Here is a 72,089-nt window from a genome sequence, read left to right as displayed (position 1 = left end):
TGTGTGACCCACAACCGGAAGAACAGCTGGCCCTGCTGTGGGATGCTCTCCTCAGGGTGAGCAGTGAGAAGGAGGAGCTCACCAGCATCCTGGACTCAGAGAAGCAGATGAAGAAACATCTGTGGGAAGAGCTGGACTATTCAGAGGAGAAGATAGAGGAATGGAAACAGGTGGCTTAGAGAGAGAAAGCCAAATGTTGCTGGAGCTGCAGGAGCAGCAGGAGCAGTCTCTGGCCCAGCTGTAGGTGCTCAGAGCCACCTGTGAGCAGCACATTGCCTCCAATGTGTGCCTGATCTCTGAGAAGTAGGCCCTGCAGCAACACCTGCAGAGGCAGACCCAGCTGCTGGAGCAGCTGAAGCAAGTGCAGGGCCCAACCAACTGGGGGGACCAGGCCCCCAAAGTGGCAGGACAACCTCAAGTGCCTGGAAGTGACCAGACCACAGGAGGAGCACATACAGGCCTAGCTTAGTTTGCTGGCTTTCCCTGGAGAAGGGGAAGGTATGAGCCCTGGAGAAGCAAAGGTTGAGGAAGCGACTCTCCCTGATGTGTCCATTGCAGAGGATGGAGACATCCCCCAAACTGAGATGGACATGGCTCTGCAAGCACTCTTGGAGGCTGAGATCCACAGGGGGAAATTCCTACAACAGGAACATCAGGCCTGCTGCAGACACTTGCCCCCCCCCAGCACCTCTGTGCCAGAAAGAGCTGGAGCCATAGGTCCCCTGCCCATGAGCTGCCTGCCACCAAAGTGTGTGTGAGGATGGGAAGTGGGACACAAGAAGAAAATCTGCTTCATCCACGACCTGTCTGATGAGGTGGACTTCCAGAGTCCAGCAGATGAGCTCCACCATTGATGCAACCAGCTGTCAGCACATATCCGCACCATCCAGGAGTCTCCCCTGGTGTGTAAAGGACAAATGTTCATCCTGGATCAGCTGTGTTGGGAGAAAGCTGAGTTCATGTTCTGGCTGTCCCAAGAGATAATGGAGAAGAGGAGAGAGCTGCAGGAGCTGCTGCCGCTCCTCGCAGGGGGCTCCAGGTGCTGATACAGGGTGAGCCCCCCACTACTGCTGCTGCTTCAGAGGCCTCAGGCTCCTGGGTGGGAACAATGAGGGAGGAGCAGAAAGGTTTGGGAAAATTGCAACTTCAAGATCGTTTGGAAACTGCAAGAAGAGAGGTCAGGGTTCCATATCCCATAGAAGACACCCCCTCAAAGCATGTCCTGCCACAGATGCCCCACATCCAGAGCTGCCCACTGCTGGCATGCAGGGGTCACCATAACTAGGTGGACAGATGGCCTTCTCTAGACCTCCATCTGCCTGGTGAGGGAAGGGTAGAGCAGAGGCTACTGGAAGGAGGCCCAAATTCAAGGGATATCTAATGGCACATTGGTGGCCAGGGAAGAGTCCCATATTATGCTCATCACAAGGAATAAATTGTGAACAAAGGGGGAAAAAAGCCTCCACAAAGATTTGTTCTTCCAGTCATAGGGCTTAAACTCAGAGTCTGGCCACTGTTCCTGAGCTCTTTTTGATCAAGGGTGGTGCTCTAACAGTTGAGCCCCACCTCCCCTTCCAGATTTTTCTGTGTGGAATCAAACCCAGGGATTCAGGCATGCTAGGCGACCACTCTATCACTGAGCTACATTCTCAGCTAGGATAATCCCCTGCCCCAAAACCCATATAGCCATTCTTCAGATAAATATGAAGTAGGGGCTAGGATGAATATGAAGCACAGGTCTGGTTCACATAGAAATACTTCCCTGCCCCCTCTTTGACACCCTTATTTAAAGTTTCTCTTTTACCATTGAGGGATGAGAGAGGGAGAAGGGAGTCCCGAGAGTGGAGTACCAAGAACAATAGCTTCCTGAGCCCCACAGCCTCCCCCACACATGTGATCCTCCAGATTCTGATCTTACCTGACTCATTGTGGAGTCTACATTGTCTCCCCACACCTGCAAGGCTCAGGATGAAATAAATGTCAGCCCTGGCTTCAGCCCACACCCAGGGTGGAAGCTCCTAGTCCCAGACCAACTTCCACTTCTGACTGCCCAGAGTTAGGCTGGACCCATCACTCATCAGGTGATGACCTCACAGATGGATTCCAGGAAGAAGGTCTATTGCAAAGAGCAGAAGCAGCAGGATGAGCAGGGTGGAAGGATGTGGGGTGATTGCTCTGGGATCTTCCTCCTTAGAGGCCTCCTGTCCAGCCAGAGAAATCCTGACCCAAAGCATGGCCAAGGCCACGGTGTGTGACAAGATGGAGGAGCATGGGACTAAAGGAGGTACTGCTTTATCTTGGTGCACTTGAAAATTCAAATTATATTTGGCCCATGCCAATCCCAAAGACAACATGTAATGCCTCTCCTTGTTGTTGTTGGCCAGGGGTGCTGTCCCTGAGCTCTTTTTCAGGGCCACTTCTTGTTTTCTGATGGTTCATTGAGGATAAGAGTCTCATACACTTTCCAGCCCAGGCTGGCTTGGAAGCCAAATCTCAGCTTCCTGAGTATCTAGGATGACAGGTGTGAGCCACAATTGCCCAGCATGTGATGCCTTTTAAAATCATCTTGGTGAGTCTGTAAAAGGATCCCCAAAGGGCCTGGATAGACCATGACCCAATCAAGGAGCTGGGATGAGGGAAGGCTGACGTTCTAGCCATTCTGTGCCCCAAAATTATAGATGTCAGATGGTGTTGGATGCATCGAACTCCTAGGTCAACAGCCACCAGGCTTAGTGGGGAAAAGGTAAAGAATAACCAAAGATTGCAGTGTAGAAATCTCTGATTTTGCATGCTTATGGGTTGTGTGTGTGTGTTTACCAGGGTTTGAACTCAGAGCCTAGGGGGTAACCTTTAGCTTGTTTTCAAAAGGTTGGTACTCTACCACTTGAACTATAGTAGCTGTGCTTCCCAGCTTTTTGCTGATTTATTGGAGATAAGAGTCTGCCCAGGCTAGCTTTGATCTTGATTGATCCTCTGGTGTCAGCCTTGAGTAGCTAGGATTATAGACATGAGCCACTGGCATCCAGCTGCATGGATGTCTTTTCATACTTTCTTTTTTTATTTTTTTATTGTGAAAATACTGTACAGAGGGGTTACAATAACATGGGCAAGATAATGAATATATTTCTTACCAAGCATTGTAGCCTCCTCCTTTGTTTCTCATTCCCATCCCTTCCCATCTTTCCTTGCCCCCCGACCCAATGCTCCGCATCCCCCCAAAGTTGTAAAGTTCGTTTTCGACATAATACTTGTACATCTCATTGTTCCAATGGGTCCATATGTATACCTATTTAATTACACTTTCTTTTTTAACAGCTGCTACTTGCCCTGGCCTAGAACTCTGACCTCTAAATCAGCTCCCAGCATCCCCTGACTATGTGGAGAACATAAAGCTCAAACCTGTCAATGCATACCATTTCTTTGTCCTCAGGGTAGGGAATGACTCCTCTGAAGCCTAGAGTGGTAGAGGTAGGGTTAGGAGGGATAGCTGTAGATGGGTGCTTGACTAGGAGAGAGGTTTTCTGTTTTATCCAAGAAGGAAAGTGTGGCCAGATGCTAATGGGTGATGCTCTCATATTCCCAGTTCCCTTGGGTGGCTGAGATCTGAAGATTGACATTCAGAGGCAGCCCAGCAAGAAATGTCTGTGAAACCCTCCTCTCCCAAGAACCACCCAAAAGCTGGAAGAAAAGCTGTGGCTTAAGTGGTAAAGTGTTATCTTTGAATGAAAAAACTGAGGGACAGAGCCCTGGCCCTGACTTCAAGCCCTACTACCAAGAGACATGCACACACACACACACACACACACACACACACACACACACACAGACACACACACACACACACACACAGAGGAAGGTGATAATGATAAGCTGAGCTAAAACTGGGGGCAGTCCTGAGGCATAATCATAGTAAACTCTCAAGCCATATCAGTTGTTTCTCCCTAAGTCCTTCATGGGATGAGGGGTCTGGGCCATGGCAGTAAGTTCCATGGAACCTGCGCCTCCATCTGTGCACAGGGCCAGAGGACCAAGGGAAGGACACTAGGGATGCTCCTTAGTAGTCGGCCCATGATTGCAGACCTTCATCTGCCCCTGAGCACTGGTGAGGAAAGCAAGGCTCTGAGCCCCGGGACTCCTGGGATATAGCGATTGCTACAAGCAGCAGCCAGCCGACTTTGGATTCCTGAGCCTTCAAGTCTTTCATGAGCCCAAATCAACACCTCCCAAAGTGTGCCTGAGAAATTTGCATTCTTGTGATTCCCTTGTGAGCGGGCGTTAACTGGTCTACCCCTCCTGGCCCAGAACCATGGTCTGAGATGTCGATTTACTACTCAGATCCACACTGCACTCAGGACAGAGGCCATTCTCATGACCCGGCTGATGACCTCCGTGCCACAAGGCTCGATCCTTCTCTGGTACTGTGGCCAGCTCTGTAGGCAAAGGCCTCCAAGGAGGCTGCTCTCAAGACTTGTAGGACACCTAGATATTGGGAGACCCTCAGAAGCCCACTGCAAAGAACTCTGACTAGAGCCCGAGCATGAGGTCAAAGCAGGCCAGGTATTAGTCATGGGGCTTGAACTCTGGGCCTGGGTGGTATCTCTCAGCTCTTTAGCTTACCTCTTCAGCCACACTGCCACTTCCAGTTTTTCTGGTGGTTCCTTGGAAATGAGAGTCTCCCAGATTCTCCTGCCCAGGCTGGCTTTGAATGGCAATCCTCAGATCTCAGCCTCCTGAGGAGCTAGGAAGGCCGGTATGAGCCACCCATGCCTGGCTGATCTGGCCTTTCACCACAGTGGACTAGGAGCTCTTGAAAGCTTTTCTTTATTTTTTCTGTGCCAGTACTGGGGCTTGAACTCAGAGTCAGGCCTGTGGTCACTTAACTATTCCCTCAATATTGGCAAACTGCCACTTGAGCCACAGCTCCATTTCTGGCTTTTGGTAGTTCATCATCAAGAAGAGTCTCACTAACTTTCCTCCCCTGAGCTGGATTTCACCCTTGATCTCTGATCTCAGTCTCCTGAGTAGCTAGGATTTACAGGTGTTGAGCCACTGGTGGCACTGGGCTAGAAGCTTTTCTTAAGCAAGCGATCTTCCCTGAATTTGCCCTGACTCCTCCATGCAAAGGAGGTCTGAGGGTCAGGAGCTGTGAACAATAGGCTCCCCGTTACAGGAAATGGCTGGAGTCCTTGGTGAAAAGACAAGCTAATTTTCCCCTGTGCCCCATTCTGGGACCCCACCCTCTGCCCTACCTGTGACTCAAGTGCAAACCTTGTCCCAGCCTTGAGTGTTATGCCAAACTTGTCTGAAGCCACAGAACCTTCATTCCACCCAAACCACTTGCTCTAAACCATACCTCAGGGCCTTTGCCCATGCTGTACCTTCTGCCTGAGGCTCTCTGTCCTGTTCCACATCTTAAACTACTGTGGAATTTTGGTACTGGTTATATCACCTCCTGGAGCACGTTTTTCCTTCCCTTCTTACTCTTTTTTTTTTTTTTTAATATTGAGTGTCTAGAGATGGAACTTGTGCAGGCTGACTGGAAAATGCTTTATCTCGGTGTGTGTGTGTGTGTTTGTGTGTGTGTGTGTGTGTGTGTGTGTGTGTGTGTGTGTGTGTGTGTGTGTGTGTGTGTGCATGTGTGCGTGTGCCAGTCCTTAGGTTTGAATTCATGGCCTGGATGCTATCCCTGAGGTTTTGTGCTCAAGACTATCACTCCATTACTTGAACCACAGCTCTACTTCTGGCTTTTTGGGTGTTTAATCGGAGAAAAGAATCTCATATAGACTTTCCTGCTTGCAATTAGGATCATCAGATCTCAGCCTTCTGAGTAGCTAAGATTACAGGGGTGAGCCATCAGCACCTGCCCTCTACCTCTTACCCATTACCTCGGCCCTCCTGAGTCCCAGAAGACTATGTCTCACCATGCTCATTTTTTTGCCAGTCTTGGGGCTAGAACTCAAGATCTGGGCATGTATCTGAGCTTCTTTTGCTCAAGGCTAGCAATTTTATCACTTAAGCCACAGTGGCACATTTGGCTTTTCTTTTTCTGTGGTATTGACGAATCGAACCTAGGGCTTTGTGCTTGCTAATTAAGCACTCTACCAGTAAAGCCACATTCACAGCCCAAAGATCACTTCTAACAGAAGCAATAAGGGTGGAATTTATTGGATTACCATTTTTGGCACAGAAATCGCTGGCTATTTCCTATCTTTTCCAGGATTTGGTACCAGTCTGAGACTCAGCAATGAGGAATGATGAATGAGTGATGGCCACCAGGTCCCAGAGGTCTAGGCTCACATCCTACAGAGATATAGAGGATATGGAGCCACAAACTTTGACAATTCCTACAGCCTAGGAACTGTGGTTTCCCTGAAGAAGTACCTGGCTGCTAAGTGTCCTGATGGGACACCTGAGCCAGAACATAATACACCTGTTGTACACACCAGTTGCACACACCAGACCAGGCAAAGCCATCGTGGCTTCAGTTCTTAAATGGCAGGGAAGGATGCTTTGTTCAATCTGCTTGTTCAGACTTAATATTCTCTGAGGGCTTGTTCCAGCTTGCACAGGTTGGGGGATTGGGCATGGGCAACCTGCTGAATGCCCATCATCAAGCCCTGTCCCAGAGCTCCTTTTGTTCCAAGGTAGTGCTTGGCCACTCAGGGTTTTTTGTGGTTGTTGTTGTTTTGTATTGTTTTCCTGTGATCTCTTAAGAAATACAAGTGTCGTGGACTTTCCTACACAGGCTGAATTCAAATTGGCGTCTCAGCCTCCTGAGGAGCTAGGATTAGAGGCAGGAGCCACTGATAACCTGACTTTCTTTTCTTCTTTTTGTTCTTTTTTTCTTGACAATCTGAATCTTCACAATGTCATTCCGATGGTTTACATCGAAGTAAACTTCCCAGGCTTGGAATTCGAATGCTAGAACTGCCACCCACAAATGGAGGGAGATCCCGACAAACTCATTCCTATTCATGTGAATGCTAATGGAATGTTATAAAAGTAATAATTAAATTTGCAATTAATTCATGATTCTATTTTAGAATGCCACACAAAAATTATTGAATTTATATTTTCCATTCTAGTATCATATCTAGTATGATTACGGATATTGATTGTTTTTTATTAATGCTTTTATAAGTATTTAATGATGATACTTCATTAAATGGAAGCATAACTTAATAACCAATAATTGGTAATAATATATATGATATAATAATATCCTCATATTCCCTCTGTCTGCATATATATATGTGTGTATATACACACACACACACACACACACACACACACACACACACACACACACACACACACACATATATATGGCACTACTGTGGCTTGATCACAGGTCCTCAGAACTTCCTGGTAGCTCAGTTTGCCGGAAGCTGATGTGCTAAGACTCTGAACCTATTTATGGATTGGGCATTGTAGGCCGTGAGTTGAAATCCCAGCATGGCCAAAAATTTATTCGTGGAGTAAGAAGCCAGTTTTGACAGCTTTATTTCCCTTCTCTGTGAAAGTCCTGGGTCTCAGTATATGTGATATAATGTAATAAAATAAATGTTATATGTGTAATAATACTAAATAACTAAGGGTAATAAATGTCATATGGAGTAAACCCATGTATGTAAATACATCTCATATATGAGTATTATTTTTTCCAGTGCTGGGGCTTCAATTCAGGCCCTGAGAAATTGTCTGAATTTCTTGTCTTCAAGGACGGTGACCTTCCCCTTCACCCATAGTGCCACAGAGTTACCCAGACTCTGAGTTCAAATCCCTGACCTGCCAGAAAATGGTGAAAATTCCAAGCCAGATCATTATTATTATTATTTTGTTTTGTGCTATGCACCATGCTTGAACTCAGGTCTTGGAGTCTCTTTCAGCCGAACCTGGGATCCTAGGACCTGAGAACAAATCTCGGGGCTGGCAAAAAAAATAGAAAAGAGAAGGATAAAACTAAGAAGTTCAAGCAGGTGGTTTTACTTTACTTTTTTTTCCTTTGTATTGTGACCATACTGGGTCTAAATGACAATGCCCAGAAAGTGTACATGACCTTACATTGCTGATGTTTGGTGGGCTATTAGGGAAGCCAAGCCAAAACCCGCAACTTAGGCCTGGAGGTCGAATCTCACGACTGCCACAAATGAATGGTGGGAGATTCTAAGAAATGCTTTCCAATATACATCTGTACAAATGGAATGTTGTAAAAGTAACAATTAAATTAGTAGTTAGTGTAGGATTATATTATAAAATTATACACAACAATTATACTACACTGACAAATTCTCAATTAATACTTCATTATGTATTCAATCATGATAAAAAAGGAAAGAATAATTTAATTGCCAATAATTGGTAGTAGTATCGTGTATGCAATTTCGTAATATACAGACATCTCTCGTTATATTCATCTACATCTCTCTCGGTCTCTATCTATCTATCTATCTATCTATCTATCTATCTATCTATCTATCTATCTATCTATCTATCTATCTATCTATCTATCTATCTACCTACCTACCTACCTACCAATCTACACATTTATCTGTTTATACACTTGTCACTACTGGGGCTCAGTGGTAGAGTGCTTGCCTAGTACATACAAAGTCCTGGGTTCAATTCTTCACTACCATGTGCATAGAAAAATCCAGAAGTCCTGCTGTCACTCAAGAAGCCGATCACTAGCTTTGAGCATAAAAGCTTAGGGACTGTGTCTACACCCTTACTCAAGTCCCAGGACTGGCACCAAAAACAGAAAAGATAGAATGTTCTGACTGCAACAATATAATGATAGCACTGCAAATACGTCATCACAGATCAAGCTGGGAGTCTAGTGCTGACAGCTGCCATCTAACATGACTTAGCCAGAGGTAAACCGCTGCAACCCAATTCCACGCAACCAGATGCTGCTGGCTCACTCACCCATGTCATCCAAGATACTCTGGGGCTGAGATCTGACACTGGTGGGTTTAAAACCCAGCCCTGGCAGAAAGTGTGAAACTCTGAGCTGTGGCTCAAAGTGGTAGAGTTCTAGCCTTGAGCAAATGATCATAGGACAGTACCCCCAATCTTTCACTGCAATCCCCGTGGCTGACTCCCCCCCTAAAAAAATCTCACCCCTCTAAAATCTAAATTTGGACTGTTTGTGATGTGTTTCTGAAAGAATGGTGATGCTGATGAAAGCACCCTACTTCTAATGACAGTGTGTGAGATACAGCGATGTGCAGAGTACTTCATGAGTTGTTGTGTGCTGATTATTTAACGCGTTGCATTTTTTCATCTGGTTCTTGTAAGAGCTCCACAAGTAAGATGGTTGTGCAGATGAGAAACTTGTGGCTCAGATATGTCCCCATGTCAGGACCAAAATTTTGTATGTACTGAAATCCAGTGAGTTGTCTCCTGCAGATAATTGTTTTGTTTTATGTTTCTCGGTCATAAACCTTGAACTCAGGGCCTAGCCACTGACATTTACCCGTTGGGATCATGGATATCACCCTCCCACATGGATCCAAGGACCCCCTTGAAACACAGTTTTATTGTCTAGGCATGAAGTAGCTGAGGTCTCTCAACGTGCCTACTCAGAAAGCTGAGATCTGACAATCTGGGTTCAAAACTATCTCAGACCCAAAAGGTCCTGTGAGACTTTTATCTCCTATTCACCACGTAGAAATTTGAAGTGGAAGATTGGCATTGCTGACTCGCGCCTGACATCCTAGGTACTCAGGAGGCTGAGAGCTGAGGATCACGGTCCAAAGCCAGCCTTGGCAGGAAATTTCTTGAGACACTTCTCTCCAGTGACCCACCAAAAACCTCAAGGGGTGCTGTAGCTCAAGTGGTAGAGCAATTGGCCTTAGCTGAAGGGCTCAAGGACAGCACCCAGGCTTAGACTTCAATTCCTCCAACTAACAAGAACAGAAAGAAAGAACCATTAATTGGAGTGCTGGGAATGTGTCTTAAGAGCAGAGTACTTTACATGTCTGAATCCCTGGGTTTGATTACTTAGTATCACATCACTAGAAAAAACCTGAAAAGGCTGTGTGGCTAAAGTGGTAGAGTGCTATCCTTGTATAGGAGAAACTCAGGTACAGTGCTCAGGTCCTGAGTTCAAGCTCCAGGACAAGTTTATGAACACACATACATGTGTGTGCACATGTGCGTGCATGCATACACAGACACAGACACAGACACAGACACACAGACACACAGACACACACACAAACACACACACACACACACACACACACACACACACACACACACACACACACAGATACCAGAAGTGAAACTGTGACATCAAATGGTAAAGCCCTGAGCTTCTGCTCTGAGCTCATGGTCAGCACCCAAGTCCTGTGTTCAACTCTGAAACCTAGACACCCAGGGCTCAACTTGGATTGGTCAAATGTTTCAAAACCTGATGAGCTTCACCAGCCCTAGATGACAGGAAGCCTTGTGATATTATCCATGTGCTTAGATTTAGCAAGCTTCCAGAAACCTAGGGAGGCGCCATTGCCAATAATGAATCATTTTATTAGGTTCAGCTCCCTAGTTTTCTGCCAGAAGGACCCTTGAATTAATTGTAGCAGGTTATTTCAACACTGGAACATAGTCTAACAAAGAAAGGATAAGTGCAGGGAACTTGGTCGGCCACAGGAGGTGGCACAAATGAAGGCTTCCTGTCAAAACAGAGCACTGGGGAGAGAGATAGCTTGAGGTACAAAGAGACCTTTTTCTCCTGGCCTTCAGAGCTCACCCACACTTCTCCTCACTAATTGGCCTAGAATGAGTTTTTTGTTACACAGCTGTACAGGAGTGAGGCCTTTTGTCTGCCTGTTCCAACAATGAGGCAGACTTCCTCCAGCAGTCCCGGGTGCGGAGAAAACCTCAGGCTACAATGGGAACAGTGAGGGGAGCCCCGGAACATGCACTATCTTGAAGCACTGTCTGTGCTATGAAATCATTCTATTCAAAGCAAATTTCCTAGCTGGATGCCTTTCATCATATGGACTCTGGACATACACCCATAGAAATACATGCATACATACATGGGGAGACATGTTGTTACTGGCTTTGGGGGGGCAGGTCCAGGGGTTGCATAATGAGCCTAAGCACTGTCCGTGAGTTCTGTTGCTGAAGGGTAGCGGTCTGCCCTTGAGCCATAGCCCCATTCATGGTGATTTTTTATTCCTGTGATCCCTCAGAAATAAGAGTGCTGTGGACATTCCTCTCCTGGCTGAATTCAAACTGCCATTCTCTACTTCTTAGCCTCCTGAAGAGCTAGGATTTCAGGCAGGATCCACTGACACCTGGGCTTTTTTCTTCTCATTCTTTTCTTTCATCGTGACAATATGTCATTCTAATGGTTTGTATTTCGAAGTAAACTACCCGGAACTGGAGTTCAAATACCAGGACTGCCACCTACAAATTGTGGGAGATCTTGAGAAAATCATTCCTATCCATGGGAATGCTTAATGGAATGTTATAAAAGTAACAATTAAATTTGCAGTTATTTCATGATTCTCTTATAGAATGCCACACAAAAATATTGAATAATGTCTTCCATTCTAGCACCATGGTATGATTCTCCCAATTAAGAAATACTCACTACTTTTACATTAATGCTTTAATAAGTATTCAACCATGATAATTCATTAAATGGGGCATTATTTAATAACCAATAATTCATAATATATATAAATTAATATCCTCACATTGTCTCATATATATAGCAAACTACACATCCATCCATCTATCTATTGATAAATCGATCTATTTATCCGCCATTACAATTGCTTGATCACAGGTCCTCAGAACTGGCTGACAGTTCAGTTTGCCAAAGGCTTTTGTTCTACACCTGATCCATTCATGAATTGGGTATTGTGGGCTGTGAGTTCAAATCCCAGCATGCCCCAAATTTTATTTCTAGAGTCAGAAACCAATTTTGACCCATTTTTTCTTCTCTGTGAAAGTCGGTATCTCATTATGATGTATAATCCATATGCAAATAAATCCATGTGATAAGATGTAATAAATGAAATAAATGTTATATATTTATTAATACTAAATAAAATAAATAAAAAATAAATAAGGGTAATAAATGTCATATGGAGTAAACCCATGTGTGTAAACAGATCTAATGTATGAATATTATTTTTTCCAGTGCTGGGGTTTGAATTCAGGTCCTGGAAACTGGTCTGAAATTCTTGTCTTCAAAGATGGTGAGCTTTCCCTCCCCCACAGTGCCACAGAGTTACCCAGTCCCTGAGTTCAAATCCCAGGCCTGCCAGAAAAATGATGCAAATTCCAATCCAGGGTCTTAATTTATTTTTACTAGGAACATGCACTGTCTTGAAAGCACTCTCTATGCTATGGCATCATCCTATTCAAAGCAAATTTCTTGGCTGGGTGCCTTTCTTCATACCGACCTGAATGTTCAATGATAGAAATATATGCATACAAACACAAATGGAGTTAATGGCTCTTTTTTTTTTTGGTGCAGGTCCTGAGGCTTCAACTATGAGCTTAGACATTGTCCCTGAGCTCCTTTTACACAAGGAAGCAATTTATTGTACCTTGATTTATGATACATCACTAAATGGAGGCTTAATTTAATAGCTAATAATTATTACTAATATATTACATGTAATTTAATTATATAAAGACATCTCACATTCTATAAGTATATTTATATATTTAAATATACATATACATCTCTCTCTATATATATATATGTATATATATGTATATATATACATAGATACATATATATATATATATATATGTATTTGCAGCAATTTATATATCTATTTACATATTGGCCACTACTGGGGCTAGAACTCAGGTCCTGAGAACTTCCTGGCAGTGAATGTGTTTGAGGCTGCTGTGCTTACATTGACCCCTTGATTAATTGGGCATTCCAGGCCCTGAGTTCAAATCCCAGCCGTGCTGAAGGCAATAGGTGGAGTATGAAGCCAATGTTGACCTGTTTTCCTTTCTGTGGAAATATTATGTCCTAGGTAAAATATGTAATATCTATGCAAATACATATATATGATATATACTATACGTGTATATAAATATTATTTTTGCCAGTTCTGGGGATGGAATTCACAACCTGGGAAATGCTCCTGATTTTTTTTCTTCCAGGAGGTTAGCTTCCACTTCATCCAGAGCACAATAGAGTTACCCAGTTCCTGAGTTCAAATCCCAGGTATGGCAGATAAAATGGTGCAAATTCCTAGACAGGAACTTAACTTTTGTGAGGGGAAGGCATGGGACTTAACACAGGTCGTCACAACTCTGCCTCAGCCTTGATTACCCTAGGCTGGGGTGCAGCTTTTATACCCACAGATGATTCAGGGATCCTAGGACCCGAGTTCAACTCCCAGCTCTGGCAAAAAAACAAACAAACAAACAAACAAACCAAGATGGGGAGGAAAAACCAGGAAGTTTTACACAACAGTTTTACCTTTGTTTCCTTTGCACTGTAACCATCCTGAGTCTCAATGACTCGGCTTGAAAATTGTACATGACCTTGCATGGCTGAAGGCTGGTGGGCTGTCAGTGAAGCCTGAGCTCAACCCAGACACCTAGGCCCTGAGTTGATCCTAGGACTGCCACCTAAATACGGCTGAAGATTCTAGAGAAATTGTTCCTCTCTATAGGAACAATAATAGAATGTGTGGCATGTACTAATTAAATTATTATTTAGCTGGTCATTCTAGTATAAGCTTGCGTGCAATAAATATAGGTCATTGATTAATTTAATTTGTACTTTATTAAGTCTCCTTCTGTGATTAATTAATAAAGACATAATTTTAGACCAAATAAATGGTAGTAATATAATATATAAAAATAAGGTATGTACATCACTCTTTATATAGTGTTATACACTAGAATCTACATAAATGTCTATCTGTATTTCTCTATAAATTTATTTATAGATGCATATAAATATGTAAATAGACACATACACTGTAAGCTACACATCTAACTGTTTACACATTGACCACTCCTAGGGCTTGACCTCAGGTCCTCAAATTTGCTCAACAACTTCACTTGTCTTCTAACATTGATCCATTCATGAAGTGAGCCTTCTAGGCCCAGAGTTCCAATCACAGAACTATCAAAAACTTAATTCTGGTGGAAGAAGCCCATTGTCCCACTTATTTTTCTTATCAGAGAAAGTCCTGGGTCTCAGGAATAATGTATAATACATAGGCATACCTATGTAATAGGATGTAAAAAATATTTTACATGTAATCATACTCTCTAAAATACATAAGAAAGAAATAAAACACAAAATGAATAATTACACTAACTGCAAAATATGCAGTAAACATGTGTATGTAAATATAAATAATGTATTTAAAATGTGTACAAATATTATTTTTTTTCAAGTTCTGGGCCTTGAATTCAGCCCCTGGGAACAGGCCTGAATTTCTTGTCTTCTAGCATCATGAGCATTCCCTTCCCCAACAGTGCTGCAGATTTACCCAGCCCTGAGTTCAAACCCCAGGCCCCTCAGAAAAAATGATGTGAATTCCAAGCCAAGGCGCCTCATAATTTTTAAGTATTTTTAATGTATGTACATATGTATGCATGTATACATACATGCATATATGTATGTGTGTATATATGTATATATTTTTATTTTGTCAAGCACAGGGCTTGAACTTAAGGTGTGGCAATTCTCCCTCAGCTTTTATCACTCTAGGCTCGGTTGAAGCCATTGGAACCGTAGCCAAATCTGGGTTTCTGGGCGTCAAATGCTGACAGGAAAAAATAAATAAATAAAACGACACAGCAAAAACCCCAGCAACTTGAAGATGGCTGCAAGTTTTACATTTGTTTTCTTTTCAAGGTGACCATACTGGGTCTGAATAACATGGCTGAAAAGTGTTTGTAATTTGGCATTGCTGAAGGCTGGAGGGCAACCAGGGAAGCCATAGGCCAACACAGCAACATAAGCCCTGTGTTTGAAGCTCAGTCCTGACCCCTACCAATGGAGGGAAATCCTAAGAGTCTCGTTCCTATTCATAAGAATACCGATGGAAGGTTATGGATATCAAGGTTGAATTGGTTGTTCCTGAATGACACTACTATAAAATTAAACAGAGTGATTTTAGGAGGCCGTTGGATTTTAATGAATAGTTTTTGACACATTAAAAGAATACTATTAATTACATGGTCACAATAGTTTCAGGAGTGTAGTTGATTTAATTAATATTTTATTAAAGATGAAAACAATACTATTAATTACATGGAGGCATAATAAATACCCAACAATTGGTAGGAATGTACTTTATATAAATGAAGAATGTATAGAAATCTCTGGCACTCTTTAAAGATCTATATTTTTTGTGTACTACCATCTGCATTTCAATCTGTTCTTGTTTTGTCAACCCCTGGGGCTCAATCTCAGGTGCTGGGATCTGTTTGTCAGCTCCATATGCCCCAGGCTCGCGTTCTGACACTGACCCATTCATGATTTGGGCCTTGTAGGCTGTGAGTTCATATGCTAGCACTCACAAAAATTGAATCATGGAGTAAGAAGCTGATGGTGACACATGCTTTCTTTCTCTGAGAATGTCCTGGGTGTCAGGTGTGAAGTTTCATACATAGGCAAATCTATATGCTATGTAATAAATGTAATAAATATTCTATTTGTAATAATGGTCAATAAAATAAATGGTTAATAAATGAATGAAACAAAAAATAAAATGAATAACTATTCTAAGCGCAATATGGGGTCAACATACAGGACTCGATCTCAGGGTCTGGCAACTGCCTGGCAGCTGAATTGGCTAGAGGCTGCTGTGCTGGCAGTCACCCATTCAAGAATTGAGCGTTCTTGGCCCTGAGTTTAGATCCCAGAACTGCCAAAAATGTAATTGTGGAGTGAGAAGCCGAGTGTGACACATGTTTTCTTTTCTTTGAAAATAATCGGTGATAGGTAGGATGTATAATTCGTATGTGAATCTATATGGTATGTAATAGGATGTCATAAAGGTAATAAATGTCATATGTGGAATAATTGTCACAAAAATTAATGATAAACAGATTGAATTAGGTAATCATTCTAGGATAAAATTAGATGCAATAATTATAGGATGAGGATTAAGTTTAATATTTTACTAAGCAATAACAGAATAAAAATTGCATGGAGACATAATAAAATACCTAATAATTGGTAGTAACACATGATGTATATATAATTTAATTATATACAAACATCTGTCTCATTCTATAAAATATGTAATAATATGTATGTATGTATATATATGATAAACAACAACAGGATATTGAGTAATTATTCATTAATGCTTTATTAATTGTTCAACTGGGACACATCATTAAATGGAGACATAATTGAATACCTAATAATTGCTTGTAATATCATCTATAATTTGATAATATACAGACATCTCTCTTTTGGTGTATATAATATTTATATACAGACATCTCTATTTATTTATACCTCATTCACTCCTGGTGCTCAGTGGTTGAGTGCTCGCCTAGTAAGCACGAAGCCCTGGGTTGAATTACTCCGTGCCACATAAACATAAAATCCAGAAGGTCTGCTAGCTTTCAATCAATTGAGTGCTAGCCTGGAGCACAAACGCTTAGGGACAGTGTCTAAGCCCTTACTCAAGCCCCAGGACTGCTGCCAAAAAAGATAGAATGTTTTAACTGCAATGATCGAAGGACAGGACTTCAAATACCTCATAACAGAGCAAATTAGGAGTCTAGTGCTAACAGCTGCCACCTAACCTGACTTAACCAGATGTAAACTGCAACAACCCGGCTGCACGGAACCAGATGCTGCTGGCTTACCCCCCATCAACCTAGCTGCTGGGGCTTTAAAACCAAGTCCTGGCAGGAAGTCTGTGATACTCTTCGAAATATGGCTCCAAGTGGTAGAACTCTAGCCTTGAGCAAATGTTAATAGAACAGTATCCCCATGCTTTCAGTTCAAGCGCCATGGGTAAGCCCCCCAAATAAAAACACCCCACTAAACCATAGATGTGAATTTGTGTGGTTTGTGAAATGTTCCTCAAAGAATGGTAATACTGATGAAGGCAATCTAATTATAATGACAGCATGTGGAATAGAGCTATGTGCTGAGTCCTTCATAGGGTGCTCTCTGCTGAGTCTTGCACAAGGAGCTATATGCTGAGTCTTTCACAGGATGCTGTGTGCTGAGTCATGCGAAGAGTGCGATGTGCTGTGTCCTTCTCACAATGTATTCTTTCATTGGGTCCTTGTAAGAGCTACACACTGAGATGATTATACAGACAAGAACTTTGAGGCTCAGATACGTCTCCATGGCAGGGACAAAATTATGTATTTCTGAAGACCAATGAGTTGTCTCCTGCAGACAATTGTTTTGTTCTGCTTTGTGTCAGTCAGGGCCTAGTCACTCACTCTTACTTCTTGGGCACATGGATAGCATTCCACCACGTGGAGCCACGGACCCACTTGCAGAAGAGTGCCATGACCTAGGGGTCTATAGCTGACATCTGTCATCCTGCCTTCTCAGGAAGCTGAGATCTGAGGACCTAGGTTTCAAACTATCCCAAACACAAAAGCTCCCATTAAACTATTATCTCCAATTGACCACTAGGAAACCTGAAGTGGAACCTTGGTATTTTTGGCTCATGTCTGTCATCCTAGGTACTCAGGAGGATGAGATCTGAGGAGCATGGTTCAAAGCTAGCCTGAGTAGGAAAGCCTTGAGACACTTAACTCCAATCGATCACCAGAAAACTTAAAGTGGCTCTGAGGCTCAAGTGTTAGAGCACCAGACTTGAGCTGAAGAGCTCAGGGAAAACACCAAGGCCCAGATTTCAACTCCTACAACCAACAACAACAACAAAAAGACAGATACAAATTAACAAACCTGAAGTAGAGGGCTGGGAATGTGCCTTATGGATAGAGCGCTTTGCATATATGAAACCCCAGGATTGATTTCTCAGGACCACCTCGCTAGAAAATAGCCTGAAGTGGCTCTGTGGGTCAAGTTGGAGAGGGCTATACTTGTACAAGAAAAACTAGGTAAAATTCTGAGTTCAATCTCCTGGACTGGTGTATGCACTCACACGCAGGGACACACACACACACAGACACACACACAGGGACACACACAGGGACACACACACACAGAGGGACAAACACACACACACACACACACACACACACACACACACACACACACACACACACACACACACACACACACACACACACACACACACCAGAAGTGAAGCTGTGACACAGAATGGTAAAGCACTGGGCTTCTGCACTGAGCACATTTAAGCCCCCAGGCCCTGTGTTCAACCCCAAAACCTAGCCACCTAGGGCCCAACTAGGAGAGGTCAAAGGTTTCAAACCCTGATGAGCTTCACCAGCCCTAGATGACAGGAAGCTTTGTGATATCAGACATGTGCTTGGATTTCCCAAGCTTCCGGAAACCTAGGAGAGGCATCACAGGCCCATCATCACCAGCAATGAAACATTTCATTAGGTTCAATGCCCTAGTTTTCTGCCAGAAGGACGCCTGAATTATATTGAATACTGTATCTGAACACCGGAATATAGTCGCACAAAAACAGGATAAGTGCAGGGAACTTGGCCTGCCAAGGGAGGTAGCACAAATGATGGCATCCTCTCAAAACAGAGAACTGGGGAGAGAGATAGCTTGGAGTACAAAGAGACCTTTTTCTCCTGGCCTTCAGAGCCCACACACACTCTTCCTCAGTAATTGGCCCGGATGGAGTTGTTTGCTACAGAGCTGTACAGGAGTGAGGCCTTTTTTGCCTGTTCAGACAATGGGTGAGACTTCTTCCTGCAGCACGGGGTGGGGAGAAACCCTCAGGCACTGGGAACAGTGAGGGGAGCCCCTGAACATGCACTGTTTTGAAAGCACTCTCTATGCTATGAAATCATTGTATTAAAAAAATTTCCTAGTTTGGTGCAATTCATCATAACTACTCTGGACCTTCACCTAAAGGAAAACATCCATACATAAACAAAGATATGGAGGTACAGGTCCTTTTAGTGGGGCAGGTCCTGGGGTTGGATTATGAGCCTAGGTATTGTCCCAGAGCTGCTTTTGCTCAACGGTATTGCATTAAACTTCAGTCACAGCCCCAGATCTGGGCTTTTCTGCGATCTTTTAGAAATAACAGTGTCATGGACTTTCCAATGCTGGCTGGATTAAAACTAAGGTTCTCTACATCTCAGCCTCCTCAGGAGCTGGGATTACAGTCAGCAGGCACTGGCACCTCCCTTTCTTTCCTTCTTCATTTTTCACTCTGGACAATCTGACTTCTTAACTGGTTCACTCCAATGCTTTGAATTTATAAGTTAACTACCCAATGTTCTTTATAGCTGCTTTCTCTGAGAACGATTTTCTCTCCTCATCTTCTCCACTGGTAACAGGTTTGCAGCAAAAAGTGAGAAATGAGTGTCCCAGGATTTGGGAGCAAATGTCCACAGGACATGCCTGTACTGTCACTTAACATTGAGCTGCAGTGAATTTACTGTCTCAGGATGAGTGAATCGAAAGCTGGAGCAATCCTCATACAGTCTGCATAGCTACTTTTGCCTACAAAATGACCTAATAATTATGAGTGTTTTGTGTACAACCTTAAGTTCTAGAACTCACTAGAAGCATCTTCCTGTTTCTGTATTTCTCTAGTACCTCTCAAGATTTAGACCAAATGTTTGTGTGGAGTGATTCCAAGCGAATGCCTGAGGAAAGCCTCTTGAATCCTCGTCAGGTGGTTGCTGCCCAAAGCCAGCCTGAACAGGAAGTCTGTGAGCCTCTTTTCGCCAATAAACCACCAGAATACCAATAGTGGAGCAGTGGCCCAGATGGTAGAACTCCAGCTTTGAGAGAGAAAGCCGAGCAGGAAATACATGCCAAGCGGGAAAGCCTGGGAGTCACTTATGTCCAATTATCCACCAGATTGCTGGAAGTGGAGCTATGGCAGTGGTAGAGCCTCAGCCTTGAGTAAAACAACAAAGGAAGACAAAGGGCCCAGAGTTTAGGCTCTGGGATGACCACAAAAAAAGTTCAAAGAGAGAAGGCCAAGTGTTGCATCAGTGCCTTACCTACAATCACAAATCAGGCAGGTGAAGAGGAGATCAAGATTCGTAGTTATAACAGGTATTCAGAAAAATTAACTTGGGGACTTAAAATGGAATTATACTTATGTGAAAACTACCATTAAAAAAAAGATGAGGGGGCTGGGAATATGGATTAGTGAGAGAGTGTTTGCCTAGCATGCAAGAAGCCCTAGGTTTGATTCCTCAGTAGTATGCTATGCTATGTCTCAAGTGTTAGAGTGCTAGAAACAGTACCCAGGCCTTGAGTTCAACCAAAGAACTGGCAAAGAGATAGCTAGGTAGGCAGGTAGGTAGGTAGGTAGGTAGGTAGGTAGGTAGGTAGATAGATAGATAGATAGATAGATAGATAGATAGATAGATAGATAGATAGATAGATAGATAGATAGACAGACAGACAGACAGACAGACAGACAGACAGACAGACAGACAGACAGACAGACAGACAGACAGATAGACAGATAGATAGACAGATAGATAGATAGATAGATAGATAGATAGATAGATAGATAGATAGATAGATAGATAGATAGATAGATAGATAGATAGATAGATAGATAGATAGATAGATAGATAGATAGATAGATAGATAGATAGGCAGACAGATACAAAGATGATAGATGAAACTGGTCTTGGATGTCAGGAGGGAACAAGGGAACAATTAGCAGTCATCAGGCCTTCTGCAGTGTGCCAGGATACGAGCATTGCCTTCACAAAAACACAGAGCACTAAGACTGTCTATGTCCCACTTCTCAGGCAGCTGAGGGCCCCAGAGCCAAGAGGGCAGAGCCATGTTCTAACTAAGGTGCTTGGAGGCAGAAGAGAAACAGCCCTGCCTCTCATTGGACCGGGGATTGGCATTAATGATGTGCAGAATGAAGGGAGGAGAATGGACTCACCGAGGTAGAAGAAAGGCCTTGAAATCTGACAGATGGAGAGTGAGTGAAAAACCCACTCCTTAAGACCAGAGATCAGGGTTTTCAACTCTGTTCCTCCCCCACACATACACACACTAAACTGGCTCTCTATTGGTAACCTAAAGATAGCTTGAGGCTCCCTTCACCTGAGGTAGGAAGGTTAATTTGTCATTATTTGAAGAGGCTGAGAAAAGCCTGACCCTGGTGTAACTCTAACAAATGTTTCAAGTTTCAATTTTCCCCTCTCCTCAGCTCCCCCTCCCCCACCATTGCTGGCTGTGCCTGGAATTAATGAAGTGGTTTTGCAGTTTATTTCCCTGATGAGTGTGTACATTCTGCCTCCTAATCCTGCAGGTCTGGGTCTCTTCAAATAGCCTGGTTTTTACAATTGTTTTCTGTCCTTTAAATACAGTACTAACAGGGCTAGGGCTTGGATCCTTAGAACTGCGTTTGAACCCAGGATGGGTCAATATTGTTCCTTTCCTGCTTCTATAGCTCAAGAACTCTAAGAATATTTAGAGTGCAAGTAACTTCTCATCACCAAGGAAAGCCCAGGAATATCTTGAACATCTAACCTTTCAGAAGTGGAAGTCAGAGTGTCAGAATTTCCTACTCCAGATGGCTTCACGCTGTAATCCTGAGACCGCAGACTCCTAAGCTAGGTTGATGGGTGTGAGCTACTGGTGCTCTGCTAGGTTCAGAACTGTAATGACACTGTCAATACTAGTCAACTACTTATCACAAAGGGCTTGGGGAGCATATTAACCCTTTCAACATTGGACCTTTCAGAACCTTGTTGCACACAAGGTTTAAATGCTAGAGTCTGAGAGGCTGGGCATATAGATCTGCTAAACTTGAACCTTGAGCTCTGACCACAATTCTGGTGTACATCAGCATTCATTTTCCAGAGAATATTCTCATAATTAGCAAATAGGAAAATTATTTTGATTAACCCTCAATTTTTTCCAGGTGTATGTCTCAAACTGAAGCCTGGCACTGTCCCTGAGCCCTTCAGCTCAAGGCAAATAGTACTACTTGAGCCACAGTGCCACGTGGGGTCTTTTGGTGGTTCATTGGAGAAAAGAGTCTAACAGGCTTTCCTTGATAAGCCTGTCTTTGAACTGTGGTCTTCAGCTCTCACTCTCCTGAGAAGCTAGGTTTCAAGGTGTGAGCCATCACCATCTAGCCTATTGTTTTTGAAAGAAAGTCCTGGGGCTTGATCTTAGGGCCTGGGTACTGTCTCTGAGCTTCTTTTTCTCAAGACTAGAGCTCTACCACTCGAGCCACTCCACAGCTTCTGGGTTTTTCTGAGTTTTTGGCACTGAGGATTCAAACCATGGCATTCATGCATGCTGAGAGAGCTCCTTACCACTAAGTCACATTTCTAGCCCCACACTTACAATTTTATCCCTCAACTTGCCTAACCTCAAGAAAAGGCCTCTGATTAAAAATCATCTAAAGAAATCCCCATAGGAAGGTGTCCAAAGATAAAGAAGAAAAAGCTCATCTGTGGGAGAAACTCTAAACATGTGAAGACTGTGATATGTATATCACAGTATCATGTTTCAACAGTTAATTAAGTATTAATGAAAATGAGACAATGTCCTAAATTATTGTGAATAATTTTATAATAGATGTAAAACATGCACTAAATATTATGTGTATAATAATACTAAATATAATAAATGAATCAAATAAAAAAGAAAATACAAAATCAATAATAAAAGCAATATGTAATAAACATACATATGTAAGTATATATAATCTATTACACATGTATAGAATTGTTTTTTCCATTGTAGGGGCTTCATTTGGGCCCTGGGAACACTAGCCTGAATTTCTTTTCCTCAAGGAGAGTGAGCTTCGACTTCACCCATGGTGCAAATGAGTTACTTGGACGATGAAATCAAATCACCGCAATGGCAGAAATACTAGCCCCATATCCAAGAGAGTGCCTTAATTTTTTTTAATGAATGCAGTTATGTTCATTCAGTTCCATACAGAACATTAAGAAAAGGCAGTGTAGAATTTTGTACAGCTATACAGACTTCCTTCCCTTACCTCAAAGTTCTTCTCTGAGCACTACATTGTTTCTTTTTGTGCGTTTTTAATTGTAAAAATGTTGTTCAGAGGGATCACAGTTAGATGAGCAAGGTAATGAGTACATTTCCTATTGAGTATTGTTGCCTCCTCCTTTGTTTTCCCACTATCATCCCTTCACTCCCATCTCCACAACTACTCCCCCTGCCAAACTCAGTGACTTTTTTTTTTATTTTGGGCTTGGCACGGGGTTTGAACTCAAGTAGTGGCAACTCTGCACCTTCCCTCACATGGCTACAAATATACCAAGACCCTTCCCAAGCTAGTGAAGAAAACTGGCAGAAATTCCAAACCAGAGAGTTTTATTTCTTTTTAAATTAGTTAAATAATTAGTTAATTTTTTATTTATTCTTTATTTTTCCAACCACGGGGCTTGAATTCAGGTCGTGGCAACTCTGATTCAGCTTCCATCACCCTAGGCTGGGTGCAGCCTCAGGACACATAGCCGATCCTGCAATCCTAGGCCCTGAGGGCTTGCAGGAAGAAAAAAAAAGTAGGATACCACAAAAAGTGGCGAGCTTCAGAGGGCTGGGGGTTTTACGTTTTTTTCTTTGCACCGTGGGTCTGAATGACAAGGCGCAAAATGGACATGACTTGCCATTGCTGAAGGTTGGTGGGCTATCAGGGAACCATTAGCCAACCTGTCAACATAAGCCGGGGTTTCAAATCCCGGTCCTGACACCTACCATTGGCAGCAGATCACTCATCCCTATGCATATGAATACCAATTGAAAGAGCAGTTTGTGCATTGATCTAGTCTGAAATTGGATGCAATAAATCTAGGGTGCTGATTGATTATAATGAATAGTATATGCATGAAAAGAATAATATTCCTTCAATGGCGGTATAATAAATGCCTAAGAGTTGATAGGAATGTAGTAGGTGTCATTCAATTATAGATAGATGGCTCTAGCACTCTTTACCAATATATATTTATTTGTATACCACCATCTGCCTATCCATGTATCACTATTTTGGCCAAACCTGGGACTGGATCTCAGCACCTGGGAACCTCCTGACAGCTTCATTGGCTAGAGGCTGCTGTGCTCAGACTTATCCATGCATGAATTGTTCCTGCTAGGCCCTGAGTTCAGATCCCAGCACTGCCAAAAATTTAATCTTGGTGTAAGAAACCAAGTGTGACACATGTATTCCTTTTCTGGGAAATTCCTGGGTGTCAGGCATGATGGAGAGAGAACATATCTACAAATCTGGATGCTGTGTGATATGATGTAAACAATGTAATAAATGGTAGACGTGTCAACAGAGTCAATAAAGTAAATGGTAAATAAATGAATAAAACAAGAAATAAAATGAATAACCTCACCAAACACGATATGGACTGAATATCTGTATGGAAGTATAAATCCTATCTTTAAAATATATATAAGGAGTATGTTTCCAGGACTGAGGCTTGAATTCAGACCTAGGGAACAGGCCTGAGTTTCTTGTCTTCAAGCATGGTCAGAGTCCCCTTCCCCACAATGCTGCATAATTACTCAGACTTTGAGTTCAAATCCCAGGTCTGGCAGAAAAAAATCGCATGAATGGCAAACTAGGGAGCTAAATATTTTTTTTAATTGCGGGCTATTGGGGAAGCCATAGCCCTACATGGCAACAGAGGCCTAGATTTCGAATCTCAGACATTCCACTTCTAGAAGGAGAGAGATCCAAAGAGACTAGTTCCCATCCATAGGAATAATGATGGAATGTTATCAATGTCAGAGTTCAATGAGTTACTCATGAATGATACTTTTATAAAATTAGGCATCATGATTTCAGTAGGCTGATTGGTTTTATTTAATATCTTATGAGACATTAAAAGAATACTATATCTTACAGGGACACAATAATTTCAGGACACTGATTTAATTAAAGATTTATTAAGGATGAAAATGATAACATTAATGACATGGAGGCATAATAAATACCCCAGAATTTGTAGGAATATAGTCTATAAAACTAAATAATGGATAGACATCTCTGGCACTCTATAAATATATATACATATATTAGCGTGCTACCATCTGCGTTTCAATCTCTTCTTGTTTTGTCAACCCTTGGGGCTCTATCTCAGGTCCTGAGAACTGCCCCAGGATGGCATGCTGATACTCACCCATTCATGAATTTGTCTCTGCAGGCCATGAGTTCAGATGCCAGCACTCCCAAACAATGAATCATGGAGTAAGAAGCTGACACATTTTTTTCCTTTTCTGTGAAAGTCCTGGGTGTCAGGTATAAAATGGAACACACATGCAGACCTATATCTTATGTAATCAATGTTCTATGTGCCATAAAATAAACGGTCAATACATGGATAAAACAAAAATAAAATGAATAACTTCACTGAATGTGATATGGAGTCAACCTATGGATGTAAATATAAATCATATATTTAAAATGTACATGAATAGGATGTTTTCTAGTGCTGAGGATCGATATCAAGCCTAAAGAAAAGACTTGAATTTCTTGATTTCAAGGGGGTGAGCTTCCCACACAATGCAACAGAGTTACCCAGATCATGAGATCTAATCCCAGTCCTGGCAGAAAAAAAATGGCATCTCTATACTATGTGACGCCAATTTTAGGTATTTCATTATGCCTCCATTTAATGAATGTGATTATTTAAATGCTTCAAAAAGTATTGAATAAAATCATTGTGTCTTATAATAAAATTGTGTATAATTTTATCCTAGAATCATTCAAGAACTTCCACTTCAATCACGACATACATCACATTCCATTGGTATTCATATGGATAAGATTTCATATGGATAGGAAGGAGTTTCTTAGGATCTCCTGCCATTTGGAGGTGGCAGGCCAAGAATTCGAACTGCAGGCTACAGCTCCCACCACTTCAACCTGAGGATAGAGAACTCACGGGTCTGTGCCAGAATATCAGCAAGATCAATGATTAGGCAGGCACCAGTGGTTCTCAGCAGTCTTCCATGATACTTCCAAGGCTGTGAAAGAGGATCATGATCAAAGACACTCTAGGCATGAAAGTATTAAGACCCCTGTCCAACTTCAGTGCCAACAAAGTCAGAAGTAGAGCAGTGTGGCTCCAGTGGTAGAGGGCTAGCCTTAAGCTAGCCAGATCCTGAGTTTAAGGTCCGGGACTGACAACAAACAGAAATACACAACAATCTGTGCAGCCATCTGGCTAAAGCAGGTCACCCTCTTGTCCCCAACTGAATTGGACAGAATTACCTGGGAAAGCGGCTGGGGGAGCTGCTGTCATTTGCCTGCACCCATGCTGCCTGCATCACAGTATTCTGGCCACACCTCCATTCTTTCTGGTTCTTTCTGACCAATGGGATACAAGAATGTTGGACACACCCACATTCTATGCTGCCTGGTAGCACCGGGATTTGCTCTGTTGGTTTACACCACTACCAGCAGTTGAGGAAGTTAGAGGTGGATGAGTGGTGAGCAAGAGTCTGAGGAGACTTTGCAGTAGAATAGGGGAATTGATGTCCTAGTCAGTGAGGGGGAGAACAGAGGATTTCCCAGAGCTTGGGAACATGGCCAGCCCATCTTTCCCATCCCAGTGCTCAGATGACTGAAACAGCATGACTCCTTGAGAGAGCTGCAGGCAAGAATCTACTGCCAGAAAACCATCAGAAGAATCCTCCCAAAAGACCTGCGACATTTAAGAAAACAAAGAACATGAAAAAGGGAGGGATCTCTAAGACAAACACCACTGGGGAGCGTGATTCAACGGAGGGTCTGGCCAAATGTGATGCTGACCACGGGCCTCCCCTGCCTTTGGACACAGTCATAGCCACCAGGGTACAGAGTGTCAAGGGTCCCCATACCACCAAGGATCTGCAGAGGTGCTAGTGACACGTGGTACCCACCCCGGACTACAGTAAAAAACAATCCAGATGCTCTGTGCCAAGATCCAACCACTGAAGCAGGAAAAGACAGACTTGCAGGATCCATTGGAGAAAGACAGGGAGAAGATAGCCCAGGTGCATGAAGCACCAAAAACAGAGCTAGAGATCCACAAGCCACCCATACAGTGGTCGGCTTTGGCAGAAAGTGACATACAGTCTGCACCAGCCTACGTGCGACAGGAGGCCAATGACAGAGAAATGGAGCATGAACCTCTCAGCAGCTGCCTACAGGCCACAGGCACGTGTCATAGCTGGAGATGGTGGCTTCTGCGGTCACTGCTGCGCAGAAAGAGACTGAAATGTTCTGTGAACAGCTGTATGATGTTACCCTTCAGCTCAAAGAAAAGACCAGAAGTTTCGAGGACCTGGAGGAAGTGAACACAGACTTGCAGGAGAAGCTGGAAGCGCTCTGGACAAAGAGGAGCAACATGAAGAAGAGAATCTGTAAGTTCTAATAAGTGCTGGTGGGGCGTGAGGTACTGAAGAGACGACTGGACAACCTGTTTTGTCAGGTGACCACAGCGAATCTGGAAAGAGACACCTACACAGAGGATTTGAGCATTGAGTGTGGAAGGATGAGTCCCGGTGGCTGACTGAGCAGGTGAACCAACGAACAGAGGAGAAGGAATGAGGGGCAAGGCAGGTTCTGGACCTAGAGAATGAGCTAGAGGAACTGAGAAGGAAGGTTGCAGAGCCACGGTCCCCCGTGGGACCATCACAGACGGAGCTGCAGAAGCAGACCCAGTCCTACCAGACACAAATGGAGTTGAAAAACCTGGAGGAACAACTTCACATCCAGATCCAGGAAAACCAGAAGCTCCATTTCCAGAATGCGGAGCAGCAGGAGCAATTGCCGAGACTGGAGGAGAAGGCCAAGCATTGGCAGGAGATGACCAAGACCCAGCATCCTGGTCTCAAAGCAGCAGGTGAAGAGACATCTGTGGGAACAGCTGGACTGCTCAGAGGAGAAGATAAAGGAATGGAAAGAGGTAGCTGAGAGAGAGAGAGAGCTAAGTGTCTTGGGAGCCGCTGGAGCAGCAGAAGCAGTCCCTGGCCCAGCTGCAGGAGCTCAGAGCCACCTGTGAGCAGCACATAGTCTCCAATAAGTGGCTGAGCTCTGAGAAGGAGGCCCTGCAGCAGCACCTGCAGAGGCAGACCCAGCTTCTGGAGCAACTGAAGCAAGTGCAGGGCCCGACCAACTGGGGGGACCAGGTGGTGCCTCAAAGTGGCAGGAAGCAAAACAATCCCTGGCACCTGGTGTTTTTCAAGTAAGCCAGTTCCTTGTACATGCCTTCAAGCAACCACAGAGGTCAAGATGACTTTTTGAGCTTTAATGTCAGCTCCCAAATATGTGGTACTCCAGACATAACAGAGTTAACTTGCAAATGAGTATGGATGTGCATTTGGGTGATGGAAATATTCTACTTACACATGTGTAAATTAGATTTTTGGGGGTAGATTGTAGTTCTTGAATAAGAGTCTGGGTGATGTCCCTGAGCATTTTCTCTCAAGGCTACCACTCTACTACTTTGAGTCACAGTTCCAATTCTGATTTGCTGTTGGTTGTTTGGAGATAAAAAGCTCATTGGCTTTCTTGTCCAAGATGGCTTCAACCCATGGTCATCAGATCTAAGCCTACCAAGTAACCAGGATTATAGGCATAAGCTGTTGATGTTTTTTAATAATTTAGTAAATTTTACAGTTACAGAAGTTATAAATTATCATTATAACCTGTGTAATATATGTGTGTATGTATATATCAATGCATACACATAGAAATATTTTAACATATTTTTGAATCTACAGTAGATATATGAAAAATGATTCTTCATTGTAAAATAAAATGGAAATCAAAGTTATTAAGGAACAAAACAAAGGAATTGTCACATGTTTCTTTTTGAATGTAATATGAATTGAGATAATCAGTTTGGGAAAACCATCTTTACTTTAAAAATATAGATGATGGCTATTAATTCCAATCCATCTATTTGCCCATATTGTGCATCCTCACATATGAGTTTCAAAATTAAACCACACTTTTTGCTTTTGTATTTAACTCACCTGTAATAATTTAGGATAGATGAAGTAATCCAATAAAGATTAAAATAATAGTAAGTGAGGCTATGAGTTAGAGCTGAAAATGATTTTAAATATGATAATAGCTAATTAAATTGCATTTTTCTTACTTTTACTCTATTGTCATATCCCTCCTTCTCACATTAAGAAAGTACATAGAAGGTTCTCAATAACTTATATGTAGAATCATGAAAAAATATATTGAAAGAATGAGGGCACGGTGTGAGTTTAGCTTATTGAGACCTGTAGCGGGTAATGTGTTTTTGAGGACTTGAAAAATGTTGTGATGGAGATGAAGGAAGGCATGTGCTTATTCTGAAAAATTGACCAGAAGATTGCTCCCAGAAAGATAGTCATGAATTCTTCCAAAAGGTTACAGTAAAATCACTTTCACAACCATGTTCACTGCAGCATTATTCACCCTAGCCAAGTTATGAAAACAGTCCAGATGCCCATTGGAGAAGGGATGGTTGGAGAAAGTGTGGCATATATACACAATTGGATTGCCCTCATCCCTTATGAAGATCGTTACATTATTTGCAAAGAAATGGATAGATCTAATAATATGTTAAGTAAAGGAAGTCAGAGCAAGACACACAAAGGACCCATGGTCTGTTGCATATTTGGAAGTTAGAACTTTATACAAGTTTACACAACAGTATTAACCAAAACATGATATTTGCAGAGGAGTATTTAAAGGTGTAATTTCTTATAAAATTGAACTTTTAATCCAACAAAATGAACAACAAGAAACTATCACTTGGAATATGTGAGGGGAAGTCAAAGGGAAGGAATAAAGAGAGTTATGGAGGAAGAGAGTGAAGGCATAATGTACAATGCAGACAGTAGGAAACTAGAAAAAATTAAAGTGGGATGAGGTTTGGAAGGGTCTGGGAAAGTTAAGTAAAGATCCACTGTACTTATAAACTAATCTGTTGAATGGAAATTCCTTTGTGCAACTATTTAAGTTAATAAAAATATAATTAAAAACAAAAGAGACATCTGATCTTAAACTGCATTCTCTCAAACCATGAGTCAATATAACAGTTTCCTTCTCAGAAACTTTCTTTGCAGGTCTTCTCCTTATAATGATAGGAAACTGACCAACACAATATCAATACACCAAACTGCACATCATAATGGTACAAAATATAAAAATCACAATAATGTTAGAATTCATCACATGATAAAATAACAGGTAGAATGTATCAAATGCTGATTGATTGTTTTTCCAAGTACTTTACCTATGGTATCTAATTTAATCCTCACAATAATCCCATAAAGTGGAACTACTTCCATTTTTAATTATCAGATGATATTGAAGTTTTCAGAGTTGGAATTACTAGTACAACATTGCACACATGGTAAGTGTTAGCCTGATGCCCATCTCCCACTATATCAAATTACCTCATTCTCTTTTATGACTAAAACACCAGCACTTACTCTACTAATTCTAGGAAAATTTCCCAGAATTATTGTGTACACTCTAATAATATCTCGCTTTATCTTTGTTAGAAAATAGATAACTGTAACATGAAAATTCCAAGTTCATAATCAATTTATACCTCCCTGGTGAAAGGAACTGCTAAATTATAACATTCTTGATTTCTAGCTCAAAATAGTAGAAACCATATTCTATCCCATGGCTCAACATGTACTGCCTGGGAACCCTATCTCTGTTTAACACAGTCTTACTGAAAAAATGACCTGCCCAATTCCTGATGGAAACAGATTGAAGGTCTTATGGACAAGTGATTTCCACATTGTAGCTCACCTAAGTTGTTTACCATTAAAAGTATTTTGATTGCTTTTTATACCAACATTTTGAGAGAAATGTACTACTTTAAAATGCTATTAAAGCAAGACTGATAAAAATCATCTTTGACCCCAGATAAATATTTTACCTTTCATATACCCAAAAATGCAATCTGATCTATCATTGTTAGGAACAAGAGGTTAAAAATCACAGACACCAAGACCTAATCATAAATTAAAGAATCTCCAACTTGTGAATATAAATAGTTTAAAAAGACATAAATACTACTGCGTTTAAAAAAATTCTTATGATACTGAAGTTTCAATTATAAACTATTAACACTTGAAAATAAGTCATTTTTTGGTATTAGGACACAAAACACAAGATTAATCCTAATCTTATTAAAAGACTTTTATTTATACTAAAAATCCAATCTTATAACTACGAAGATTCTAAAAACAACTGAAGTACAGAGACACAAAGGAAAAATTTAACTGCATCATCTACATTCAAAGGACTGTGTTAATAGAAAATAGTTATGTAAATAATTAGCTTACCCAATTCACTTACATTCTTTTATTCTATTTCATTTAGTTTCATAAAAACTGGCTTTTCATAAAATGATGTTTAAAAGCCTATATGTCCACTTACGTTTTCATATCTTAACAATATTTATTTCAGAAATGTCTTTAGCTCTATAGTTAATGAAGTGAAATAATAATAAACTATCCAAAGTCTTTTCAGAAATTGCAAGACTCATTCTGGGATGTTATTTATATTGGAAAAGATATTCGAAAAGCCTTATTTGTTAAAGTTGCCACAGTTACTCCCACAAAAGAGCCATTAGTGAAGATTCTTTTGCATGTACAAAACAAATTCAAATACATCCACAATCTGGAGATGACACATGTTTTTTTGTTTGTTTGTTTTTGAAAGGAATATCTAATAAGCATATCCACAATACTGATTTTCAGTCAATATGATGGGATATTCAAATGTAATAAATATGGAGTTATCTCTTAGTGAGAATAGATATGATCTTACAAAGAAAGATTTTTTTTCAACAGAAATCTGGAAAGAGTTTATCCACCTTATGTTTCACAGGAATAACCAAAGAGTAATACCTGTATGTTTGTTGTTCAAACTCACTCCAATTTTATATCTTAAAAGTATAACCAATTTAAGAGGTCAAATACATATTTTGTACTGACAGTCATCTTACAGCAATAACTTACTACCTAATTATGTCTTTATCTTCTTACCTAACATATAATAAGAGCTGAAAGCAGTCTCTTTCATCTAACTTAATGCTGTAAATGCTTTGGTTATGAAGATGTTATTTGGCAAATAAAATGTACAAAAGGATGGTTCCACTGAAATGACATGACAGAACATTGATAAATAAAAATCATTGCAACACAGTTAACTCTGAAAACTCACCCTGTCCACATTGGTAAGCAACATTGAAACAGCACATGCAAACCTATACACATACACACATGTGCACACATATACACACATGTACATGCATGCTAAATTCAGGGTTTATTATACAAAAAAGTTCAAATAAAATATTAGTGATTAGTACAAATGATAATTTGCCTTATTACAGAATGATATACAATCCAGTCACCACAGGTGTTACATTTTACCTGCCTCTCCACATGTGACCACTTAATTTATTTTAATTAATTAATTAATTTGTTTGTTTGGTAGTAATAATAGGGCTTGACCTCAGGGCCTGGCTCTGTCTCAGAATTTAGTTTTTCTTTAGTTTTCTCAAGGCTAGCATTTTACTGCTTGTACCACAGCTCCATTTCTAGCTTTGGCTGGTTACTTTCAAAACAGAATCTAATGGAATTTTTTTTACTTGGTCTGGTTTCAAATCACAATCCTCAGATTTCATCTTTCTAATAAGCTAGGGTTAATAATATGAGCCACCAATGTGGCCTCTACTTTTGCCTCTATATTTATCTAATGCACATACTTACATAGTAATTTTAAACTGAGTATAGAACCAAGATGTACAGTGATGATATTGTCCTATCAGAAATTCAAGTTAGTAATTTAAATTTCTTCTTGAGTCCATACAAAAATGACATGATATAGTATAAGAGAACTCACGATTGAACATATGAGCTTTAAGAGATTTCTAATAGATCCATTATTTATTGTCACCCAACATTACAAATAATGTATAATGCAGTAGTAAAATAGAAGTCCTTTGCATGACTACTTAAATTCCTTGTTTTTTTAAAGACACTTTGTTTTCATCTAAAAAAGCAGACCTGTCTATCGTCTTCAAGTGATTTTGATGACTGAAGGTGCTTAATGAGAAGTCAATATGTATTAGTAGTGCTTTGCTATCAATTAAATCTTACTTTTTCTTCTTGGAGAATATAATGATCAAAGCAATAGTTGAGAATCAGCAAGCAATAGTTCAGAATCATGCTTCCAGTGCAAGGGGATCACCAGTAAGTAATCCTTGACACCATTTTCCACAAAGCTTTGTCAGAGATATAAGCGGCCTGCCTTCTCTAGCTGCTTTCCTTGCTCGGACCTATTCTTTCATTGTACAGGAAAAGTGTGATTCAATTGATTTCACTCAGATCTGTTATTAGAATTATCAAGGATTTAGATTCTTGTCTGTAATTTGGTCAAAGCTATGTCTCTTTATGTAGGCTACTAAAAATGTATTTACTAATTTCAAGTAAATACATAAATTCTATTTCCATCTTTTTTAAAAAATAAAATTCTGTTTGCTCTATAAATTGATCAGAGGCATGGATTTTGTGGCTAGCTAGAGCATTGCACATCTCTCTGTCTCTCATTTCACCTCTCATGGTTCTCATAGATAATATGACTGCTCCACAATTATCCTAATTTATTTTGCTTTTATATTTTTGGTTGAATCATTTCACTTTCTGCTCTGCCATTTCCCAAATTATTTATATAGAAAGCATTATTTCTTTTTTCTTTTTTTTTGTCAGTCGTGGGGCCTGAACTATGGGCCTGGGCACTGTCCCTCAGCTCTTCAGCTGAAGGCTAGCACTCTACCACTTAAGTGTCAGCCACACTTCTGTATTTTTATGCTTATGTGGGCTGAGGAATCGAACCCAGGGCCTTATACGTGCAAGGCAAGCACTCTACCACTGAGCCACCTTCTGTTTTCTCATTCCTAGAAAAAGCTGCACAAGAAGACAACACTGATTCTCATTTTCAGTCTGTACATTTGCATATGGAGGAACGTCTTTCCTCTGTTCTCCATCAATTCCCTACTTTCCAGTTAGAATGATTTAGAATAATAAAAATGAAAAAAGATTAAATAAATAATGAAAAAAAACATGCAGAAAATTCACTGTGTTTTTCTCACCAGTTCAACCAATGTAAACTATTGGGGAAATACATAGACACCTTATTCCCACTGGCACTGAAAGTCTCTAGTTAAGCAATTCTGATGAAGATGAGGAACAAAATGAAAAAGTGATGAATGGTATCAATTGCAAGAAAAAAAATGGAGTCGGATCCAAGCAAATTTCTTCTTTGGGCTGCTGAAAATAATCGGCTTAGTAGAGTGTGGAGACTACTTTCCATAAAGGCCACTCATGTGAATACTAGAGATGACGATGAATATACCCCTCTTCATCTAGAAGCCTACAGTGGACAGTTAGATATTGTTCGTGAGTTGTTGCCTCAAGCAGCAGATATTCATGCAATAAATGTGAATGGTTGGAAACCCCTGCACAGTGCTTATTCTTGGAATAATACCAGAGTGGCTTCTTTCTTACTTCATCATTATGCAGATAGCAATGCCCAAACTAAAGGCCTCTTAACTCCCTTGCGTTGTGCTGCTGGGTATAGAGATAGCGAAGGTACGCTGGACCTCCTTCTGTTCAACCGTTATATCAAACCAGGACTGAAGAACAAGTTTGAAGAAACTGCCTTTGATATTACCAAAAGGATAAGTATGTATCACTACCTCTTTGAAGTTGTGGAAGGCTGTCGAAAGAAATTGTTCTCTTAAGTCATAATGGTTCAGTTAAGTATCTTTTTTTTTCCTTTTTTTTCTTTTTTTTTTTTTTTTGGTTGAGTTTTTTTTTTTTTTATTGTGAAAATACCATACAGAGGAGTTACAATTACATAGGTAAGGGAATGAGTACATTTCTTGTCAAACATGTTGCCTCCTCCTTTATTTCCCCTTCCCATCCCTTCCCATCTCCTCCCCTCTCTACCCCTCCCCCCACCAAAGTTGTAAAGTTCGTTTTTCGACATGTCTTGTACATCTCATTGTTGCAATGGGTCAATCTGTGTCCCTATTTAAACAATTTGTTTTTCCCCTTCCCTTTCACAAATCATACCAACATCAAATACAATGAAAGCAGGGATTATACCATGGGAGAGGGACATAAAAAGCAACAAAGAAATCATCTTATAAATATGTTAGAAACAATCGCAAGAAAGAAGAAAAACATTTGAATCCTTATCTTAGGGTTCATTTCGCCAAACATCAACTTATCTGATCATTTTGACTTGTCTCAGACATGTACTAGTTATTGCAAATAAGGGAAACCATGGGACCAATGTTTTTTTGGGCCTGGCTTACTTCACTTAATATTTTTTTTCCAAGTCTTTCCATTTCCTAACAAATGGGACAATGTCATTCTTTCTCATGGAAGTATAGAATTCCATTCCATAGAATTCTATTTTCTCAATCCATTCATCTACTGATGGGCATCAAACAAGACCATACTAAAGCTACCAGAACAAATATGTTTATTGCAGCATTATTTAGCATAGCTATTAGTTAAGTTCCTTAAACTTCAAAATGCCAATCCATTCTTTGTGTCCATACAAAATACTTTCACAACCCAAATAACAGCAATATCTTACTGTAAAAATTCTGTGGAATTTTTCCAAATGAATTGCCTGACTTTGATGTAAAAATGTATTTTAGTTGTTTGTATACATCTATAATTATTTCTGCAGATTTTGTGATTTTTTAATCAGAAATAATTTGAACTCATCTGTTGAAAGGAGTAGTACAGAAACTAAAGATATTTGTTTATTGTCTGAAAAAATATTTTTTAAAATATTCTATATTCTGTGTTTGAATAATATCCATAATCTATTTCACTCTCTCCTGGATATACTTTGAATTGAACATTGTTTTATAATATATAAATATATATATATATATCCATTAATAAATAGTCCTTTCAAATTACATTCCATATAGAAAATTTAAGATTCCTTTTTTTCTAGGTCCTTATGAAAGACCCCAGACTCCTAGGAGACTTTCGTCAACGGGAGGGCGCCCCAGAAACTCAGACTCCAGGCTGGGAGATGCAATAAGCAAGAGGAATTTATTTGACGTTTGCGCAAACGGACTCTCTGCCCCGGTCAGTCAGAGAGCCCCGAGCAGCGGTTACAAGCCTTTTTAAAGGCAAAAATCACAAGATTAACGCATAACACAAAGCATCCCATGATTGGTCCATTTAAAGATCATCATATATGCCAACAATCACTTTGCCACGCGGGAAATTTTGTAACACTCTTTGTAAAACAATTGGCTCATGGTTGGTTTAATGGAGGGTTTACATGGTTACAGGCCTATGATTGGTTGACATTTGGCCCAGTTTATGGTCTGGCCAGGTGGTCGTTGTCAAGATCCGTCCCAGGGATTGCTGAACTAAACTGGAACTGAAAAACATGTACTATCTATAACCGCTGTCCTTGTTCTGGGGTGGGCTGATATCCGGACATCTGGGCCAGCCAATATCCCGGAGTCACTGCCCAGTTTTATCTGCCAGGGAAGGGGGTCTGAATACAAGCATATTTACAGAAGCAAAATCAGCAGTTAGCAAGTTAGTAATGGCAATGTTAAAGTGATGTTTTTAATTTTTAACCCTTCACTTATACTAGTATATTTCTTAAGGATAAAATGACCATGTTAACTAATTTCAAAAGTTTTGTAAAGGTTATTGTATATAAAGGCCTTTCTAAGGTGAATGTTTAATCCACTGATATCAAACTCACATTTAATTCTAACACTTGCATGTATTGTCACACGTGTAATTTTGTAATCAACTTTTTAATAACTGTTTTTCATTTCTTGCATCTGAAGAATGAAAACTATGGAATACTTCACAAATTTTCATATTATCCTTGTGCAAGCACCATGTTAATCTCTGTATTGTTGTAATTTGGGTATATGGGCTGCTGAATCATGTAGTATCTTCTAAATTTAAGTAGTTAATGATGCAATCTTTTTACAGGCTTATATCCTTGGGTGCCTTTTTGTAACAAGGAAGCCTTATTGTCCCTAACAATAATATTGATCTTATTTCCCTAAAATAATATGTATAGTGAAAAAAATTTATATTGTTCGGTCGATTGCTCACATTTGTATTTTTTGTGAATGACAATTTTAATTCTTTTTCATTTTAGATTTGATCATACTTTGAAGCACTTATAGCTAGATCCTAAGGTAATGGCTTTTTCCAGTACTTATTTATGCAACTGAGTTAGCTTTGTGGAGCTAATAGATTCAAAGTAAGCCTTGCTTAAGAGCTACTTCTAAACTTCTGCAGCTGACATTTTCCCAAATGAGGTCTTACCGGCACAAATGTCTACCTGACCCTTTATCCTTCTTCCATGTAGGAACAGACCAACAGAATATCCTATCTTTACAGCATAGTTTGTCTTACTGGAACCAAACTAATCTTAGTTACAAGTGATCATAGAGAGATGAACAGTTAAGACAGAACTGTTCGGACTAGAAGGAATTTTATCAAAATTTAATTGTTTATTATACTTAACATTCCAAAAGTAGCAAAAGCCAAGAAGCTGAAAAAATTGTTCATATGCATGATTACCTAATGTCTGGCCTGTCTACCTTCCAACCAGGCAGAAACTTACACTACTGACTTTCTATCACCAAATATTTTCATAGTTGCAGGAGAAGTCCATATGTTTCCCCACTTTATTAGGCCTTACATTGGTAATGTTTTAATCACAGTGTTTCCTCTTGCCTCCAGGCTGTAAATCTACAAATGGTAAACTTTAGGTCTATCTCTACCAAACACTGAGGTAGAGATAATGCAATAATACTTTAAGAGTTGTCTTTGATACCCTAACTGCAACAGAACAATGCAAAACATGTGCCCTTTTGTATTATATATAGTTATATAACTTATATTTATATGTGGCGATTTTATATTTCACACAGTGAAACTTATTAGAATTAGTTGATAATATGACAAATACATTGATACTTATATATTCCAATAAATAGAATTGGAATATAAATAATTAGGTTTATAATACATACTAGAATATAAAAAGTATCAATGTAATGTCTTCAGTATAATCTTGTGTTACCTTCTAAGTGTTCTTGTTCTTCTGAATTCACATGGTAAAAAAAAATGTTTTCCTCTAATTTATATGGGATTTTACTCTGTTGCTCTGTTTGGTTTTAAACTCACGTGTTCCAAACTGTTTTTCTCCACATTTCTGAAGCATTCCTATTGGTTATACCCAAATTTTGTTGATATGATGTCTAAAAGATATTATTCTTTTGCAAGACACATGGGTCTTTGGATCCCAGGTCCCAGTTACCCACATCATCAGATAACAGGGTCAAGACTTCTTACCTAGACCCATGCAACATTCCAACAGAAAGTAATTGAAGAGCCATGCCAATTTCTCATTTCCTATAATATTTCAGGCCCCAATTCCTTGAGAAGCAGGAATTAGCAGTAAACAATAGTGAAATGCAAGGCAACATAAAATGAAGGATGAGATCACAAAATCTGAGAGAAAGAACTGTAATTCCAACTTTCAATTTACAGATGACCAGCCCATATCTGTGAACAAGATCACAAAGTGTCAAAAGATTATTGTTAATATCCCTCCCCTAGTGATTAATGAAAGATTCCAGTCCAGCATAAGTAGGATAGAAAAATAGCTCCTGGAAAGATACAATTGGTCTACCAAAGCCAGGAAAACTTGACTTAGAGGTCAAATGTACTTCAGAAAATATCATTAATTGAGAAGATCCTTAGTGCTTCAAAACAATGGTATGTCAGTAGAACTTGGTTCTGTGGTATAAAAATGTTGTCATTCTCATAACATTTAATCTCCTGCAAGTGTATTCTTTTCAAATAATCTTTGAAAAATCACATTCACAAGCCAGGCGCTAGTGGCTGATGCATGTAATCCTAGATACTCAGGAGGCTGAAATCTAGGATCAAGGTTCAAAACCAGCCCAGGCAAGAAAGTCTGTGAGACTCTTATCTCGAATATCAGAAGTGGTGTGTGGCTCAAGCGGTAGAGTGCTCGCCATGAGCTGAAGAGCACAGGGACAGTGCCCAAGCCCAGAGTTCAAGCCCCATGACCTACCAAAAAAAATCATATTCGCGAAAATACCATTTGACAAATAGATGATACTTAGTCACAATAGAGTTACAGTAAAGTTGATTTATTTACACTGCACTAATGCCAATCAGGTACAACCATTTATTAAAGTGTAGAAATAGTACCACCTACCATTTGTGTTGTTCATTTGGTGCTTTCCAAAATTTGTTAAATATATCATCCTCTCATATTTCAAACCCAAATGTAAACTAATAAAGTTAGTTTCATCACTTAACAAGGTACATTTTAAGAAGTCACAAATAGTTGCGTTATATGTTGTGTGACAAACATAAAATCTGACTTCTATTTCTATCATATTCTTCGATAATACTAAATTTTTTTTTTTGGGTCCGGTCATGGGGCCTGAACTCTGGGCCTGGGTGCTGTCCCTCAGCTCTTCAGCTCAAGGCTAGCGCTCTACCACTTGAGCCACAGCGCCACTTCCGGCTTTTTTCTTTTTGCTTATGTGGTGCTGAGGAATCGAACCCAGGGCCCCAGGCATGCAAGGCAAGCGCTCTACCACTGAGCCACCTTTCCAGCCCGATAATACTAAATTTTAATTTTCTTTTTTCCAAAACTTATAGGTGGTAGAAAATATTATCCCATGTAAAATAAAATAATCACACACAATTTTACAAAACCATTTATAAAAATGGTACTTAGGAATACAGTCTAAATCATTTTAAACTTTCTTGTTAACTAAAGATTAATTTTCCAAATAGATGAGAATAAAATCATATCTATGTGGTTCACATCTCCAGTCTTGCAAATTATTACAGATGAATGAATTATGGAAATATAAGCTGACATCAGTTCAAGTATATGCAGGATTGAAACTCCATGGAATGTATATAAACTTTTCAAAGAACTAATGGACAGTTTAACAGAAAGACTATCAGGAAGTTGAAACCAGAGAGGAATAATAGTAAAGACATTGAATGAAAAATGGACAAGGGGCAAGAACAGCTAGAATACTCAATGTTCACATGTGATAAAGGAAGTGGTAAGTTTGAAATAAATCTTGGAGAAGTGGTTGGCTGAGGATGATAGAATGAATGAATCAAATCCAGGACAATCTAATCCATTGGACAATCAGATGGACATATTTAATTGTAACACACTTGCACAACCTTTGGAAATTCAGTGAAAACACACACAGAAATTACAACCAAACAGCAATCTCTAGAGAGTATGAATATGATCTCTCAAAATTTTAAGCAGTTAATGAAGGGCAGTCTTGGGAAAAGCAAACAAAACTATTCAAAGAGGGCAATTTGGGGTAGAGGAGAAATTTGAACAGATTTAAATAGCTTGTCTAAGGTTATAAATCACCTATATTTGCTGCAAATATTATCTTTGTTCTGTGAGTTCTCTGTCTGAACTGGATACTCCAGTCCTGAGCCACACTTGATAGCTTGTGAAGACAGAATGGAAGAAACAAGATCAAGAACCCATTACTCCATTGGAGAGAAAACAATCCTCTATATTTTCATATCTCACTTCACTACTCTTTCTTCATACTTTTAAGTCAATTGATTTTGAGTTATATATTTCCATCTTTGTTCTGGAAAAGTAATTGATGAAAGTAATTCACTAAACATTATTTGTCATTTTTTTATTGTGCTGTTTACTTGTTCAAGGGAGTACAGTAAACTTCACCTCTGCATTTGGTTGCAAAGGTGAAAACCCAACATTGATGTTAATCAGGACAAGCTCTAATGTAAAACTTTGTCTCCAAAAAACCCAGTCCAAGAAACTGTGATCACAAATATTTTGATATCCTTTTTTTCTTTTTTCTTTTACCTTGGAAGTCTTGTGTCTAAAGTGCCCACAGAAATAAGTACTCCACTAATTTTTGATTCAATCACTTCTAACCCCAAAGATATATTTTGCGAACAAGATGATTAGAGGAAACCGAAGAATACTCCACTTTTATCTTCTCTCTTAAGACTCTCCTTAGATTCCATATCAGGAACAGTGAAGTTATTCTTTGCAAAATTATTTCAATAGATTATTATTTTCTCTTCGTCTTGCATTTGCTCAACAAGATGTATGGAGGAGAATAGAGTTAAATTACCCATACCTTGGAAGAAAGTGTCCGTTACAAAAGGACAATGATTCCATGTCCTACTTCTATGTCCTCCTTTTAGCTCTTGTCTGATTTCCAATTAATCACAGCTCCTTGCCTTCAAGTCTAGTGAAGCTGAAGGACTATAAGGCCTCCCCCACTGCTACATCTTCATGGTTTCTCCATTAAAATTCTTTTAAGTTGCCTCATTTTGATGTGGAATTTATTTTCATGTCTTCATTCAATCTATTCTGCATTATAGTGAGCCAAATAGGCTCCGTAAATTCACTTTAGGTAGCAAAAATATTAAGACAATCTATATCAAAAAGTTTTGGCCTCCCTCCACTGCTGAAGACAATTTGCTTAGCTAGGGTTTCTAAGAACACTGTTTTCTTCTCTTTCTTTTTTTTTTGTGGGGGGGGAGGTATGGTCGTGGGGCCAGAAGTCTGGGCCTGGGTGCTGTCCCTCAGCTCTTCAGCTCAAGGTTAGCGCTCTACCAATTGAGCCACAGCGTCACTTCCGGCTTTTTTCTTTTTGCCTATGTGGTGCTGAGGAATCAAACCCAGGGCCTCATGCAAGGCAAGTGCTCTACCATTGAGCCACCTTCTCAGCCCAGAACACTGTTTTTTCACCTTTTCAATTTGTTCTATTCTTTTCTGAACCCAAAACTGTTTGGCTTATGTAATAAGAGAAGTCTTCACTATCTCATGTTAACAAGGATATTATTTTTTTGTGAGCCACTTAGAAATGTGAAATAACTGGTTTGAAGTATCCAATCAGATTTTTTTCTGTGTTTCAGTGCTTCAAGTGAAAAAACATTGTGGAAAGTATTACAAACAGAAGAGTGTATACCCAATACCTTCTTTCATTGTGGAGGGCACTCTCGCCCTAAATATTTTGACCCAAATTATCTTTTTCAGAGAATTACTGTTTCGTAATTAAAGGTTAATTCACAAATTTTTATGTATTTTTAAAAAGAAATTTGAATTAAATTGCACTATAACCTTTTTTCAAACCATGAAAGTATATTTCCTGGGTAAGGACAATTCTCAAGGAAACCTAGAGGACTTACAGCAAGGTTTCTGAGTTTTGTTTGTTTAGTGTGAAAATGAACGATATTCACTCACATTGCTCCCTCTCCACAAAGTCTCCATGGATTTCTTTTCATGAAAGCCTAATTTCCCAGGTAATTTTAAATTTTCTTAAAATTTAATTTTAAATTTTCTTTAAAAGTTTCAACAATTAAAATTCACCTGTCATAATTTTAAAACTCTTTTGAAATTCCTTTATCAGAACTGGTATTTCACCAACCCTAATTCCCCCTTTACCATCAAAAACAGTTAACATGTTTTCACGATTTAGTGTCCATGTAACTATTAATCTCCAATGTCTTTGTTATGCGTATATGACCATATAAGATGATGCTGAACAAAATGAACTCCAAGATATGGAATCAGAGATTTTTATTTGCAGTTGTTTTTTTTAATATATTATGTGATTTCTAGTTTCTTTAGATTTTTCCCCTATGGTTTATCCTTTGCTGTATTTGATTTTGGTACCCTGTGTATTGTGTATACATTTATCTAAATTAAGGACCGGAAGAGCAACATCATAATGGTGACACAAATGACAAAGGGCAAACCAATGCAATAGCAATACTCCCAAGACAATATGTTGGAAATATACACTACAACTTGTGAGAGGTACTGAAGAGAAGGAAAACTGTCAGAAAAATGAAGGAAGGGGTAAGCTTGAAAAGTTATGTATTCACTACCTTACAATTACTGTAACCGCACTGTACATCACTTTGACAATAAAATTAAAAAATAAGCTGCATAATATAAAATTTTACTGTACTGGTCTAGTTATATTATTATCTATATAGTAAAATTTTAAAAATCAATACTATTTGGCATCTAATTTGATTTAATTACCCCTTCTTTATCAGAAGGTCATCAAGTTGAATGTTATCCAACTAGACAATATTTTCACAATATACTTGCGTATTTTGAAAACAAATAAATTTAGCACTTTCACACACATAAAACAAAAAACAGTTTAATTCTATGGAAACCCATAACTTTTAAAGTTAAATAAGTTGTTAGGACAGAATATATGTGTTCTTCAAAATTCTTGTGACTAATAACTACTCCTTTTCAAATTCTGAACATTCCATACCTGAGAGATTCAAAACAGTACTTGTTTTCATGTTATGTAATTCTTCAATAGATGCAGTTTCCAATAGGGTGTTACAGATTTAGAAGTCAACAGGAAAATAGCCACATTCTGGTAGATGATAAAACTATGAAGCATCTGTAATAATACTTCAAGAGTAAGCAATCCCAAGCTTTATGCCATAAAGTAATCCTAGCCCAACAGTTTCCAACCTGTAAGGTGCACCTTAAAATTCCCTTAATTCACTTCATGAATAGCTTATTTCTACTGTGAAAAAGTACTACACCTCTGGTATTGTGATTCCCTCCTTGTTCTGCAAAGAACACCACAATAAACTTGCTTGCATCAGTTTTCCCCCAGTGGTATTCTTGAGATCAGAACACTTGCAAATATTATTTATATTTATACTTTTTAACTTTCATTGATATTCAGGATACTAAGATCAGAAGATTATGGTTCAAAGCCCATCCAGGCTGGAAGGTTCCTTAGAATCTTGTCTCCAATAAACTTCTCAGAAAAAGCCAGACACTAGTGGCACTGAGGTTGAAGTGTTAGGGCAGATGCCCTGAGCTCAGAGACAGTGTACAGGCCCAGAGTTCCAGCCCTAGGACAAACCAATAAAACAAAAATAAAAATGAACCCAAACCTAGCATTTTTCTCATTGTATACAGAGGAACATAACTAAGGAAATTGCTTCCTGTGTTACATATAGATAGAAAAAAAGATGTCACACAATTATTCTCTTCATACCATGCTATACCAAACCCTCAAAAATGCTCTTTTTCTAAATTTATAAATTAATATCATACATTTGTTGGCAACTCTGTCTAGATTATTCACATTATCATTTTATACATGAACTGTTGGGATTATCTATTAACTAAGTTCTAATTGTAACTCTCTTGAAAGAATAATCTAGGCAAATTGAATGCCAGAATCATTTGTGAATTGGTCAATTAAAACCTCTACTTAAAAATAATTTTGTAGCAGGGCGCTGGTGGCTCACGCCTGTAATCCTAGCTACTCAGGAGGCTGAGATTTGAGGATCCCGGTTCAAAGCCAGCCCGGGCAGGAGAGACCTTGAGACACTTATCTCCAATAAACCACCAGAAAACCGGAAGTGGCGCTGTAGCTCAAGTGGTAGAGCGCTCGCCTGGAGCTGAAGAGATGAGGGACAGTGCCCAGGACCAGAGTTCAAGCCCCACGACCGAAAAAAAAAAAAGAATTTTGTAGTATCCTATAGAATATGGAATTACAAACAAAACCAAACCATTTATTTTGAATCTAAATTCTAATTTAGCAAGGTCCACAAAGTCCTATATTAGACAAACTTTGCTATTTCTCCAGGCTTAACTTTTGTAAACCTTCATCATTTCTTTGGCATCCAACAGAATGACGCTTTTTCAAATTTTGGATGGCAATCATGAGCTCTTTTGCATGTAGTAATGTTCTGTAATGAAGAGAACAATTAAAACACAACCGAGGATTATATATATGAGTTGCATTTCAATAGGAAATTTGGCTTCTCAAAACATAATGACAAAATTAGCCCAAACTTCCAACTTTGTATTCCTTTCTTGTAATTTGGTTTGTTTTATTGAGACAAAATTATACTACCTGGTCCAGGGAAGGTATCGCTATGTAATTCTACTCTCTAATCTCCTGTCTTAGTATGAGTTCTAGAATTCCAAGCTTGTATCACATTACTCTGCCATAGTTTGTTGGTTTATTTAATCTAGAAACACACTAGCAATTCTGAACTTCTCCGACGATCTTATCCATTGACTACTCAGACTGTTTATGTACTATTTTCAAAGATGTTCTAACATATGACACAGGATATGAACATTTTCAGATGCACTTGCAGGGGTCTCTGAATCATTCCTCCATCATCCGATCCCATTAATAATGATTACTTGACTTTCTTACTATCTCTGGTCCCTACCTATGTAATAGTCTCAAACTTTTTTGAAGAAAGTTCACTTGAGGACTTTTTAATATTAAAATTTATTTCTTGATTCTAGTCTTACTCAGGACATATTTTCTATTGTTTTCTAACTTTTATACATTTTCTGAGAGTTGTTTCATTTGTGTACTTGTGTGTGCACATGTAAGTGCCTCTGTGTGTATGTGTATGTTTGTATGTATGTATGCAAACACGTCAATTCTTATTCAACAATCTTGCTCATAACTGGTATTCCATCATGTGAACCATTCTTCCAATGCAGGTTTTCCTGGTTAATTATAGATAGTGTCTCAAAAACTCTTCTGCCCAGGCTGGATACAAACTGAACTTCCCAGACTTCTTTACATCCTTAGGTTTTATTTTTCCAGGAGTATCAACTTTTAAACTACATACATTTTTGTGAGTATGAAGTCTAATCTGTAGCCCAGATTTTTAACTCAAGAATTCATATAAAGATAGATGAACATACACATTACATGTGCTGAGTGTACACTGTTAGAAATATGATCTTAAGCTGGTTGGTGGTGAGATCTGAGGATTGAGGTTCAAAGCCAGACAGGTAGGAAAGTCCTGGAGACTCTTTTCTCCAATTAACTACAAGAAAACTGGAAGTAGCACTGTGGCTCAAGTGGTAGAGCACTAGCCTGGAGCTGAATAGCAGAGGGACAGCGCCCAGGGTTCAAGTGCCACGACCAACAACAAATATATATATATATATATATATATATATATATATATATATATATATATATATATATATATATATATATATATGAAAAGGAAATAAAAATAAATATGATCTTTGCCACCAGGATCATTGCTAGTATAATACCTTTTCTCTCAAGATGGACTTTTTTCCATTTAAGTCCATTCTCTTATATGTGCCTGGCATGGAACCAGAATCATTCTTCTATTCTACTTTTTACAAATTTGCATGGTTAGCAAGTGTGATTTAGCAAAGGAGTGGCCTCATACTTCATGATCCACTTAGAAGAAATGCTTTCACTATATCACTTCTATAAATCTACATACTGTACTTTATTGTTTCAATGTTGTCTTATTTGTAGAGTCTTCTATATTGTATTGAACACTTAAACACAGAACTTCTCCTTCTCCTATTATTGTTATTGTTTCTCTTACTGTTAACTCTTATACAATTGGAAAATAATGCACAGCACATACACTCACAAAAAAAAAGATCTGAGAACCCTCTTCACATTTAAAATTCACCTTAATTTACAGAGCACTTATGAAGTTTGAACTCAATGTACTCATGGATAATTTATAAGCAATTTAAATTTCATATTTTTTCTTTACTAAGTTGTCTCTGAAACACTGCTACATGATGTCCAAAGGTATCCTTGTTCTATTTCAGTGAAGCCAGCAAACATTCATTATACCTCAAGCAGCACCATAGATGTTACTGGAAGTAATGATTACTGGATGTGGAGACTGATCCCAGGAGACTAATTGCACCTAGAGGTATGACAAAGTTCAAGTTAACTTGTGCTTTCCTTTTTACTGTACAAGAAAAGGATCCATGGCTTGAAGGAAACTCTGTCCCTGACTTTTAGAGTGTGTTTTTAATTCATATAAAACTTGTCTGTAAAGTTCTGATTGAGAGTATTACAAAAGGAAATAATGTGTCATTTGAGGGCCAGCATAAAACAAAAGGAAATAGCGTTGTTTTAAAAGTGCTCTACTGCAAAGAAACAAAGACATGGAAATTTTAAAGTGCTTTAAGGATGGATATTTCACTTCTGAGATGATTCTCTTGTTGCAGGATTCAGTTATCCATTCCTTTAATCTGGTCCTGAGTTCTCTATAGCAGTAAGTATTCCAAAAAAAGCAGGATCCAGTGAGTATAATCAACAAAAGCAGGCTCTTCTCAGACCAGTACTCCTTTAAGAAGGGTCCCAAAGAAATACCTGGGGTTTTTTTGTTTGCTTGTTTGTTCAGTTTGTGCTGGTTCTGGGGTTTGATTCCAGAGGCTGGACTATGTCCCTGAATAGATGTCTTCCTGCCCACGTGTCCCCAAAGTTAGTACTCTTCTGCTTCAGCCAAAACCCCACTTCTGGCCTTTTTGGTGGTTAATTAGGCATAAGGGGTTGACAGACTCTCCTATATGGGTTTGCTTTGAACTGTGATAATGAGAAAGCCAAGTGATGGACTGGGTAGGTGGCTCAGTAGTAGAGTGCTTGCCATGCATGCATGAGGCCCTGGGTTCGATTCCGCAGCACCACATAAGCAGAAAAAGCTGGAAGTGGTGCTGTTGTTCAAGTGGTAGGGCACAAGCCTTGAGCTGAAGACCTTAAGGACAGTGCCCAGGCCCAGTGTTCAGGCACCATGACTGGCAAAAAAAGGTAAGTGACATCAACTGTACCAAGACGTCTGTTTTGAACCAAGAAATACAAGATGAAGTTTAATATAAAACTAATATTTGACAATTTTTAAAAGAAAAGAATATGTCCAGCCAAGAAGCCATAACTTAAACAACTCAGCAAAATCATTTTGCCATTATTTTTTCTGCTTTGGAAGATTACTGTTGACCTTGTCCTTCCTTTGGGGGAAACTTAAAGTCATATTTGCACTTTTTTGTTGGTAGTGGGGCTTGAACTCTGATCCTGGGCACTGTAGCTCAGCTCTTCAGCTCAAGTTGAGTCGTCTACCACTATAGCTACAGTACCACTTCTAGGATTCTGCTGGTTAATTGAATATAAGAGTCTCATGGACTTTCCTGAGCAGGCTGGCTTTGAACAGCAATCCTGTGGTCTCAACCTCCTGAGTAGCTATGATTACAGGCATGAGCCACCAGCAGCCAGCTCCTATTTCCATTTTGTGCACTTAATGAGACTATGTAGACAAAAAATGGAAATTTGAATCAAATGATGACATTGTAGCTGTTCAGAAAAATTGAGGTAGCAATAAGTCCTCCTAATCCATTTTGTTACATTAATGACTAATAAGCTATGGGACCCCTACATTAGCATCCTCTGCCATCTGTGTAGGTATATTTAGTATCAGGAAAGACTGAGAATTTTAGAAAGCAAAAGAGATCAAGTACGAAAGAACAGGATAGGAGGAGATACATTTATCTCACAGAGATTAAGAACTTGCCTAAGAGATTTAGAATGCTAAAGCCGATGAGGAATAAGCCTAGTTGATAACTAGTTCCTCAATAACCAAAAATGGTTCCCTAGAGTGGTTTCTGGTACGTTAGTTACTATCATTTGTTCCTTCCATCTGGAATTATTCCTTTTCTTGTCCCAACTGATAATTTGCCTCTGCCTTTTTGGTGCCATGACTGATCAAATAGATTTCAAAATCTCAGCCTACCCTTCTCATTGTGATTAGCAGTGACCACTCAAAAGCCTGGAATCTTTGAATTTCCAGAATTAATCTTCACCTGACATCTAAGCATATTCCTGGCATTAATTGCTGTGACCTAATGACCAAACTTTTTTTTTACACAGTATTCTAATATAGGTAAAGTACATGAATTAGGGAGTATTGTCAGGTATTAGTATGGAAGGAGCAATTACATATTCCAAGTATGGATTATTTATTTTGCGTTTACTAACAATGTTTTTTTGTTTTTTTGGGTTTCTTTGTTTTGGTTTTTTTTGCCAGTCTTAAAGTCCTGGGGCTTAAACTCAGGGCTAGGGAATTTTTCCTGAGCTTTTTTTTTTTTTTCTCTCATGGCTAGCACTCTACCACTTGAGGCACAACGCCACTTCCAGTGTTTCTTTTTCTGTTTATGTGGTACTGAGGAATTGAACCCAGGTTTTCATGCATGGTAGACAATCCCTGTACCATGAAGCCACATTCCCAGAGCTCTAAATGACTTTCGTAAGACAGCATTCCAGTTTCATTCCATAACTATGTATCATAATTTTGGCCAGTTGCTAGAAAAGAACATAGAAAACAATACTAAGTCCAATAAGGCTGAATGGACAATGAATAACTGTCATGGTCTAGGCAGAGCACAGAGGGGTTTACCTCATGGGGCTGTTTCAACAGGCTGAGCAAGACATTTCCGAACCCACAGCACACCTCAAGAATGAGAGGGCCACCTTGGGTTCCAACCACATGGGGACACCGGGTCACCTCTTCCAGCAGCCATTCAACGAGTTCCTGAGAGAGAGAGAGAGAGAGAGAGAGAGAGAGAGAGAGAGAGAGACAGAGAGACAGAGAGACAGAGAGAGAGAGAGAGAGAGGGAGAGAGAGAGAGAGAGAGAGAGAGAGAGAGAGAGAGAGAGAGAGAGAGAGAGAGAGAGAGAGAGAGAGAGAGAGAGTCAAAATTACAATTAAGCAGGGTGCCGGTGGCTCAGGATTATAATCCTAACTAAACAAGAGGCAGAGATATGATGAATATGGTTCATAGCCAGCACCGGCAGGAACGTCCATGAGACTCTTATCTCCAAAGAACCACAAGAAAACTGGAAGTGGCACTGTGGCTTAAGTGGTAGAGCACTAGTCTTGAGCTGAGGAGCTCCAGGACAGCATCCAGGCCCAGAGTTCAGGCCCCATGACTGACAAGAAGTGGACTTCCCACCACAAGAAGTGGACTGAATACCACACATTCTCCTAGGGACCATGGCAGAGAAGTCAGGCTGAGCTTCCTCTCAACTGGAGGTCATGAGTTGGTCATCTGGCTTCTCCGTGCCTCACTTTCCCCAGCTACAAAACTGAACACATTGAAGGATCCCCTTCCTTGTGGGAATAGGGTAAGGAAGAAAGAGAACCATGTTTGTTTCATAATCCCATACATGTCACACGACTAATAACAGGCCCCATCTGAGCCCTTTCCAGGTTATCTTCTTGACATATGCTCACAGAATTGCCAAGAACCTTATCTGACAGCCACTCCCTCTGTGCCTGGACCTGCTTTATAGATCCCCCTGTATTGATCCCTTGTTTCCTCACAACTCTCCTGGGAGAAGACTGTGGTACAATGGTGGAGGCCCACCCAGATTTCTACAGCTGCTGTAGACTAAGAGTTTGGGGCAATCATCTAAACCGATGACTGAGCATGGTGCTATATGTCTACCATCCAAACTGGTGGCTCATGCTTGTCACAGATATGAGGGCCATGATCCAGCCCAGCCTGAGCACGTATTGAGTCTCTATCTTGGAAATGCCCAAGACAGAAGGGCTTGGTCTGCATGGTAGAAGACCTGACTGGCAAGCTGAAGGCCTTGAATTTAAACTCTAATACACCAAAAAGAACCAGAGTCCTGGTGCCAGAGGCTCATGCGTATAATCCTAGCTACTCAGGAGGCTGAGATCTGAAGATCACAGCACAAGATTTAAAATAGGTTTGGACTCACCCATCAGACGTCATGATGAGAAAACCTGGAGTCAGGCCTATGCTGGTGCACTCCATACTAGAAGGGCTCACATCCTTACTAAGTGCTGTCAATGCTCTCTGGCCCCCTGGGAAGCCAACCCCTGCGTGTCCCACTCCGAGATCCTCCCAAGCTCCCACTACCACCAATCAGGCCCAAAGGAGTAGACAGCTCCAGGGCACACATGTCCCTTGATCTTGTAATTTAACAGTGCTGAGTCCCCTTCAAGTGCCTCACACATCCAGGCCCCCAGACCTCAGCCACAAAACCCATGCATCCCCCAAATATAGCAGGCAGAAGTTACCAAATGACCCAACCTCCTTATTACAACCCACTTCTACACAGACACACAGAGACACACACACACACACACACACATGCAAACACACACACACACACACACACACACACACACACACACACACACACACACACACACACACACACACACACCACAAATCCAGACCAGTGACAGAACACTAGTCCATGCAGCACCTGCAATTTTCTAAATGATCACTCACCTGAGCAGAGTCAGGCTGTACAAGGAGGAAGATGATATCTCTCTCTCTCCTCTCTCTCCCTCCCCCCCCCCCCTCTCTCTCTCTCTCTCTCTCTCTCTCTCTCTCTCTCTCATGAACACACACAGACACACAGACACACACACAGATTCAAAGCGGTGCCTCTCCAGAGTTTGTTGGTCTGCTGAGAGACACTGGTGCCTGCCTAATCATTGGTCTTGCTGATGTTCTGGCACAGACCTGTGAGTTCCCTATCCTCGGGTTGAAGTGGTGGGAGCTGGAGCCCACAGTTGGAATCCTGGTCCTGCCACCTCCAAATGGCAGGAGAACCTAAGAAACTCATTCTTATCCATATAATTATCAATAGAATGTGATCAATGTCAAGATTGAATAAGTAGTTCTTGAATGATTCTAGGATCAAATTGTACACAATTATATCCTAGGACACTCATCAATTTTAGTTAATGCATCATTAAGCATTTAAACAATCACATTCATTAAATGGAGGCAGAATAAAATAACTAAGTATTGGACATCACATAGCATAAAATGCAATTTTTTCTGCCAGGATTGGGATTTGAACTCATTGTCTGGGTAACTGTTGCACTGTGTGGGAAGGGGAAGCTCACCTCCTTGAAGTAAAGAAATTCAAGTCTCTTCCTTAGGCCTGAATTGGATCCCCAGCACTAAAAAAATCCTATTCATGTACATTTTAAGTATACAATTTATATTCATATGCATATGTTCACTCTATATTACACTCAGTATAGTTATTCTTTTTTTTTCTTGTGTTGACCATTTATTTTATTGACTATTTTGACACAGAAAACATTGATTACATAGGATATAGGTCTGCATATGTATTCCACTTCATAGCTGACACCCAGGACTTTCACAGAAAAGGAAAACCTGTCAAAATCAGCTTTTTATTCCATGATTCATTGTTTGGGAGTGCTGGCATCTGTACCTGGGGCCTATTTTGACAGGTGGATCTATGGTTGCTCTGATAGCCTGCCAGGCTTCAGCAATGGCAGGTCAGGTCCACTTTGCAGGTGTCATTCAGAACCAGGATAGTCACCCTGCAAAGAAAAAAAATTATAAACCCCTCAGCCCTCTGCAATTCACTATTTTTTGTGATGTCCCAGTTTTTTTTTTTCTTCCTGCAAGCCCTCTTGGCCTGGGATCCCAGATGGGCTATGGGTCCAGAGGCTGCAGCCCAGCCAAGGGATATCAAAGCTTAGGCAGTGTTGCCATGATCTGAGTTCAAGCCCCGTGTTGGCAAAAAAGAAGAAGAAATAAATTAATTAATTAATTAACTAAATAAAAAAAAATAAGCCTCCCGGGTTTGGATTTTCTGCCAGTTATATTTCCTAACCTGGGATTTGAACTCAGGGTCTTGGTAAAACCATACCAATGTGAGGGAAGGTGCAGAGTTGCCAGTAGTTGAATTCAAACCCCATTCCAAGCCAAAGCAAAAATTAAGTCACTGATCTTGGCAGGGGAAGTTAGTTGTGGAGATGGGAGGGAAGAGATAGTAGGGGGGAAACAAAGGAGGAGGCAACAATGCTTAATAGGAAATGTACTCATTATCTTGCTCATGTAACTGTAACCCCCTGTACATCATTTTTGCAATAAACATAATACAAAAATAAACAATGCCGTGCTCAGAGAAGCACTTTGGGGGTAAGGGAAAGATGTCTGAATAGTTGTACAAAATTCTACACTGCTTTTTGTAAAAATGTTCAGTATGGAAATGAATAAAGCTAACTGCTTTCATTTAAAAAAATGTCACTGTCTTGGAAATGTGGCCAGTATTTCTGCCATTCTGGGATCTGATCTCACATTCCAGTTAACTCTTTTGCACCATGGGTAAAGGCAAAGTTCACTATCCTTGAGGAAAAGATATTCAGGCTAGAGTTCTCAGGGGCCTGCAGTAAGGCCCTGCAATGAAAAATTATTTATATACATGTGTAATATATGATACATACTTACATATGTATGTTTATTACATTTTATGATTATTGTCATTGATTTTTATTTTATTTTTATTTAATTCATTTAGACATTGTTTAATGTATTTAATATTATTAAACACATAATATTTATTACATTTTGAACATCTATTATAAAATTATACACAAAATTTAGGACATTGAATCATTTTTCATTAATAATTTATTAAGTGTGGAAACATGATACATAATTATGCTGATTTTTTCCATCATGGGGCTTGAACTCAGGGCCTGCGCACTGTCCCTCAGCTCTGCAGCTCAAGGTCAGTGCTCTACCCCTTGGGCCCAATGCCACTTACGACCTTTTCTGCTTATGTGGTGCTCGGGAATTGAACGCAGGGCCTCATGCATGCAAGGCAAGGACTCTACCACTGATCCACCTTCCCAGACCACATGATTCATAATTAAACGGAGGCATTTGTTACAGTCATCACGTGTTTAGATTCTATCCCAAGTATCAGCTTTGCCTTATTCATCTTTGGACAACTTCCTATAGGGATTTATTTAGATGTTTTATACTCAGAGGCCTTTTCTTGAAGATAGGCAAGTTGAGGGATAAAATACTAAGCGTGAAGCTGGGAATGTGGCTTAGAGGTACAGAGCTTGCTCAGCATGCATGAATGCAGGGTTTGAATCCTCAGTGCCACATACTCCGAAAAAGCCAGAAGCTGTGGAATGGCTCAGGTGGTAGAGTGCTGGCCTTGAGAAAAAGAAGCTCCAAAACAGTACCCAGGCCCTACATTCAAGCCCCAGAACTGGCAAAAACAATAAGCCAGTTGCTGTGGCTCACATAGAGAACCCTAGCTTCTCAGGAGGCTGAGATCTCAAGACCACAGTTCAAAGACAGCCTAGGCAAGGAAAGCCTGTTATAATCTTATCTCCAATGAACCACCAAAAGACCCCACATAGCGCTGTGGCTCAAGTGGTAGAGTGTTCACCTTGAGCTGAAGGGTTTAGGGATAGTGCCCAGGCTTGAGTTCAAGATACACAACGGGGAAAAAAGTGGGATTAATCAAAGTACTTTTCCTATTTGTTAATTATGAGAACATTTTCTGGAAAATGAACACTGGTGTACACCAGAATTAAAGTCAGAGCTCAATGTTCAAGTATAGAAGATCCATAAGCCCAGCCTGACTCTAGCATTATAACCTTGTGTGCTACAGGGTTCTGAAAGGTCCAATGTTGAAAGGCTTAATATGCTCCCCAATCCCTTTGTGATGAGCAGTTGACTTGTATTTTCAATGTCATTACAGTTCTGAACCTAGCAGAGCACCAGAAAGCTCATAATCGTCATCCTACATTAGGAGGCTGAGGTCTGAGGATCACAGGGTGAAGCCAGCCAGGGCAGGAAAGTCTATGATGCTCCACTTCACCACGGACAAAGCAGAAAGGGACTCGTGGTAGAGCGCTAGCCTTGACTCAAAGGAGCCCAGGAACAGAGCCTAGATCCCAATTCAAGCCCAAAGACCTGCAAAACATTTAAAGCAAAGGACAGAAAAAGAAGGAAAAAAGGCAGTAACTCCCTTTGGGTTTGATCAATCTATTTCTATCTTGGAAGCTCCTGAAGATCTAGCAGGACAAGCAGTAAAGAAGGACATGGACTAGGAGAGGAGGCTGAGTTCAAGATTCAAGTGTAGCAGATCCATCTGCCTAGCCACTCATGTGTCCTCCAGTGGGCTTCTGAAAGGTCACATGTTCAAGAACTTCCTGGGTTTCGCTTGGTGTTGAGAAGTTACTTGCACTCTAAATGTTCTTACAGTTCTCAAGCTATAGAAGCAGGAAAGAAACATCATTGACCCACCCCTGGGTATAAAGAAGTTCTCAGGATCCAAGACCTAGCCCTGTTAGCAGGAAGAATTCCAATGTAACTCTGTATTTGAAGGACAGAAAACAGTTTCAAAAAACCAGGCTAGATGCAGAGACCTAGGCCTGCAGGATTAGGAGGCAGAATGTAAACACTCAACAAGGAAGTGAGCTACAAAACCACTTCATTCATTCCAGGCACAGCCAGCATTGGGGAGAAAACCTGAAACATTTGTTAGAGTTACACCATGGTCAGGCTTTTCTCAGCCTCTTCAAACAATGACTAATTATCCTTCCTCCCTCAGGTGAAGGGAGCCTCAGGCTATCTTTAGATTACCAATAGAGAGCCAGTTCAGTGGAGGAGAGGGGAGGAACAGAGTAGAAAACCCTGCTCTTTGGTCTTAGGGAGTAGATTCTTTACTCTCCATCTGTCAGATGTGAAGGCCCTTCTACCTCTGCCAGTCCATTCTACTTCCTTCATTCTCCACATCATTAATGTAAATCCCCAGTCCAAAGAGAGGCAGAGACCTTTCTCTTCTGCCTCCAAGTGCTTAGTTAGAACCTGACTCTGCCCTCTTGCCTCTGGGGCCCTCCACTGCCTGAGAAGTGGGAGAGAGACAGTTTTCCTGCCCTGTGGTGATGTGAAGGCAATGCTGGTGTCCTGGCACACTGCAAAAGGCCTCCTGATTGGGAAGTGTTCCCTTCTTTCCTACTTATATCTAAGACCAGATTCATCTCTCTCTCTCTCTCTCTCTCTCTCTCTCTCTCTCTCTCTCTCTCTCTCTCTCTCTCTCTCTCTCTCTCTCTCTCTCTCTCTCTCTCTCTCTCTCTCTCTCTCTCTCTCTCTCTCTTTCTGTCTCTGTCTCTCCCTACCTACCTACCTACCTTTCTGGTATCTCTTTGCCTTGGGCTGAACACAAGGCCTGAGCACTGTCTTTAGCAATCTGCTACTTGAGTCACAGCACCAAATCTGGCTTTTGCTGTGTAAGTTCTACTGAAGAATCAAACCCAGGGCTTCTTGCATGCTAGGCAAACACTCTCTCACTAATCCATATTCCCAGCACCCTCATCTTTTCTTTAATGGTTGTTTTTACATAAGTAGGCTCCCATTTTTCATCCCTAACTTTATTTTTCTGAATACCTGTTAAAATTATGAACCCTGACTTCTCTTCCCCTGGCTGATTTGTGACTGTTCCTACATTGGCCTCGTAATGAAATATAAATAAAGGCTGATGAGAGCTTAAGTGTGCATCATGTAAGGATGCAGGAGTGGAACCCTGGAAAAGAAAAGCGATGGGCCTGAAATGAAGAGAATGATGCAGTAGTGCAATGAGCATATCTGAAAAATAAATCAGTAAGTAAAAGAAGCATTGCATATGGTCTGTTCGCACTCAGTTAGGTAATACACACATAAGACGGTAAGGCACTGATACATAACTTGGCCTTTTCTTTTTGAATTTTTGTTGTGGTCATCCCAGAGCTTAAACTCTGGGCCCTATGCCTTCCTTTGTTGTTTTACTCAAGGCTGAGGCTTTACCACTGGCACAGCTCCACTTCCAGTCTTCTGGTGGATAATTGGACATAAGCGCCTCCCAGGCTTTCCTACTTGGTCAGGCATGTATCTCCTGCTCAGCTTTCTCTCAAAGATAGAGCTCTACCCTCTGGGTCACTGCTCCTCTTCTGGTTTTCCGGTGGTTTATTGGAGATAAGAAGCTCACAGACTTTCCTGCTCATGCTGGATTTGAACGGCGATTTCCTGAGGAGGATTTAAAAGGGTTTCTTTAGGGATTCACTGAGGCACTGCTTCACACAAACTTTTAGTCTAAATCTCGAGAGATACTAGAGAAAAACAGAAACAGGAAGATGCTTCTCATGTGTTCTAAATACTTAATGTTGTAGACACAAAACAGTCATACTTATTAGGTCATTATGTAGACAAAAGGAGCAATGCAGACAGTATGAGGATCGCTGCAGCTTTCAGTCCTCTCGTCCTGAGACAGTAAATTCACTGCAGCTCAACACTAAGTGACAGAACTGGCATGTCCTATAGACATTTACTTCCAAATCCTAGGACACTTATTTCTCACTTTTGTCTTTAAACCTGTGACCAGAGGGGAAGATGAGGAGAGAAAATCATTCTCAGAGAAAGCAGCTGTAAAGAACATTGGGTAGTTTACTTATAACTTAAAACCATTGGAATAACCCTGTTAAGAAGTCAGTTGTCCAGAGTGAAAAATGAAGAAGAAAGGCAGGTGCCAGTGGCTGCTGACTGTATTCCCAGCTCCTTAGGAGTCTAAGTTGTACAGAATCTTAGTTTGAATCCAGCCAGTGTAGGAAAGTTCATGATACTGTTTTATCTATGAGATTAGAGAAAAACCCAGAACTGGGGCTCTGACTCAATTTTAGTGGGCTACATCTGAGCAAAAGGAGCTCAGAGACAATGGCTTGGGTTAACGTCCAACCCCAGGACCTGCCCCCACCCCCCAAAAAAAGACCGTGTAGGTCCATGTCTTTGTGTATGGATGGATGTATTCATATAGGTTAATCTCTAGAGTAGCTATGATGAATGGCAATGAACTAGGAAATTTGTTTTCAATACAATGATTTCATAGTACAGAGAGGGCTTTCAAGACATTGCATGTTCTGGGGCTCCCCTCACTGTGCCCAGTGTAGCCTGAGGTTTTCTCTGCATCCCAGGCCTTTTGGAAGAAGTCTCTCTCATTGTCTGGACAGGCAGACTAAAGGCCTCACTCCTGTACAGCTGTGTAACAAGCAACCCCATCTGGGTCAATTAGTGAGGATGAATTTGGGCAGGTTCTTAAGGTCAGTAGAAAAAGGCCTCTTTGTACCCCAAGATATCTCTTTCCCCAGTGCTCTATTTGACAGCAAAACTTCATTTGTGCCACCTCCCTTGGCAGGCCAAGTTCCCTGCACTTATCATGCCTTTGTGAAACTATATTCCGGTGTTCAGATAGAGTGCTAATATAATTCAGGAGTCCTTGTGGCAGACAACTAGGGCACTGAACCTAATGAAATGTTTCATTGCTGGCGATGATGGGCCTATGATGCCTCTCCTAGGTTTCTGGAAGCTTGGGAAATCCAAGCACATGTCTGATATCACAAGGCTTCCTGTCTAGGCCTGGTGAAGCTCATCAGGGTTTGAATGATTTGACCTCTCCTAGTTGGACCCTGGGTGGGTAGGTTTTGGGGTTGAACACAGGGCCTGGGGGCTGAACATGAGCTCAGTGCAGAAGCCCAGTGCTCTACTATTTGATGTCATAGCTTCACTTCTGGTCTGTGTGTGTGTGTGTGTGTGTGTGTGTGTGTGTGTGTGTGTGTGTGTGTGTCTGTGTGTGTCTGTGTGTGTGTGTGTGTGTGTGTGTGTGTGTGTGTGTGTGTGTGTATGCATACACTAGTCTTGGAGATTGAACTCAGGACCTGAGCAGTGTACTAATTTCTCTTGTACAAGGATCTCTCTCACCCACTTGAGCCACAAAGCCACTTCAGGCTTTTTTCTATTGATGTGGCACTAAGAAATCAAGCCCAGGTCTTCATACATTCAAAGCACTCTACCCCTCGGGCACATTCCCAGCCCTCTACTTCAGGTTTGTTAGTTTGTTTCTGTCTTTTTCTTGTTGTTGTTGTTGTCTGCTGTAGCAGTTAAATTCTGGACCTTGGTGCTGTCCCTGAGCTCTTCAGCTCTAGTCTTGTGCTCTACAACTTTAGCCACAGCACCACTTCTGGTTCTTGGTGGTTCATTGGAGTTAAGTGTCTCAAGGACTTTCCTGCCCAGACTTGCTTTGAACCATGATCCTCAGATCTCATCCTCCTGAGTAGCTAGGATGACAGGCATGAGACACAAGCACCAAGCTTCCACTTCACGTTTCTTAGTGGACAATTGCAGATAATAGTCTCATGGGACCTCTTGTGTCTGGGATATTTTGGAACCCAGATCCTCAGGTCTCAGCTTCCTGAAAAGGCAGCATGACAGACCTCAGCTATAGACCCCTAGACTGTGGCACTCTGCTGGAAGGGGATCCTTGTCTCCACGTGGTGGAGGGCTATCCATAAACCCAGAGGTAAGTGTCAGTGCCTAGGCCCCGATTTCAAGGTTCATAACTGAGAAAAAAACAGAACAAAATTTTCTGCATGAGAGAACTCACTAGTCTTCAGTAATACACATTTTTGTCCCTGCCATGGGGACACATATGAGCCTCAATATTCTTTTTTATTAAATCAAACTTCTTTTCTTTATTGTGAAAATACCATACAGAGGCGTTACATTTACATCGGCAAAGTATTGAGTACATTTCTTGTCAATCATTGTTGCCTCCTCCTTTGTTTCCTCTTCCCATCCTTTCTCCTTCCTCCCCCCCACCAAAGTTGTAAAGTTCGTTTTTAGACATAATGAATTGTACATCTCATTGTGGCAATGGGTCCACCTGTATCCTTATTTAAAAGATTTGCTTTATCCCTTCCCTTCCACAAATTATACCAACATCAAAAACAGTGAAAACAGGGGTTATACTGTGGAGGAGAAAACTACAAAGCAACAAATAAATCATCTTATAAATATGTTAGAAACAATTCCATTAAAAAAAAAACATGTGAATCCTTATGTTGGGGTTCATTTTACCTAACACCAACGTATCTGACATTTTCTGCTTGTCTCAGGCATATACTAGTTATTGCAAATAAGGGAAACCATGGGACCTATGTTTCTCTGGGCTTGTCTTACTTCACTTAATATAATTTTTTCGAAATCTTTCCATATCCTAACAAATGGGCAATGTCATAGAATTCCATTATATATATATATATATATATATCACATTTTTCACATTTTTCACATTTTTCACATTTTTTTGGGATATGACCTTTATTGAGCTTATCCACTGCAGTGGAAATAATGTCTGTTCAAAACCAAATGTTGTTACTATAACTTCTGCATCACAATTAAAATCCAAACAGTTTTTTAAAAAGTTAATCAAAACCCACTACTTCAGAGTCAATAGCTTCTTTGAAGCCACAGTAACACTTAAATATGGTTAAGACTCGAATGCAGAAATTTGGTTGGTTGGAAAGATAATTAAACTTTCAACCTGCTCAAATAGAATTACAAAGAGGCAGAATTGTGTTTTTTCACAGAGATACAGTCCACTGGATTCACCAACACTGGACAGCTGTTAAGAGTATTTAGAGTCCTGAGATAACAAGGAAACCAGGCATCCTTTAGAGAGTCTTCTGTTGTCCTTTCTTCCCAATAAGAGACTTGTGGATGTGGGGGATGACACCACTACCAGCAATGGTAGCCTTGATGAGAGAGTCCAATTCTTCATCTCCACGAATAACAAGTTGCAAGTGACAAGAGGTAATAAGCTTTACCTTTAAATCTTTTGATGCATTTCCTACCAACTCAAGTTCCTCCGCAGTGAGGTACTCCAGGATGGCTGTGCTGTACATAGCGATGGTCGCTCCCACACTTACGTGGCTGGTTGTCCTAGAATTCAGATGTCGATGAATTCGGCCAACTGGGAACTGCAAGCCGGCTCTCTGCGAGCAGAAAACCACCTTTGTCTTGGTCTTTCTGGAGTCCTTCCCAGCCTTACCACCAGCCATCTCGAATTCTGCTGAAGCTCACGCAAGCAAGGCAGCGAAAAGGGTATTCGGAGGCATGGCGAGGCCTCGGACACCTACTCCGTCGTCGCACAGTGATTCAAACTCATTTTTCACATTTTTTGTCTGCAAAATCATCTCAGTTTTGGAGTTCTTACATAGACCAGTGCTGTGAAGGACACAGCACATGACACTCTTTGCATGACTCAGCACACAGCACCAAATGCAGGACTCAGCGCACTGCACCCTGTAAAGGACTCAGCACATAGCACCTTGTGCAAGACTCAGAACAGAACACCCTGTGAAGGGCTCAGCACATAGCTCTATTCCACAAATTGTTGATAGAATTAGGATGGTTTCATCAGTATCACCATTCACAAACCACACAAGATCACATCTAATGGTTTAGAAGGGTGTTTTTTTGAGGGGTGTTAGCCATGGGGCTTGAACTCAAAGCATGTGCATACTGTTCTAATAACATTTGCTCAGGGCTAGAGCTCTACCACTAGGAGCCACATATCGAAGAGTCTCACAGACTTCCTACCAAGGCTGGGTTTTAAAGCCACCAAACAGCTAGGAAGATGGGGTTAAGCCAGCCAGCAGGGTCTGGTTCCGTGCAGCTGGGTTGCAGTGCTTTACATCTGGCTAAGTCAGGTTAGGTGGCAGCTGTCAGCACCAGACTCCTAGTTTGCTCTGTGATGATGTACTTGAAATCCTGTCCTTATTGCAGTTAGAACATTCTACCTTGTTTTTGGCAGCAGTACTGGGCCTTGAGTAAGGAGTTAGAAATGTCCCTAAGCGTTGGTGCTCCAGGCTAGCACTCGATTGAAAAACAGCAGAACTTCTCGATTTTCTGTTTATGTGGCACTGAGGAATCCAACCCAATGCTTTGTGCTAACTAGGCAAGCACTCAACCACCGAGCCCCAGGAATAAACGAAGTATAAATAGATAGAGCTTCCTTATACAAATATTATATACCAAAATGAGAGATGTCTGTATATTATTGAATTATAGATAATATTACTACCAATTATTAGGTATTCAATAATGTCTCCATTTAATGACGTGTCCCAGCTGAACAATTAATAAAGCATTAATTAATAATTACTCAATATCCTGTTATTTTTTTCATATATGTACATACATACGTATAATTATATATTTTATAGAATGAGACAAATTAAATTATGCATCGTGCGTTACTACCAGTTATTAGGTATTTAATTATGTCTCCATGTAATTTTTATTCTGTTAATGCTCAATAAAATATTAATCAACTTAATCCAAGTCCTATAATTATTGCGTCTAATTTTATCCCAGCATGATTCACAACTAATGCAATCTGTTTTTCATTTATTGTGTTGACAATTATTTCACCTATGACATTTATTACCTTCATGACATCCTATTACATAGCATATAGATTTTCACACAATTTATACATTCTACCTGTCACCAAGAACTTTCAAAAAAAGGAAAATGTGTCACGCTCGGCTTCTCACTCCAAGATTACATTTTTGGCAGTGCTGGGATCTAAACTCAGGGCCTAGAAGGCTCAGTTCATGAATGGGTAACAGCCAGCACAGCAGCCGCTAGCCAGTGCAGCTGCCAGGCAGTTTTGAGGCCCTGAGATCGAGCCCTGTATGTTGACTTCATATTGCGCTTAGTGTAGTTATTCATTTAATTTTTTGGTTTATACATTTATTTACCATTTATTTTATTGACTGTTATTATACATACAATATTTACTTCATTTATTACATAGGATATAGATTTTCCTATGTATGAAACTTCAGACCTGACACACATGCCTTTCATAGAAAATGAAAGCATGTGACACCATGGGCTCCTTACTCCACGATTCAATTTTTGTGAGTTCTGGCATTTGAACTCACAACCTACAAGGCCTAATTCATGAATGGGTGAGTATCAACACGCCAGCCTCAGGCATGTAGAGCTGACAAGCAGTTCCTAGCACCTGAGATTGAGCCCTAGGGGTTGACAAAATTAGAACAGATTGACATGCAGATGGTAGTACACAAATAAATATAGATCTTTAAAGAGTGCCAGAGATGTCTATATATTCTTCATTTATATAAATTATACTCCTAGCAATTCTTGGGTATTTATTATGCCTCCATGTAATTAATATTATTGTTTTCATCCTTAATGAAATATTGATTAAATCAACCACAGTTCTGCCTGAAACGATTGCGACCTTGTAATTAATAGTATTCTTTTAATGTGTCAAAAAAATTCATTAAAATCCATCGGCCTCCTAAATTCACTCTGTTTAATTTTTTTGGGGGGGGGGTTCGGTCATGGGGCCTGAACTCTAGGCCTGAGCACTGTTCCTCAGCTCTTTAGCTCAAGGCTAGCACTCTACCACTTGAGCCACAGTGCCACTTCCGGCTTTTCTCTTTTTGCTTATGTGGTGCTGAGGAATCGAACCCAGGGCCTCATGCATGCAAGGCAAGCACTCTACCATGTAGCCCCCTTCCCAGCCCTACTCTGTTTAATTTTATAGTAGTATCATTCAGGAACAACTAATTCAACCTTGACATTCATAACCTTCCATGGGTATTCCTATGAATAGGAACCAGACTCTTAGGATCTCCTTCCTTTGGTAGAGGTCAGGGCCTATGTGGCTGTGTTGACCTATGGCTTCCGTGGTAGCCTGCCAGCCTTCAGCAACGCCAGGTTACAATCATTTTTCAGCCATGTCATTCAGACCCAGTATGATCACCTTGCAAAGAAAACAAATGTAAAACAGACAGCCATCTGCAAGTTGCCCGATTTGGTTTTGTTTTATTTTGTTTTTGTAAAAATAACATACAGGGGGTTACAATTCCATGGGCAAGATAACGAGTATATTTCTTATCAAGCATTGTTGCCTCCTTCTTTGTTTCCCTTCCCATACCCTCCCTGCCCAATCCTCCCCCCCACCAAAGTTGTAAAGTTCGTTTTTCAACATAATGACTTGTACATCTCATTGTTGCAATGGGTCCACCTGTTTCCCAATTTAAACGATTTTTTCCCTTCCCCTCCACAAATTATACCACCATCAAATACAGTGAAAGCACGGTTTATTCCGTGGTGGAGGGACATACAAAGCAACATAGAAAGCATCTTATAAATATGTTAGAAACAATTGAATGAAATAAAAATTATTTGAATACTTATCTTGGGGTTCATTTCCCTAACATCAACTTATCTGACCTTTTCTGCTTGACTCAGACATATACTAGTTATTGCAAATAAGGAAACCTTATCTGTGTCATTTTATTTATTTTTATTCCTGTCAGTCTTTGGGGCCCAGGAATCCAGATTCGGCTGTGGGTCCAGTGGCTTCAACCCAGCCTGGAGTGATTGAAGCTGAGGCAGAGTTGCCATGATCTGAGTTCAAGCCCTGTGCTTCATGAAATAAAAATACATATATACATATATACATACATACATATATTAAAAATATTTTTAAAAATATGAGGCTGCCTGGCTTGGAATTCACACCATTTTTCCTGCCGGGTCTGAGGTTTGAACTCAGAATCTGGGTAAACCTGCAGCATTGTGGGGGAAGGGAAAGCGCACTGTGCTGGAAGACAAGAAAGTCAGGCCTGTTCCCAGGGTCTGAATTCAAATCCTAGCACTTGAAAAAAATAATATTCGTATACATTTTAAATACATGATTTATATTTACATACACAGGTTTACTGCATATTTCACTTCATGTAGTTACTGATTTTATTTCGTTTTACTTATTTGTTATGTATTTTAGTGAGTATGATTACACTTATAATAATATTTTTTACATTCTATTACATAGGACATAGATTTGCCTATGTATTATCTAGCATTCCTGAGACCCAGGACTTTCACTGATAAGGAAAACAAGTGGGACAATTAGTTTCTTCCACCAGGATTAAGTTTTTGGCAGTTCTGTGATTTGAACTTTGGGCCTACAAGACCCACTTCATGAACGGGTCAATGTTAAAACACCAGTCTGATGTAAGAGAAGTTGTCGGGCAAATTTGAGGACTTGAGGTCAAGCCCTAGGAGTGACCAATATATAAACAGATACATTTGTAGATTGCAGTGTGTGTGTGTGTATTTACATATTCATATGTATCTCTAAATAAATGTATAACGAGAGAGACAGATAGACATTTATGTAGATTCTAGTGCATAACTACATATATAGTGATATCTATATCTTATTTTTATATATTCTCTGACTACCAATTATTTGGTCTAAAATTATGCCTCCATTAATTAATCATGTTAGAAGACTTAATAAAGTATTAATTCAATTAATCAATGACCTATGTTTATTGTGTACAATATTATACTAGATTGACTAGCTAATTAGTAATTCTATTCGTAAATGCCAAACATTCTAATATTTTCCTATAGATAGGAATGAATTTCCTAGGATCTTCAATCATGTGTCGGTGGCAGTCCCAGGATGGAACTCATGGCCTAGATGTCTGGGTTGGGCTCAGGTTTCACTGACAGCCCCCAACCTTCAGGCAAGCAAAGTCATGTACAATTTTCAAGCTGAGTCATTGAGACACAGGATGGTCACAGTGCAAAGGAAACAAAGGTAAAATGCTTGTGTAAAACTTCCTGGTTTTTTCCTCCTCCATTTTTGTTGGTTTGATGATTTTTTGACAGTGGTGGAAGTTGAACTCGGGTTCTAGGATCCCTAGATCATCTGTTGGTCTAAATTCTGTACCCCAGCCTAGATTAATTATGGTTTAAGATACAATAAAGTGATTCTTTCAGCAAAAGGAGCTTAGGGACAATGTCTAGGCTCACAGTAGAAGCTTCAGGACCTGCCACAAAGAAAAACAGCCATTAAGTCCATGTGTCTGTGTATATGCACGTATTTCTATCAGTGAACATCCAGAGTCGCTATGAAGAAAGAACCCAGGTAGGAAATTTGCTTTGAATAGAATGATTTCATAGCACAGAGAGTGCTTTCAAGCATGTTCCGGGGCTCCCTTCATTCTTTCCAATGTAGCCTGAGGCTTTCTGAGCACCCCAGGCTGCTGGAGGAAGTCTGCCTCATTGTTGGAACAGGCAGAAAAAGAAGTCTCACTCCTGTACCGCTGTGTAACAAACAATGCATGGGCGCAATTAGTGAAGATGAGTGTGGGCAGACTCTGAAGGCCAGGAGAAAAAGGACTCTGAACCCCAAGCTCTCTCTCTCCCAGTGCTCTGTTTTGACAGGAAGCCTTCATTTGTGCCATCTCCCGTTGCAGGCCAAGTTCCCTGCACTCATCCTGTCTTCGTTAGGCTATGTTCAAGTGTTGAAACAAACTGCTACAATTAATTCAAGGGTACTTCTGGCAGACAACTAGGGAGTTGAACCTAATGAAATGATTCCTAATTGACAAAGGTGCCTCCCTAGTTTCTGGGAGCTTGTTAAATCTAAGCACTTGTGCAAAATCACAATGCTTCCTGTCATCTAAGGCTAGTGAAGCTCATCAGGTATTGAAACCTTTGCCCTCTCTGCGTTGGGCCCTGAGTGGGTAGATTTCAGGTTGAACACAGGGCCAGGGTCCTGACCATGAGCTCAGAGGAGAAGCTCTTTGTTTTACCATTTGGTGTCACAGTTTCATTTCTGATATCTTTGTATGTGTGTGTGTGTGTGTGTGTGTGTGTGTGTGTGTGTGTGTGTGTGTGTGTGTGTGTGTGTGTGTGTGTGTGTGTAAGTATGTGTGTGCTTGTGCATACACCAGTCCTGGAGCTTGAACTCAGGACCTGAGCAATGTACCAGAGTTTCTCCTGTACAAGGACAGCACACAACCACTTGAGCCACAGAGTAACTTCATGCTTTTTTCTAAGGATGTGGTACTGAGGATTTAAACACAGGGTTTCATACATGCAAAGCACTCTACCCTTAAGACACATTCCCAGCACTCCACTTCAGGTTTCTTTCTTTTGATGTAAGTTGGAGGAGTTGAAGTCTGGGCCTGGGTGCTGTCTCTGAGCTCTTCAGCTCAAGTCTAGCTCTCTACCACTTGAGCTACAGCACCTCTTCAGGTTTTCTGGTGTTTCATTGGAGATAACCATCTGAAGAAATCTCGTGCCCAGGCTGGTTTTGTACTGTGATCCTCAATTCTCAGGCTCTGAGTAGCTAGGATGAGAACTGTGAGTGCTCAGCTTCCACTTTAAGTTTCTAAGTGGTGAATAGGACATAATAGACTCATGGGACCTTTTTATACTGGGATAGTTTGGAACCCATATCCTCAGCTTCCTGAGCAGGCAGGATGATAGACCTCTGCTAAAACCACCTAAGCTGTGACATTTTGCTGCAAGGGGGACTTTGGCTCCACGTGGTAGAGTGCTAGCCATGAGCCCAAGAGGAAAGTCAGTGCCTAGGCTCTGGATTAAAGGTTCATGTTGGAGAAAACTAAACCAAAACAATTGTCAGCAGGAGACAAGTCACTAGTGTTCAGTACATACATAAATTTCGCCCTTCCTTGGGGACATATCTGAGCCTCAACTTTCTCATCTGCACAATCATCTACTTGTGGAGCGCTGACAAAGACTAGATGAAAGAATACACCCCGTGAAGGACTCAGCTCATAGCAACCTGTGAAGGACTGGGCACACAGCACCCTATGAAGGACCCAGAACCCTGTGAAGGACTCAGCACCCAGAACCCCAGGAAGGACTCATCACAAAGCTGTATCCCACAAGCTGTCATTAGAATTAGGGTGCTTTCATCAGTATCACCATTCTTTCAGAAAAATGTCACAAACCATAAAAGTTTACATCTAACAGTTTTGAGGGATGGTTGATGGGGAGGAGAGTCATCAGCCTTGGGGACTGCACTCATAGGTTGGGGGTAATGTCCTAAGACCTTTGCCTCAAGGCTAGAGCTCTACCACTTTGAGCCATAGCTCAAAGTCTCGCAGACTTCCTGCCAGGCCTGAGTATTCAAACCACCAGTATCAGATCTCATCCTTGAGCAGCTAGCGGTGAGACAGCAGCATCTATTCTATGGAGTTGGTTTGCAGTGGTTGATCTCTGGTTAGAGATCTCAGGTTAGATGGCAACCATCAACTTCAGATTACCGGTTTGCTCTGTCATGAGGTATTTGAAGTCCTGGGATTCTATAGTTGCAGTCATAACTTTCTAACTTTTATTGGTATTTGAGTGACCACTTCCGGCTTTTTCTTTGTATGTAATAGTGTGGAAATGAACCCAGGGTTTCATATATATTAGGCAAGCACTCTACCACTAAGCCCCAGGAGTGACAAGTGTAGAAATAGATATGGTTTGTTTTATATATATATATATATAGATAGATAGATAGATAGATATAGATATAGATATAGATATAGATAGATAGATAGATAGATAGATACATATAGATACATATAGATACATATATGTATAAAACAAGAGAGATATCTGTATGATATTAAGTGATATATACTATTTTACTACTAATTATCAATAATTACATTATTTCTTCCTTTATTTAGTTATCATGTTTGAATTTATAATAAAGTATTAATTGAAAATTAGTCAATGTCCTATGATTATTGTGTATAATTTTATAATATACTCATACACTAACTACTAATGTAGTTGTTACTTTTAAACATTCCATTCATAGGGATGTCTATCAGAATGCGTTTCTTAGGATCTCTTGACATTTGTAGGTGGCGGGGATTTGAACGCCGGACCTAGATTGCTGGTTTTGGCGATGGCTTCCCTGATAGCCAACCAAACTTCAGCAGTGCAAGGTCATGAACACTTTCCGGGCCCTGTCATTTAGACCCAGGATTGTCACAATGCAAAGGAAAAAAACGATATAAAACCACTTTCTGGAACATTCCAGTTTTATCCTTCTCCTTCCCCTCCCCTCTGTTTTGTTTTCTTTTTTTTGTCGGTTGTGGGGCAGAAGTCTGAGTCTGTGTGCTGTCCCTCAACTCTTCATCTCAAGGCTATCGTTCTACTACTTGAGCCAAAGCAACACTTTCAGCTTTTTTCTGCTTATGTGGTGCTGAGATATTGGACTCAGGGCCTTATACATGCAAAGCAAGCACTCTACTATTGAGGCACCTTCCCAACCTTTCACCTTTTTTTGACATTCCCAAGATTTGAACTCAGGTCCTAGGATCTCCGGATGGGCTGTGGGTCCAGAGGCTGCATCCCAGCCTAGGGTGATCAAGGTTGAGCCAGAGTTCCTATGAGCTGAGTACAAAAAAATATAAGGCCCTGGCTTGGAATTTGCACCATCTTTCTGGCAGGCCTGGGATTTGAACTTAGGGTCTGGGTAACTCTGTGGCACTGTTGGGGAGGGGGAGCTCACTGTCTTTGAAGGCAAGAATTTCAGACCAGTTTCAAGGGCCTGAATTCAAGCCCTATCACTGGAAAAATAATATTCATAAATGAGATCTTTTTACATACATGTGTTTACTCCATATGACATATATTACCCTTCTTTGTTTATTTAGCATTATTACATATATAACACTTTTTCATTTCTAATGTCTTATCACATGGATTTATTTGCATATAGATTATACATCATACTGAGACACAGGACTTTTGCAGAGAAGGAAAAAAATGTGTCAAATTTGGCTTCTTACTTCACATGTAAGCTTTTGGCAATGCTGGAATTTGAACCCACAACCCACAATGCCCAATTCATGAATGGGTCAGTTGTAGAACAAAAGCCTTTGGCAAACTGAGCTGCCAGTCAGTTCTGAAGACCTGTGATTAAGCCATAGTAGTGGGCTATATATATAAAATCAGACTGATTGATAGATACAGACAAAAGTATAGATATAGATATAGAAAGATAGATATAGATAGGTAGATAGATAGAAAGAAAGAAAGAAAGATAGATAGAGAGATAGATAAATAGATGTGTATTTTGCTATGTATATAAGAGAGATAATGTGAGGATATTAAATTATATATATTATGAATAATTAGGTCTCCATTTAATGAAGTCTCATGGTTGAATACTTATTAAAGCATTAATGTAAAAGAAGTCACTATTCTTTAATTAGGAGACTAAAACCACGGTGTTAGAATGGAAGGCATAATCCAATACTTTTTGTGTGGCATTCTATGAGAATCATGAACTAACTGTCAATTTAATTGTTACTTTATAAATTCCATTAAGCATTCCCGTGGATAGGTATGATTTTCTCAAGATCTTCCTCCATTTGTAGGTGGCCCTCCTGGCATTCGAACTCCAGGCCTGGGTAGTTTACTTTGAAATGCAATCCATTAGAATGACACTGTGAAGATTTCAGATTGTCACAAGGAAAAATAGAACAACAAGAAGAAAAGAAAGCCAAGTGTCAGAGGCTCTTGCCTGTAATCCTAGCTCTTCAGGAGACTGAGAGGTAGAGAATGCCAATTTGAATTCAGTAGGGACAGGAAAGTCCAGGACACTCTTATTTCTAAGGGATTACAGGAATGAAAATAATAACATGACTTGGGCTGTGCCTCAAGGGCAGTGCGCTACCCTTGAGCAAAAGGAGCTCGGGGACAGTGCCTAGGCTCATCGTATAACCCCCAAACTTGCCAAAAAAACCCCAGTAACTCCATGTCTACCCAAGTATGTATGCATGTATTTTTATTGCTGAATATCCAGAGTACCTATGTTGAAAGGCACTCAGCTAGGAAATTTGTTTTTAATAGAATTACTTCATAGTACAGAGAGTGCTTTCAAGACAGTGTATGTTTCTGGGCTCTCCTCACTTTTCCCAGTGTAGCCAGAGGGTTTCTCTGCATCCCAATCTACTGGAGGAAGTCTGATCATTGTTGGAACAGGCAGACAAAAGGCCTCACTCCTGTACAGCTGTGTAACGACTCCATCTGGGCCAATTAGTGAGGATGAGTGTGGGCTGGCTCTGAAGGCCAAGAGAAAAAGGCTTCTTTGTATCCAAAGCTATCTCTTTCCCCAGTGCTCTATTTGGACAGGAAGCCTTCATTTGTGTCACATCCTGTGGCAGGCCAAGTTCCCAGCACTTATCCTGTCTTTGTAAGACTATGATCCAGTGTTGAAATAACATGCTACAATTAATTTAAGGGTCCTTCTGGCAGACAACTTGAGAGCTGAAGCCAATGAAAAGATTCCTAATTGGCAAAGGTGCCTCCCTAGGTTTCCAGACGCTTTCTAAATCTAAGCACAAGGGTAATATCACAATGCTTCCTGTCATCTAGGGCTGGTGAAGTTCATAAGGTTTTGAAACCTTTTGCCTCTCATAGTTGAGCCCTTGATGGCTAGGTTTTGGGGTTCAACACAGGGCCTGGGTGCTGGCCATAAACTCAGAACAGAAGCTGAGTGTTTTACCACAATTCGGTGTCACAGCTTCACTTTTGGTATCTGTGTGTGTGTGTGTGTGTGTGTGTGTGTGTGTGTGTGTGTGTGTGTGTGTGTGTGTGTGTGTGTGTACATACACTTGTCCTAGAACTTGAATTCAGAACCTGAGCACTGTACCTGAGTTTCTCCTGTACAAGGATAGCACTCTTCGACTTGAGTCACAGGGCTACGTCAGGCATTTTTTTGTGATGTGGTACTGAGGAATCAAAATCCAGGGATTCATACATGCAAAGCACTCTAACCCCTTCTCTTGATGATTCTTTCTTTCTTTTCTTGTATGTTGGAGGAATTGAAGTATAGGCCTAGGCACTGTCCTTGAGCTCTTCAGCTAAAACCAAGTGCTCTACCACTTGAACTACAGCACTTAATAATGTTTTTGTTGAGTCACTGGAGAGTAGCATCCATCTCAAGAATTTCCTGTCCAGGCTGGCTTTCGACCATGATCCTCAGCTCTCAGACTCCTGAGTAGCTAGGATGACAGGCATGAGTTAGTGGTGGCCAGCTCCCACTTCAAGTTTCTATGTAGTGTACAGGAGATAATATTCTCATGGGACCCTTTGTGTCTGGGGTACTTTGGAACCCAGATCCTCAGATCTCAGGTCCTTGAGTAGGCAGGGTGACAGACCTCAGCTATAGACGCCTAGATCATAACACTCTGTTGCAAGAGGGTCCTTGGCTCCATATGGTAGGGAATTAGCCATGAGCCAACAGGGAAGGGTCAGTGCCTAGGCCCTGATTTCAAGGTTCACGACTGAGAAAAATAATCAATTGTCTGCAGGAGGCAACTCACTAGATTTCAATGCATACATAATTTTGGCCCTGACATGAAGACATATCTGAGCCTCAAGTTTTTCATCTGCATCATCATCTTACTTGTGGAGCTCTTACAAGGACCAGATGAAAGAATGAACCCCGTGAAGGACTCA

General features: G+C 40.4%; 3 pseudogenes; 1 reads left to right on the top strand and 2 right to left on the bottom strand.

Moving 5' to 3' along the window:
* The first annotated feature begins 34,395 nt into the window (after positions 1–34,395).
* Positions 34,396–34,905, top strand: LOC138814837 (ankyrin repeat domain-containing protein 49 pseudogene; annotated as a pseudogene).
* Positions 34,906–37,009: 2,104 nt separating this feature from the next.
* On the bottom strand, positions 37,010–37,109 carry LOC138814840 (U6 spliceosomal RNA; annotated as a pseudogene).
* Positions 37,110–60,418: 23,309 nt separating this feature from the next.
* LOC138814835 (histone H2A.Z pseudogene) lies at positions 60,419–60,821 on the bottom strand (annotated as a pseudogene).
* Between the last annotated feature and the right edge of the window lie 11,268 nt (positions 60,822–72,089).

Source organism: Dipodomys merriami, unplaced genomic scaffold (genome assembly GCF_024711535.1).
Source record: "Dipodomys merriami isolate MVZ:Mamm:240054 unplaced genomic scaffold, mDipMer1.0.p SCAF_615, whole genome shotgun sequence".
Taxonomy (NCBI): domain Eukaryota; kingdom Metazoa; phylum Chordata; class Mammalia; order Rodentia; family Heteromyidae; genus Dipodomys; species Dipodomys merriami.
Note: the sequence above shows the minus strand (reverse complement) of the source record. Positions and strands in the feature narration are given on the sequence as shown.